Below are 70312 nucleotides of genomic sequence, written 5' to 3' on the forward strand. Positions count from 1 at the left end.
TTGATTATTTTTGTTTCTAGTGGTATCTTTTGAATCTCTCTCTTCGAAAGCTTGTCTCACGCATTCACACTGGTGTGTGGACAAACACAGACATATTTATGGAACTCTAAGAAATTTTTGTCCCTCTTCTATGTCTCGGATTATTTTCCTTTAATTTCCCAATAGAATATAGGATTCGGTGTTTACTGATTAGAAGAATTTTCAGTTCAATTCATATTGGTTCATGGCATTCTTGACTTAATTAGAATTCTATATTCTCTGAATGCTATACTATTGTCATAGCAAGATTTAAAGTTTTGCTAGAAGAAACCGATCTCAATAGATACTCAACCAATTTTCATTTGAGATAATCTGAGGGACTAAAGTGTTAAAGGTTCCAATTCATTGAAGTCCGGTTTTAACATATGCAATTGAATTCAATAAATGGCCTAGCATGTATTGAGCTGCAACAAACTTCTCTAAATGCAATTACCGATTTATAGTTCTAGCTAGTATATATAGATCTCGTGAATCAAATTCTTATCACCCAACTTCGCTCTTTTCCTTCTCTCTGATCCATTCTCATTCGGTTACACTGTTCTATTTTACTTATTAGTGGTAAGCATGCTTGTCTCTACTTTCTTTTACTCTTGTTTTCTAATTGTATAATTAGTTTTCTTCTCTAAAAAGTCTTTACTTCCTTTTTGTTTTCCACTGTAATTAATTAGCAATTCTTTTCAGAGGAGTTGCAAGTAACGTCATCATTTTTTCCCTAATTTTTTTTTCGTCTCTCAACATTTATTGTATGTTGGGGGTGTCAAACAGCACTATGACAGCAATATTTTGTAAAGAACTTAACATTTTATTATTTGGTTTCATGCTCATGGATTGTTAATGATGACGTTTTGTTTGATTAATTAGATAATCACTATATATCTATTTGTTTAAGTAAAAGTGTTTGTATATGATGTAGCTAATTTGGGTAGAATATATTGAATCATGCGTCAAAGCCTGTTGTTTGCCTTGCAGGAATTATAATATCTTGATCATTAGTTAGTTAACTTTGCCATTCATTTTGGTAATTACTTTTTCTTTGTTGGTTACCTCATCTTCTTTCTCTCTGTATTATAAGTTGCATTTTCTTCTCTCTCTGTAGATGGCTGACGCCCCTTATGACATAGTTGTGTACTACAAGAATGAAAAGGCAATTATTAGGAATGTGAACCCTAACAACTACTCTTTTCTCCATCTTGTGAATGAAGTCTGTGAAGCTGCAATTCATGATGCACCTGGGAATGAGAGCATTATGATAGACCTTAGTTGTGAGTTTCTTGGTACATCACGTATGCTGGATGTGTCCAGTGATGAAGATACGAGACTCATGTTTTTCATGTATAGAAAAATCAGAGTCATCAATCTACATGTGAAAATAAGTAATGTTGCTCCTCTGATTGTATTAGATGAGAGTGCACTGAATTTGAACGATAAGATAAACATGAATGATGGTGATAGAAATGCCAGTCATGAAAACCTTGCTTCCGACCTTGGCGTTGTGAATGAAGATAGTGATAGTGGCTCAACGGGAAGAGTAAATCAAGATTGAAGAGTCAACCATGAGGCCAATGCTGCACCAGATAATGAATGTTGAAGATCACAATTATGTATGTAATTACTTGTATGAAGAGGTTTGGTTTTGATGTGATATATGATTATAGGCTTTGATGGTGAAATGAAATTCTCACATATAAATGAGGAAGAACAGTTCCTATTATGACTCATTGGATTGCTAGGAATATAATGAGTCTAATACAAGTGACTATCTGCTTAATGATATGAAAATGGATATGCCATGTTAAAGTAATTATAGGAAAAGAAATACATTCACTGTCTCTTTACACTTCTACTTGACTTGGTATATTGGTCTACTAGCCTAAACGAGTACTTGCATCTAACTATAGGCTACGTAATTCTCTTCTTCCTACCTAGCTTTTCGTGACCTCTCCCTTAAACAATGTGAGTGGCATTGTTGAACCAAATACATTCTCAAATCCCAAAAAACTTGATTGACAACTAGTGCAATAAAAAGTATGAACAATAATTAGCACTGATTAAGATTTGAAGTTCAGTTCAATATAGATAAAACTTGAAATTTACGCGTAAGAAATTCAGCTTGTTAGAGATTGACTTGCTAAAGCCTCACTTGAGTGAGGAGTGAGGCTCAAACAGAATAGTAAGCTTTTTAGAATAAAAGTTAAGCTAACCACTGAGTTTTGGCTCATTGGCTACAAAAAAAGGATGAAGGTCTTTTTTGTGATGTAGGTCAGGCTGTGTTTTCAAACTCGGACCGGACCGGCCGGTCCGACCGGTTGAACCGGGAACCGGTCAAGTGTCCGGTCCGAGTTGATCATCAAAACCGGAAGATTCAAAACCCGGTCAACTCCGGTCAAAACCCGGGTTTGACCGGGTTTGACCGGTACAGAACCGGAAAAACCGGTCCAACAGTAGCTTTTGTAAAAAAAGTTCAAATTTTTTTAATATTATATTTTGGCCCCCTAAATTGTGAAAATTTATTAATATACCTCAAATATTTCATACTTTATAAATATTGTCCTAAAATTTGATGTTATTTTTCAATTAAATCCATAATTTTAATTCTAAACTTGCTAATGTTTATTAAATAATATAAATTGTTACTTGATTGTTCTAATTTCTTTGTATTTTCTTGTTAAATATATTTGAAACATCAAATATATATGAATATACCTTTATTAATATCAATATATTATTGGATATTTTATATACAATAATTTAATTTTTAAATAATTTTTATTTATGACGTCATCCGGTTCGACCCCTATCGACCCCCGGTCGAATCCATTGACCCCTGACCCCTGACCTCGGCCGAGTCGATATCCGGTCCGGTTCTGAAAACATAGAGGTCAGGGGGTTTGAACTCTACATGTAGTAATCCGCAATAAAAAATTTCGAAAGAAATATCAGAGTATCCCTTTAATCTAAGTCAGTTTTGTATACCTATTTGTATGTTTTGAAAAAAATTCAAAAGAAATGCTAGAGCACCAGTGCACTCCTTTATACAAAAAGACATCCTTGTATACTAACTCCTTATATGCCCAACCCGGAATAGCTCGAATGGTTCGTTGCTCCTCTTTAAGATATGGTGACCACGGTTCGAGTCCCGAGGGTAACGCGTTCGAGGGGATATTGGGCTTCTCCTCTTTGGTTACAGGGGGAATAATCAGGCCGAAGACTCAAATACCCCCTGTATCGACAAAAAAAAAAAAAAAAATGTATATTAACTCCTTATGGAGCCTTTTATACAGATGACATAAGAAGGCATTCTTGAATATTTTGCAGTAGCAATAGATGCAACGGAATTTTTTTTTTTTCGCCTACTTCTCCGGCCCATTACTACAATTCTTGACCCACATGCGTTGAGCCTAAGCCCACTATAATTTTATGTGGCCAGAGCATTGGACATAAAATAACCCACTATTCGAATTTTGGAATATACGATTGTCTTGTAAACCACTCTAAATACTCCATTTTAAAAAAAAAAAAGAAACTCCAGATTATGTTACATAAAATATATGTAAATACATACAAAAAATTTAGTATTCCTCTTTTGGACTTCCATTTCTAGATAACTTTTCATCGTTTTGCCCTCTAGCTGAATTTTTTAATCATTATTTATTTGATCATACATTTTGTCAAATTAAAGACGTAGACTTAGGCAGATAACTCTTATGCCATCCCTGTTTAGATTGTTATTTTGGAGAGTTTTTGCAGAAAAATGTACTGTAACGATTTGATACATGTGAAATAAAAAGTGATTGGAAAATATATTTATAAAAAATGTAATAATTTTTTTTTTCAAAAAATCACAATTCAAACAAGGAATCAGCTCACATGTACTCATATTCATATTTCACTTTTCAGATTTGAAATATATACTTCTAGAATTTCGTGCAATTAGGGTGATTTCAAAGTTTTTCAATATTACTTGACCGCCAATTTGCCAAATCTTTTTCAACCTAACGTTCGTAACTTTTATACCTCAAATGCTTAGACATTAATTTTTCATTGAAAAAATTTTAGTTCCACGCTACACAAAACACAAAAAAGAAAAATGAACTACAATATCTACCTTAATTTCAATTATGCCAATTTTTTCTGATAGAAAGCAAATTTCATTAACAGATTGTTGAAAATTAATTGTCCAACATGCTTTAATTTATATCGCTGCCCCAATGACAAATTAAACATACACTAGAAATTACAAATATATAATTTAACAAATACAATAGATCTAAAAAAATCAAGAACAAACCTGAAAGGTACAACAAATTTTAAAATCGTCTTCCAATAGATAAATTGCTGCACTTCCTTTTTCTCTTCAAATTTACAGTATCTATTCTTTATTTCTGTTCTTTGAAATCTACGTATGTTCGATGATATAACTTCTATTATTAGTGTAGATGTTGATGGAATTGTGATTTTTTTTTTTTTTTTGAAAAAAGCCCACAACTTGTCCAAGGCAGTGGGCCACTTGTTTAACACAGCCTTTGTGCAGATGGCCATGGCAGGATCAGGTATCAATGTGCAGATGGATTTGGGGCAGGGACGGTCATCAATATGACCATCCTGCACAGTTAAGGATCAAGATTGGCCCTCAAAATTTTGTACGATTAAAATTACATCATGTAACTCGATTTTCGCATTAAGTGTGAGGTTCACTACTATCTGTTGTGAAAATACATCCTGTGAAAAAAAAGTTACACGATATACAAAAAAATTACGTCCAATTAATAATGATTACAATTAGCAGAGACGGTTGCACCTGCAACCGTCCGTGCCTCGAGTCCATGTGCAGATGGCCATGGCAGGATCAGGTATCAATAGTTATCAGTAATAATCGTTTTAAATGATGTATAATTTTACATGAATTATTTATAAAATTTAATAATAGAGATATAATTATTACTTGTAATATATCATATGTCTGGTAGGAGGATGCACGGAAAGTCTAGGTAGAGTTACAAAACGTGACAAAAATTACACGGTTCAGTGTCAACCAAACCTGCCCCACTTCCGGCCATAACTGAGACAACTTCTCAGAACTTGACACTCTGAAAAGAAAGAACCCCTCTCTGGAGCTCTCTCTTCGGACCTCTCGTTGCTCTAGAACCCCTTCAGAATGCGAGAAAGAACCCGAGAAAAGAAAATCAATACCAGACCCGAACCCCAATTCCAGCCAATTATCAGCTGTATTCCTGATGATATTTTGCTTCAAATATTCACAAGGCTTCCGGTCAGATCCCTGGGGAGGCTCAGCTGCGTTTCGAAATCTTGGCATTCCTTGATCTTCAGCCCCAATCTCGTCAAATCCCATTACAAAAGATGCACGGAAGACAAGGAAAACGAGCATCATAGGATCATGTTCTTTAAGGTTGAGCTGGAACATGATGAAAGGCTCGGGTACGGGTCCGAGCTCGGGGTCAACTTTAGGCTCAGGCAGTTTGGGTGTTCCCTTCATAGTGCTTTTTCCTGTGTGGTACCCAAGAAAATTGAGGTAACCAGCGGCTTTATTGGTAGTATTCCTGTTGAAAAATTCAGGTATTATAGAAACAAGGCTTGGGGTTGTTGTCATGGGTTGGTTTTGATCATGGTTGAGCGAGAAAGTATGTTGTTGTGGAATCCTGCTACAAGAAAGTACAGAGAGTTGCCTGATTCTGGGATTAGAAAGGAGCATAAGTTACCTGGCTCTTCTCGCTTGTCATGTGGGATTGGTTATGATGAGTCTAATGATGATTTTAAGGTTCTTGTACTTTCCTCAGTTGGTGGTACGCGGAATGAGACTCTGGCTAAGGTTTATAGCTGGAAGACGGATTCTTGGAAGAAGATTGAAGATCTTAAGTACTCTTTGATTGAGCTAGGCGGCTGTTATTATCTGAATGGGATTTTACACTTTATTGCATATGATCCTCAAAGTCGCGGTACTTGGAATATGGCTTCTGAGCGGAAAATTGTAGGTTTTGATTTGGCGAATGACATTTTTAAACAGATAGAACTCCCTGAAGAATTGATTACCAAATGTACGTGGAAAATAGGAACATTAAGAGGATGCCTCTCTTTGTTCGTTTATTCTGGAGGCAATCAGGTGGATGTATGGCTCATGAAGGAGTATGGAGTAAGAGAATCTTGGTCTAAAGTGGTTGTTGCTCCTTTTTTTCAAGATCCTCATGGTACTGTGTTCAGCAAGCCTTTGATTTTATCAGAGAATGGTCGGCTTTTGTTTGTGACTGCGCCAAGACCAAAGTTGGGAGTTTATGATCCAAATGAGAATTCACTCCACTATTCTCAGTTTATTAACTTGGAATATCCTTATGAAGCAGATGTGTGTGTTGAAAGCTTAATTTCTCCGTAATGCTGTTCATGGATTAAAAGGGACTTCAACCATAAAGGTAATTAGGGCTTTTCTAATTTTCACCTGCTGAATTATTTTTTTATTGCTGATCTCTGTCCAGTAACACTTAATTTTCTGCACTTACATTATTCACTAAATTTTTACTGTCTGTATGACATAAACAAAACCATCGGAATGAGAAGTATTGCTGAGAAAGTATGCATTGATCAAGGATTTGCTTTTCTATATTATTTGCTTTATTCCAACCATAGGGCTCAGATTAATTGAATTTTCTTGTTCTGCTTACTTCTTTACTTGTTTGTGTCTAAGCAAAAAGAATGGAACTCTTTGATTTCTAACCATTATTGTATTTCCTGATACTTTGGACATTCTCATCAATGAAATTCACAAAACTCATTCCAGGAAATGTTTTTCTTGTGCTTCATATGTATCTTTAATTGATGCTATCGTGGTGTAGATCATTGATTCATTTTGATAGTCTTCTCTGTTTATTTGTTCAAGAAAGCAAATAAATTAACTTTTTCCTAACATGGCTGTTTTCTTTTTCTGCCCATAGTTAATACATTATGCTCAAACGTGTATCTTCTGTGCCCTTTTTTATAGTTCAAACCCAAATTGCCTTTTAAGAACTCAACCAGAAAAATGTATTCTATAGGAGCAAAGAAGCAAAAAATGAAATCTTTTGAAGCATTCTTAGCATATTTCTTAATTGCCCATATGGCAGAGGTCGTTTGGAGCTATACTGCATAGCACATTTCACTGTTTGTCCTATATTGAAGGGAAATGCACAATGCACTAAATCTGAATTTTCCTTATGTATATAAATACATATTCTGCTATAAAAGCACTATGTTCCTGTTGTCTGCCAAATGTATTTGATGAATCTGTCAATGTTCTTATGCATAAAAGGAAAGAAAATTTAAGACACGTTTGCAGTACAAACATAAATCTAATCAATATAGAATCATGTTATAATAAGCAATCCAACATCCTAGACTAGTGTGATAGAATCATGTCATATGCATCCAACATCCTAGACTAGTGTGATAGTCATTTAATTTATCTCCTATGAAGTCATCTTCATTGTCATTGGACTTATAACACTGAACATCTTCCTCTTCCTTTTTTCATCATGTATTTAAACTCATTCTCTTCATCAATGGGGCAAACTGTTGAATTGAAGAAGACGAGCAATAAGAGAGATATTACCTACACAAGCAGAGGTTGGAGAGCGAGAACTGTGGTAAGAAATGAGAGGAGTGTTGCAAGACAACTCTGGTTTTTTCCTTCAATGTGCCGCAGATTTGCCCCTTCTTTTTGTTTGGAATTGTGAAATTGTGTGTATTTGGGTTTCACGGGTCACAACAAAAGAAGTACAGCCAGTTGATTTAATTGTTAAAGATCCATGGGGCCAGATTAGACATCTCCAAAACTTTAGGAAGGCATGCTAGTTAGTGGTAGGCACTATAGCGCAACACTATTGGAAAGTCCCTATACTAACACTGAACTAGTTGAGGATGTAGCCCATGTTTAATAGCTATGTTTCTTACTTAATCATCAATATCTCTTGTTGACATGGTAGATTATGAACTAGGTGTTTGCTTCGAGGCTGCAGGAATCAGGAATGCAATAACTTTATTTAGAGTTTCTCAACCAATTTTGATGCCCCTGCAATATTTGTGAATCAGAAAATGCCCTTTTTTGGATTTTTCACTTGTCACTATTCTATCGAGAACTATCTCTTAACCTTTAAAATTAACCATATTACTAGGGGTGTAGCGATATTTATATTTACTACGGCACAGTTTTAATTATTTTTATTTCTAGTGATGTCTTAAAAATCTCTCTTTGGAAGCTTATCTTGTGCATTCACACTAAATAATCCAACCTTGCTCATCAGTGAAGTCCACTTTCATGGTAATTCCCATTCGAGAAAATCCTAAGATGTTGAAGGTGTCAATTTATTGAAGTCCACTTTTAACATATATGCAATTGAATTTAATGAATGACTTAGCATGTCAAGGTGCAACAATTATTGTAAATGAAATTGCCTGTTTACCGTAGTAAGAAATGAGAGGAGAGTTAAGGTCACTGCTTTTGTCCTTGAAATGCCACACATGTGCCCCTTCTTTTAGTCTAGAAATGTAATGATTTTATGTAACAGGGTTGCATGAGTCACAAATTAAGATGTACAACCAGTTGGTTTAATTTTTTAGGCTAAGATCCACAATAGTCAAATAGCCCAGATTAGAAATCTACAAGACTTTAGAAAAGCATGCTATTCAGCAGTATCTGCTATCACACACATGCTGAGTGCTATTCAAAAGTCGTTACGCTGTACACTATAGCACTGAACTACATTAGGGATGTAACCTGCTATTGACAATTATGTTTGTTGTTTTGTCCCTTTATCTCTAATTGGCACCTAGTTCTTAACCAGGTGTTTGTGGAGGGTATGGGAATTAGAATTTGATGGCTCCATCCAGGTTTTTTTTACATGTTGATGCCCTTGCAATATTTGTGAACAGGTTTACCATTTTTCTTTTTTTTTTTTTAAAGTGCAAGTGGGAGGGTTCGAACCCAAGACCTGCCACTTACACTCCTTCCCCCTGAACTACCCAACCCATCCCTCCCCCCGTGTGAATAGGATTACCGGTTCTCTGTTTATCAAAGAGAAGTGGATTACAGGAAATCAACTTTTGTTTAAACATTAGAAGGGAAACAGAAAGGGTCCTATCTTTGCTTCAGCAATTGTTGCATGATCTGTAAACTTCTAAAAAATATCTGCTAGTCATCGGTTTTATTTGGGGTTGGTCAACAGTTGAATTTGGGGTTGGTCAACTAGTCATTGGTTTTATTCTCTTGCTGCTCGAGAAATCCTGTCTATTTCAATTTATCCTGTTCAAATGAGACAACTTCTAAGAACTTGACACCAGACCGTTATCTTGTTTCAGACATGTTTGGGACTAATTCTTTGGTCATAGGTACTGGCTATCCAGCTGAGGCTGTAAATTATCCATAACAGCATTCAGTTGTACCATGCCCTCGTAATTGTGTTTCCTACTTAAATGAACATCAACCTTTCCTGATGTATCTTTCTCAACATGAATGTCTAATCCTGGTTTTCTATCCAGATTATGCACATCAGTAACATCTGTGGTTGCTATATCCCCAGTCAGAGCAAAAGAACCCTCTCCTGCTGCCATTGATGTTGAATATCCAATATATCCATGTTTAGCTAGAGCATGTTTCACTGCATGGACTACAGAGTCAGAACGGTCATGAAGTTTAACTGCTAGTTATAGTAAAGAACATTTTGCGAACTTCAGGTAGTTATCTAGTTTGGCTAACTGTTTACCATTTTTGGAGGACATCTTTGGACATTTCGCATCTACAATTGACTTCATCCTTAGCAATGTAGACTTTTCTGATATGTAAGGCTGGAAGAGAAGTTAATATGTCATGTTAAAATGATCAAAAGTTAGAAAATATTAGCAGCATTTCTGTTCAAGCTTGTATGAAGTAGAGTTGAATCAATATGCTTTAGACTTTTGAGAAATCCCCTTGAACAAGTGGTGTTGGACTAGGTAGATAAATTAATCTTGAGCATTGGTGTTGGACATATTGTATAAATATCTTTGATATATACAGTTACTCAGCTCCGGCTATCATGCACTAACTGGAATAAATTACCACACAATGATTGGACTAAGATTCTTGAGAACCGTTTTGAAGAAACAGCGAGGGAAGTTTGATGAGCTACATGATGAAATGAAGTACCTTCTTGGAGCTTCAGTCAACGAAGTAGGAATATTGATTTTCTCTCTTTCTGGCTTCTGCGTGCGAAATGGTAGAAGACTCGACCAAAGATTCAAAGAACTGGAGGTTGCGCTTTTTCCTCCCTACAAGATTTTTGAGAAACTCTAATTTTTTACTCCTTTATTGGCATTATATCGACCTCAGTACTTGAAATCAGAAATCATGTATTGGTCTCATTCCAGTGTACATTTTCTTGAATCGGTTGACCTCTTTGAAATTTGATCGAAAGAGAAATTTCTTGGCTATCATTCTTAAACCTATCAGACATACATCTTATCTGGTGAATTCCTCAATGTCCAGAATCCAACACATTTTCCAGCAATTCATGCATTGGAAACTTGGGGTTGATTGGATTTCCTTGAAAAACATAGGTGGAGAATTTGAGGGGCCACCGTCAATGACCAATAAATATTTTGTTTATCAATTTCTGAGAATTTTTCTGCACCTAAAATGGTAAAATTTTACATACAATCTGAAACATTTTATAAGCAGAAATGAGAATTGAATATGACTTGCAGTGACAAGTACAACATGCAAATTCACATTATTCTCCTCTCTCCAATGGCACCTCACACAAAAAAGTATGCAACGTAAAAGAACACCACTTGTTGGTAAATTTTGATATCAAGGGCTAGGAGTAAACTATTAAATAACACTATTGATCTTTTTCCTTGTATGCAAGTAAATGTCTACCCTTTTGTTTTCTTCACAAAAATAAACAATTTTTACATTAATTAAACTAGAAGAAGAGAGAAAATCAAGGTGGAGAAAATGTTCAAGTCAAAGTTGCAAGAATTGTGTCACCAGAAAAAATGGGCTCTGCCAATATATTCATGCATCAAGGATGGAGCAGAGCATAGCCCACAATTCAAAGCTTCAGTTGTTGTTAATGGCATCAACTTTGATTCACCTAGCATTTCTAAGTCCTTGAAAGAAGCACATAATGAGGCTGCTAAATTGGCTTTCCTCCACTTCACTTCTGGTGACTTATCAAGAAAATTTTAGAATCTTCTTGAGTTTTGTGTGAATTTGTTTCCTGTTTTGTTTTATCATTCAATGTGAAATAGTTGTGGCAGAATACAATATGTCAGATTTTGACATTGAAATTTCAGGGCTAAAGGACATTAAATTTAAGATGCAATTAGATGAAACAATTTTTTGCTACTAGCACAATCAATTGAGCTCAGAGATTTTCAGTATTAAAAGTTTTTTCATCCAAATTGCTATGAATTATGTGCTAGGACTCTGTTTCAACAGAGCTTCATGTAAAATCAAATTATGTGACTTGCTTTAAGTATCATTTCGTATAGACAACTTTTTTTTTTTCAATTATTTCAACTCATGAAACTTTGGTGAAAGTCAGGATTAAACACGTAAAGAAGTCTAACTAATGTGGATCAATTGTGGTTTAAGTCCCAATATGTCTGTGTAAAATTAGAAATATGCTATTAACAGAAATTAAATCCACAAAACTTGATTTCTGAGCTATGTTATTGCTAATTGAAAGCCTAATATTTAATTGGAGAGAATATCTAATGTATAATATCTTGGAGTAGACCATCTTTCAAGTTGAGATTTCCAGAAAGTTTTGCCTAAAATATTTCTGACTATTAGCCACAGCAATACGCTAAGCTGTAGCATTTTTTGTGCATCTTTAACGTTTTTCACATTTCATGAAATGTAGATGAAAAAGCTATTGTTGAAGGATCAAAGACTGAACGAAGGTTGAAGGGCAGAGATATTAATTCAAATGCTTTGAGCAATGAAGCTGGTAGGAAAATTTATCTCCTTTGCCTTGCTTCAGACACTTCTCTTACATGCCTGCCTTAATTGATCCTTTTTTACTTTGATTTCCTGTCATTCTAATCCCTTTCTTAGCTTCATATCCATGTGAATGACTTGATTTATTTTCTAAATTTGTACCAGTCCAATGTTGTTAACATTTTAGTAATGGTGGATGATAAATCAACTAATGCAGGTCCAGACATCGAACAAGCACTGAAGGATGGGGCTATAAATAGTAGCGAAGATGGTAAGGAAGTCCGTGACCTTTGTCCCACCTTGCATTTTACATATCTTTCCAAACTTTTTCATCCAACTTTTGGAGGTCCTTACTGATTATATTCTTACTTCTATGCTATCTTTTGTGGAAACAGCTTGATTTTTTTTTTTTTAATTCCATAGTCAAAACTATGATGAGAAGTTTACATTTGCTTTGCATGAAATGATCCTTTCATCTATATAATTAGGATGTGGTCAACTAGAATGCACTCTATTGTCCCCAGAAATTGTTCTTTCATATGTTTGAAATTAGTATGTTGTATTCTGCTGTTTTTAGACAGCTTTCTTGAAGTTAAATTTCATCTCTGCCCAGCCACTTCAAAGTGCTCACCTGCAATCTCATTGGTGCTTCATGCTTGCAGAAGTGCAACAAAATTACAAGAGGAAGCTGCAGAAGTATGCTCAGACAAAGAAACTTGATTTTCCTTTATACCGTACTAAGAGAGTGGAGCAATCTGATGCTCTTTGCTTCACAGCGAAAGTTTTAGTTGGTGAAGATATCTTCGAAAGTCCAGGATTCTATGAGACTACAAAAGATGCAGAGGATGCTGCTGCACAGGCTGCACTAATATCACTGACAATGGATGCCTTTCGCAAGGTAAGTTATCATTGGATTCTCAATTCTACCTTCTAATTCTTTCTAAAGGGACAGTTGTTAAAATAAGTAGTACGGGAGGAGGTGGCAATAAAGAAATGTATTTCATCATTATTCTATTGTCCTTAGTCCTATCTGTTCGCATCTGTGTTAACCTTTTTGCTTTGTATTTATGAAGAGTGATGATAATATGTACAAGAATCTGCTGCAAGAATTTGCTCAGGAGAATGGGTTTTTCTTGCCAAAATACAAAACTATGAAATCTGGTGAGGATCATAAGTCAACATTCTTCTCAACTGTGGAAGTAGGAGGAGAAATTTTCCATGGGAATCCGGAGAAGTCCAAGAAGCTGGCAGAGTTTAGTGCTGCAAAGATTGCACACACTGCTTTAATGCAGGGTAAGTGACTCCTGCAACATTAGTTCTTTTGCTTATTACAACATATGGAACTTTTGGGAAACTAAGAATCATAACTACTTTATAAATTCAAGTAAAACTAAGCAGCCTCTGTTGGTTTTTTTTTTTTTTTGAGAGGGGGGGGGGGGGAGGGTACAAAGATCAGCTAACATATACTATATCCTTGTGTAAGAATTTTTGTTAATATGTTCTACTTCTCTCACAAGCTTAACGATATAACTAATGAAGACTTTTAGTGGCATATTACCACATGACTTCTGCTGAATGGGAATTGGGAATCTCAACTACATTGTCTTTACAAGCTTAAGTTACAGTGTTTTATTGTTATAATCTTTTGCTTGAACCTAGGTTTATAGACGATATACATATATATACCTTATGAAGTCCTGTCAAATATTGAACTGGTTGAATACATAAGGAAAACCAGGAGACGCACTTGAAGGTAATTCAACTCTGATATTTGTTTATCTTGGATTTACAGCATGCCTTGTGCTTTCTTGACTGATTAAGTCTTCCCTGATTCAGGAAAATCCTGTTTGATGGATGACAATACATCTCTTTCCTCAAAGGATGACATTCTTGAAGTTGCTCCTAGCTTGGACTCACTCACCATTGGTGATCAGCAAAGGAACTCCAATCCTGGAACTCAGGCTGATGAAAGCAAAGGTTAAATCATTTGTAATCTAATTTCACTGGTTTCGTACCTGTTTATTTCACAAACTCTTGCTCTTTCATATTTCATTTTAAGATTAAGGTTGGATGAGATAATGGATAATTTCACTATCTAGCAGATGAAGATGAAGAGACTGATTCCAGCAATCATGAATTTACAGCAATCATGAATTATACATGATAACAAAATTGATCAGATGTTCTCTGAAGCCCGACTTAAGTGTGCTACTTAAGAACCAATTGTGTTAAATATACTATCATGCCTTCTTACATTTGCTTCGCGCTAACTGCAGATTCTTCAAGCAAGAAGACTACAGAAGATATCAATACATACCTGCTATGTAACAGGGTCAGAGTGTATACATGCATTCCAGAGATGATCTTTTCCAAGGGCAATGTAGCACTACCAATTGCTGAGGGCAAGTGGGCAGTTGTGAACTTGGAGTTCCCCAATGAAAAAGATGCATACTTGGTATAATTAATTTCTGTTACTATCTAATTATTCAAGTGAAACTAACCGCAGTTCAAACAATTTGACTGATAATTTGATATGCAGCATATGCGCTGCAATCTGCATTTAAAAACAATGAATATTTGCTTAGATGGATGAGACTAAAATAGGCCCAAGTTGCAGGGAGGATATACATTAAGTGCATTTTCTGATATATTGTGCATTTGCCAAAACCAAGATGCTCTTGAACTTCTTGCAATTAGGGAACAGCTTTATGCCTTTTGCATCAACATGACATATCTTTTGTGCAGACTTAGGTAAAGTTTGCAGAAAATAAAAACAAACAATGGTCCTTGACATGCCCCCCATCCTTTGGGAAATGAAAGGGAGAGTAAATCATCATATAAAGTCAGAGCTATGATAAGTTCACGAAAGAGTTTCAACAACCTCATTGACGCAATAATATGTTCTTTTATATATCTTGTTCAACTTGAGAGCGTAAAATAGAATAGAAATATCAAATTCAATATTTCTTTTTATTGGACATTCATCGAGTAACTTTAGAGCCATTCTCTGGGAATCTGTCAGTCTGCAACCCAAATTTTTTTAAAGAAAAAGATCAGAACTAAAAGTAAGTTAATAATATTTTTGTAAGGAGTGACAACAGTGAATCCACAAAAGCTAACAAAAAAGGATGCACCATACCATATAATAGATCAAATCATGAATGTAGATTTCTTGTGTACAAAAAAAAAAAAAAAGAAAGAAAGAAAAAGTGCACAAAATTATCATCCTTTAACCGCTTCATATATGCAAAACAATCGATGATATGTGTGTCAATATAACCAAAAAATAAGCTCAAAAGTTTTTTTTTAAAAAAAAGACATCAATTATCAAAATTTCTAAAACCTAGAACAACGAAGAAATTATGAAATTGATATGGTAAAAAAGCCAGTACCATTAAGAGAATCTGCAAAACAGTTATGCAGAAAATAATAAATAAAACCTTCTCATATACTTGGCAATGCAATCTGTGACAACTAATTGGGATGATTGTATAGTCAAAGCACATAAATAGAACTTAAGATGAAAAGGATACCTTTATATTGAAATTTTGATTTGAAAAAATAGATTTTGGCCGATGATGAAGATAAGAGGTTTACATAGTTGTGACTTGCTGAAGATGAGAAAGCGTCAAAGAAGCATGAGTAAGAATTTTGTTTCAAGAAGCTTATTGATAATTGAAAAAATAATAATACAACAAATCTAGAATGAGAAAATAAGGGTAATCAACTAAACAAACTTATAGGATAAGGAAGACTAGCCTGATAAGGATAATCCAGATTATAAATTTTGAAATTTTCAAATAGAGAATTTGTTAGGTTGTTGTTTGAAACTTGAAAGACAGACCAAGTGATGGAGTTTATGGAAAAGCTACTTGGATTAGTGGATAGAAAGAGAAAGATGAAAAAGATTAGCAAGCGGGCGTTTATTTTTAGAGCACGTTGTAATTACATGCTTTTTCATTAAGTTAAGTAGGAAAGATATATATATATATATATATATATACACACACACACATGATGCGAGTTGAATTTGGAACATCACTTCATCGTGTAAAAGAGATGACAAGGATTATAAGATAAAAAATTAAATTTTTATATACTACTCCCTCCGTCCCAAAAATTTCGTCGCACTTAGAAAACAGTGTGTTTTTTATGAATAGTTCCAGCACAAGTGAGTTGCTTACCATTTTGTCCCTCGCCCAAGCTCTTCATGTAAATGCACTGGGAATCCGATATTGATGCTAATTCAAATTAAAAGCCTAAAGAACTACTGGAGGTAGGACCAGAACTTTTGTTTTGTTTGCATATGTCTTGTGCGTGCTTTGCACGCTGAAGTTTCAACCAAGTTCCTTTTGGTTTTTCACTCCACGCATATATTCATGTGAACTTTTGAAGCACGTGAATACTGAACAAGTGGGCTCAAAGGGCACACTTCACTTGATTATTGTGGGGACCAAAAGGGTAAAAGAGTGAAATTGAATGAAAAGTCTTTACTATATTTAGTAAGTGACAAATATTTTGGGACAGCCCAAAAAGGAAAGCATGACACTTTCAATGGGACGGAGGGAGTATTAGTGTAGAATTTTTTTTTTACACTATTAATTTTAGATATATGTCACGTGTAGAAATTAAATTTAAAAGTTGAAATTAAATTATGTACTCTATAAGATGAAACAACATGGGGTCAATCTTTTATCTTGTGCCTTCATGCACAGAGTGGTAGAATCCAACTTTAAAAAAATGGTGATGGGAAATCATTTGATGGAGCCGTTAGTTGACGTGCCCAATTTGCAGCACTACGATAAGTTTGGTAGGGGAGAACTGGTAGAAGAAATTATTTTTTTTTTCTTTTTCAAGACGAGGAGAAATTGATATAGTTTGAATCGGAATCCAGCTTTATTGGGAGAATAAATTGGATTCGAAAAGGAAGAGAAAAGAAAAGAAAAGAAAAGGAAAAAAGGGGGCACCTCAATCATCTATATAAATATGAGATGATGAGCAAAAGATAAAAATGTAAAGCAAAAGGTAGATTACTTTAGAATAAAGGTAAAGTAAATTTATCCATTTAAAAGTACGATAGAATTCCGGATAAGACTATTCAAAACATATATAAATATGTTGTAACCCAAGCATTTATTATTCTCAATTACTTGCATAATTCCTACTTTCCTAGCTTCCAAAATCTAAAGCTTTTTAGACACGAAAAAAGGAGAAAAAAAAAATCAAGAAGATCAATATGGGTAGCTGTGAAGAAAACATGGCTGCTTGGCTATATGGTGTTAATGATCTCAGAGTCCTGCCATACAAACTCCCTGCCCTTGGTAATTCATCTCTTTGGTTTTTTTTTTTCAATTTGTTGATAATTTTAATTTGTGTTCCTTTGAATCTGTTCTTTCCTAATTTACCAGATGAATTATTGTTAATTAGTACTTTCCCATGAGAATCTGTTCATGACAGTATTTTAGCAATCCTTCAAAATACCAAATTCTATTAGGTGAAGATATTGAAATGTTTTTTTTCCCAGTCTATTATTCTTTTCTTTTTTGTGAACATGCATTGTTTCATATTTTTTTTGGGCTAATTTTTTTTTTTTTATTTTGTTCTAGGTCCTCGTGATGTTAGGGTCAGTATGAAAGCTGTTGGTATATGTGGGAGTGATGTTCATTATCTCAAGGTAAAACCCCCTTAACTATGGTACCATAAACTTCTCTTTTCTTTTCTTTTTTCTATTTATATAAACATTTATCAATAAAATTAAAGGGCTGACATCCCTTATATAAGAGGAATTGTCCAGTCACCAATTTATTTCGCGTGCGTTAAAAATTTTGAAATTATTTGTTGGAAGCTTTTGTTCACTAATCCCATTGTAGCAATGCACAAATCCTTGTTCTATTTTATATGCAACGAATAATTTTAAGTTGTCGACATTTGATTGTATAAAAATTTTGTATACTGTTAATGTAGAAAAGATTAATCCTAATGTCCATATCGAAAATATATTCCTAGACTATGAGCTGCGGGCACTTTCTTGTGAAAGAACCAATGGTAATTGGTCATGAATGCGCTGGAATCATAGATGAAGTTGGATCGGAGGTTACAACACTAGCCCCCGGCGACCGCGTTGCACTCGAACCCGGAACTGGTTGTTGGCGATGTGATCGTTGCAAAGAAGGCCGGTACAACCTTTGCCCTGATATGAAATTTTTTGCCACCCCACCAATCCATGGCTCTCTTGCCAATAAGGTATCTGCCTGTTGAAAATACTTGGTAATATATAGAATTTGGTTTCTAGCCATGTTGAACACTAAAGATTTTTGCAACATTTTCTTTCTCCCAATAGATTGTGCATCCGGCGGATTTGTGTTTCAAGTTGCCGGACAATGTGAGCTTGGAGGAAGGGGCCATGTGTGAACCATTAAGTGTGGGTGTGTACGCTTGCCGTCGTGCTCAGATTGGCCCTGAGACGAATGTTTTGGTGATGGGGGCAGGACCAATTGGCCTCGTCTCTTTGCTAGCTGCTCGTGCATTTGGTGCTCCAAGAATTGTCGTTGTTGATGTTGATCGCAACCGTCTGTCCGTCGCAAAAGAGCTTGGAGCATTTGCGACGGTACAAGTTTCAACCAAAACTGAGGTTTGTCCCACGTTACAATAAATCGTGCATGGACTGACAGTATATTTTTCAATCAGTGTGGATGCATGCCACGTATATAAAATCAAAGTTCAAATTCAATTTGGGATTAGATGACATGCTTCTATATCCAACCAATATACAAGATTAATCCAATTTAATTATGTCTTAATGCAATTTTTTTTATCCTTTTTTTTTGGGCAATATGGAAGGATTTTGAGAAAGAGGTGGAACAAATCCAAAAGGCAGTGGGAGGAGCCGGCATCGATGTAACCCTAGATTGTGTTGGTTTCAGCAAAACTATGAGCACAGCTCTATCTGCCACGAGAAGTGGTGGCAAAGTTTGCCTTGTGGGAATGGGACACTGTGATATGACTATTCCCCTCACCCCAGCTGCTGCAAGGTTGGTGTTTATTACTTTAATTATACCTATTGCAGCTTTTTTTGGATAAGTGTTCTTTTGGAAAAATGTTTATATTGGAATATTTCGAATATGTTTTCCAAAGTTACTTTTGTGTAACTTTCTCTATCAACTTTGCATCTGGCATATTTTTTTTTTTTCCTGCAAATGTTTTGAAACAACTCGATTGATGGGGTTTTTCTGTGTTGATAATTAACAGGGAAGTTGATATTCTTGGGGTATTCCGCTACAAGAACACATGGCCTCAATGCCTTGAGTTTTTGAGCAGTGGCAAAATTGATGTGAAGCCATTGATAACCCATAGGTATGGCTTCTCTCAGGAGGAGGTTGCAGATGCATTTGAGACAAGTGCTCGTGGCAGTAACGCTATCAAGGTCATGTTCAATCTTTAGAAAAGGGAACATATATTATGCTTTCTTTTTTGGAGAGGCTTTGGGAGAAGTTGCCCTATAAATGTTTTAAGGATTAAGTGTGTTAATTCACTTCCTTTTTGGTTTTTTCCTGCTTAAATTTCCAGGGTTTTTGGAGAGTTTTAAGGCAGGTTGCCTAGGGTTGATGTTTCTATGTATTCAAGTGTTAATTCCTTTCCTTTGTTCTATGTAAATTTTGATGTTTCTATGTGAAAGGTCCGATGCATCAATTATATAATCCGTTATTAGGTTTAAATGGTTCGATTGTTGAAACACTTCTCATTTGCTGTTCATGTCAATATATAGATGAATAATATCACCATTTATGTTTGATAAGATAACACAAGTGAGAGAGTACTCATTCTTTGATGGATTTTTTTTTTTTTTTTTTGTACAGGACATTTATTCTAATTCCCAGTTAATCCACATTGACACCAAAGTTTAATTTCTTTGATTGGGACGAGAATTGGAGAAGAGTTTTTCTCTATTTCTTTATATCTGTTCTTTGATATCTGTGTATGTTTGATGATGTAATTTCTGCTATTAGTACAGATTTTAATGAAATTATGATATTTTTATCAAAATAAAAAGAAAAATATAACTTTAAAATCTGAATTATATTCTATAAATAAATTATGACTTGGGAGTTTTGTATCATATGGACCAATCTTTTGACTAAGTTTAGCTAGTTCTCCCATGATGGCCTAAGGTTTTCCACCTTAGGGTGCTTATTTCTAAACTGATTATCGAATATTCAAATGACTTGGGTCATTTATTGTCCTTAAAATCTCAGAATTTGATGATTTTTTTTGGCTAATAGATTGCAAGTGAAAAGTAAAATTACAAAACTGTCAGCAGCGACTGCATGGCGAAGTGATTAAAAGAAAGGGATAGTTTCAGTAACCTTCCTCCAAGATAATGACAATTTCACGTAGTACTATTGAGATTTTCAATATTATACTTACTTACCTCAGTCTTATAAAATGACCATAATAATTTTATCATATCAATATTTTTCATGCAATTAAACAATCCGCTCCTAATCATATGCGTATTAGTGCATTTCACACAATTAGACATCAATGGAAACAAAAATAAAATTCATTCATAGAACAACTAATTATGTCCTAAACACAATTTTAAAATTATAAATTAATTTTAGCTTTGGTTGAAGCATCTCGAGATGAATAAGAGAAGATGGAGGTTAAAGGTTTAAGAAAAAGGCAACAATAATACTTGCTCTATAAAGCACCCAATGAATTTCTCTTAAAAAAGCTTTTTCAGCCTCAGATCTTCACAAGATGGAGTGATTTGCGGCTCCAACCCCTGCATCCACAACCAGGATTGCAATGTCATCTGATTTTGGAACTAATTCTTGTCATAGGCTCTCTTCTTCTCCCCTTCCCTTTTCTTTCTATAATTTCTTTCAGTTTTGCTACTCTTTCTTGACACTACACGTTTCAAAGATTCTCTTGTCCAATAACTTTAGTTCTAAGCCTTCTACTTTGACGTTTGAAAGAACTAAATTAACCCCCCCCCCCCCCCCCCCCCAAAGAAAAAATAACATAAACAAACTAAAAAAAATGATGTTACTGCAGGTAGTAATCAATGAAATGCAATTCTAGAATCTTTTATTCATTTCTAGGGTCAGAAAAATACAGGTATTGATCCAGAATTATACAAACACAAGTACAAGCGCAAATCACGATACAGCAAATATATTAGCCTTAGTCTTCAGTTGTCCTCCTGAAACACCTGATGCAATAAATGATGTATAGGCCAATTACAACAGCCAGTAGAACAACCACAGCCACATCCATTGCTCTCCTTGACATCTTCAGTTTTGCTGCCGGATCAAGTGCAGATTGGTTGTAGTTATCTACACTTGTTTTTCCACTTCCGTCCACAGTTTCACTAGTTCCTTTGTCCTTCATATCTGCAGCCTTTGCTTCTTCTTTCTCTGGCTTCTTCTGAGTAACATCTTGAACATCAGTCTGCTTAGATGGACCATCTATTGGACTGGTTTTGTCTGCAGTTTTTTGCTGAACAGTCTCCTGAGGTCGTGCCTCATCCGCAGGCTTCTGGAATTGCCGTGGCTCATCTGCCGGCTTCTGGGATACTGTTGACTCATCTGTAGGCCTCGAAATGTCAGACTTATCTGCAGGCTTCTGGGATCCTCGTGGCTCATCTGCAGGCTTCTGGGATCCTCGTGACTCATCTGTAGGTCTCAAAGATTCAGGCTTATGATCTGCAGGCTTCTGGGATCCTCGTGACTCATCTGTAGGCCTCAAAGATTCAGGCTTATGATCTGCCGGCTTCTGAGGTGTGGGACGTTCAGGGATAGTCAATTTGCTATCTTGCTTGCCTCCTGGAGCGATGAGTTTTGGTAGTCTAACGTACAATATGTCTCCTTCAAACTTGGCAGTAATTTTTTTAGTGTTAATATCAGATGAAATACGAAATTCTTTCTGGAAGCGGATAACTTTATTGTTTTCAGCCTCTTTCTCTCCACTGACCCTCAACTTTCCGTCTGTAGTCAGCTGGACGTTTAGTTTCTCCCTTCTAAAACCTGCAGAATTCTGTTTGTAAGATTTCAAGACTTAAAAGTGCTTGTGAACCCTCCATGAATCAGACTAGAATGGACACAGGAGGAAAGCATGTGATTTATCTGGGTGCTATTATTGGATGATCCTCAGATTCCAAGGTAAGATCATACTTAAGGGACAGCAAATGTTCCATAATACATGTAAAAACTTTACTGATTGTTTGGCCCAAAAAAATATCCGAAAAGAATACTCATCAAAGGAAATTAAGGCAAAATATACTTTGCATTCAAGGTTTCATTGAATTGTTAATTTGTTTGCTTCAAACAGGAAAATGGTATCAATCTTCTTATATACAAGAGAAATGTGTTGGAAGATCAAATTGAATACATGTGAGAGATTAAGGTTGATAAAAAAAAAAAAAAAGAAGAAATAAAAAGGATAGTCAGCCAAAAATAAAGAAAGAAAAGAATGAATCTAAGAGAATAAGGAGTATACCAGGTAAATGGAGAAGAATGGTACTATAATCTTTATCCTTCACAGTTTCAACTGATGGTGCAAATTCTTCATCCTTGATAAATGCTTGTGCAGCAGCCTCCATCCTTGGAGTAAATTCAAGATTTTGGATTTGCTTTCTTTTTTAAATATATAAAAAAAATATGTATCTGTATGGATTTGGTGGTTTCTAAAGACTTTTTATGATCAATTGGATATACAGCAAGTCAGATAATCTATGTATTTATACATCCATTTTTCATCAGGGCTTTATACATTTTGAGTTTCCTTTGACATCAAATATACCTTTTATGTTCTTGCAAGCTATATCTTCCCTTTCTTTGTTTGATAATCTTCCACTATTCCTCGGGAAAAGGCATGTTCCCACTACTTTTCCTTGAGGGGAAAGGCAAAGAGCTAAAGCAGGATTGCTTGAGCAATTCATTTTCCTTGAGGGTATAATTGTACTACTAGTTTTAGTAAAATTATATATTTTTTAACTCCATTCTTAGCAATGTGATCCTTCATCTATCATCAAATATTAATTAGTCCCCTATCTTTACAAAAAATCAGTAACGTATGACCTTTGACAGAATTGGGAAAATAATAGAGATATGAGTGTTCCCCGAACCTAACTAGTGCAATGTTCGTGTCCACATTTTATATCAACTAGAAAACTTAGTGATTTTGCTTGGATAAGTGATTTGTGGAAAACGTTATCAGAATTTTTTCTAAATAAGTCTTTAAAATTATATTTTCAATTATTTTTTAATCTCGCATATCTTATATTGCACAAAGCATTAAAGTGTTATTCTAGAAATTATTTTTTTTTTAAAAAAAAAAACAGAGACAACCATGGCCATCGTGATTGGATTTTGTAGTTTCTTTGGGTATTCTTGGCATATTCCACAACAAATTGTGGATGCAATTGAGACAGCTGTTCATTGTAGTAGCCTGTGGATGCTCAAAAAGATATGGTTTGATTTTTTCTAATTGTAATTTAATCATGCTTGTTTTGTTTTACCATTTTGTGGCAATTCAACTATTGTTTGCGAAAGCCAAAGAATGAAAAAAGTTTTATTTTCACATATAATTCTAATAGCTCTGGCAATCTATGTGATGGATTAAGCATAAATAAAGTCCTTTAATGAAATTACCAGTAGTATTGGGAGTGAATGGAAATCTATTAAGTTCAAGCTAAATGACATTTATCCTAGAGCTTAATCTCTCTGTCACCGTTGCACACTTTGAGTTAATCACATTTGTTGTCCCCTGAAATTTGTGTTAATTACAAAATGGACATCAAAATTTGTCTAAATTAAAGTCCAATGCTTTGAATAGAAAATATTTTTCAACGAAGCACCTTCCAAACATTTATTAAAGAAACATTTTCCATTAGTCAATTGAAATAATGGCAACAAAACTCTATATTAGTGGAATCATAAAATCGTACAACCCTACTAAAAATGCAAACAGCCAACATTTCGTTCAATTGTATCCTTATAATTCATGAACACATAGAAATAGATATGAAAAATGCATCAAAAAAAATAAATTTCTTCAACTAGGATTTTTAATTCTATCATCATATCTCTACAATAATAAAACAAGAGCGGGAGTTTGGTTTGGTGTAAACAATTTAGTGCCATCTTTTGTGATTTCAATTTTATCCTTCGAATTAACTATTAACCAATAATCATGTACACAACTAAATCTTAACTGCTTAATTGTCGATATACTCCAACTCTTTAAACTACACAACTACTTCTTTACGATTATAAATTCCTCACCACCCAATTATATATCAAATTAAACGGCTAAACATCACATAACTTCTAAAAATCTTCATGCTTACAACTTCTAAATTCTCACTCCATAAAAGAACCATCTACCGTGACAAAGTACTTCTCCCGTTTCATCTTTTTACTTGGTGCGTTCTTTTGGGACGTAGATCTTTCATCAATCCATATTTCTTTTGTTTTTCATTTTGATTTTCCTTTTAACATGATATTTTTTTTGTCTTTCATTTTTTGTCCTTCCATCAATCTGTTTATCTAATTCGAATAATCAATAATATTGTTGGACAAGTTGTACACACATCGAGTGTGTCTCGATAGCTAGTGCTAATAATACAAAAGTTCAAGTCACTCCAAAATTGATTCAACTTTAGTCAAGTGTAGATGATACAAACTCATCAGATAGAAAAAAAGTTAAATTTCAAATTATTAGGATATCTCTTGGTTCAAATACTATGTACTTAAATCTTTAATCTTCTAGTGATCTAACTATAATCTGCAAACTCTAATGATCCTACTAGTGTCGTGATCGAATTCATAAATTTTGAATTAGGATCGTAACAGCAGGATCAGGAGTTTAATAACCATGGCGCTAGTAGTGGTTTGGTCACTACAAATGCAGTTGCTCTAGTTCCTTGGTTTGGTCAAGACTGGATAATGTTTCTGCAAACACATGTTCGCACCAATTTGTTGCTAGATGCCTCGAGCTTCGCCTTCCTGGACAGTGGTATGGCGAATGCAGTCAGTCAAGTCATTTGGCCCTTCCACTATCAAACATGTCAGGCAGAGGCAGAGCATCTGATCATGGAGCTAATTCTTGTCTCAACCTCTCTTCTTCTGCCCTTCTCTTTCTTTCTTCAATTACTTCAGTTTTGCTATACCTTCTAACATGTTATAAGACTTTATTGTCCAAATTGTAAGCTCTACTTTAATGTCCAATCAGTACAATGTTTGAAAGAACTAAATTAAACCACTCAAAAATCAATCAAAAAAGCAAACTGAAAAGATAAAACTGCAATTGTCATGTTCTTCAATTTCTTCAGTCAAGGTGTTAAAAAAAAAGCTTTTCAGTCCAAAATTACACAAGCACGAGCGCAACCACTAGACAGCAATATATAAGCCTCAGTCTTCAGCTTTTCTCCAGAAAGACCTGATGAAATTAGGGAAGTATAGACCAAGTACTACACAAAAAAAACCAACCAAAACCACATTCTTTACTCTCCTTGACATCTTCAGTTTTGCTGCCAGATCAAGTGCAGTCCTCATGTAATTTTCTATCCTTGTTTTTCCACTTCCATTTGCATTTTCATTAGTTCCTTTGTCAGCCTCATCTGCAGGCTTCTGGGATGGCTGTGGATTATCTGCAGGCATCCAAGATTCTGGCTTGTCTGCAGGAGTCTGAGGTGTTGGAGGCTCAGGGATAGGCAATTTGCTATCTTGCTTGCCTTCTGGAGCGGTGACTTTTGGTAGTCTAACATACAAGATGCCATCTTCAAACTTAGCACTAACTCTGTTAAAATCATAATCTGATGAAACAGAGAAATCTTTCCGAAAGCTGATAGTTTTATTGTTTTCATCCTCTCGCTGTCCTCTGATCCTTGCACTATTTACTGAAGTCAGTTGGACCTTCAGTTCCTCCTTTCTGAAACCTGCGGGATTCAGTTTGTAAGTTTCTATGGTCTGAATTAAAGTACTTGTGAACCTTTCAAATATCAGAATGAACTGGACATGGGAGCAAAGTGAGTAAAATTCACTCTATACTCCAAATATAATGAAATTAAATCAAAGAGTAGAAACCATAGCAGGTTTCATCTTAGTTTTTTGTTTGCTCCACATGAAAAGCTGATATCAATCTTCTATCTTCTTGTATAGAAATACAGGAGAAATGTGTCAAAGATCAAAGGTAATATATGTAAGAGACTGAGTTGGGGTTGATCAAAATACATTAGCCTCTAAGAGTAGCATATATCCAATCACAACTCACAAGATTTGGTAAACAAGATAATCAGCTAAATTGCAGGAAGATTACAGTCCATTGAGGACATTGTCTGTCAAAACTAGATTTCACAAGCATACATATTGTGAACTTGAATAACCTTCACATAAAGAATAATCCAAGAGTGCATAACATTTCCCAAAGTAGAAAAGAACATGAAGTCATATGCTAATTAAATGGTTCATAGCAATTAAGCATAAAATGTTAGGAAACAGGTGTTAAAGTCCCAAAAAAAAGGAAAAAAGGAAGAAGAAAATCCCACTAGGGTGAGGAGGTGGGGGGGGGGGGTCGGGCGAAATAAAAGGACTATATATACCAGGTACATGGAGAAGAATGGTGTCACAATCTTTTGCCTCCACAGTTTCAGTTTGTGGTTCAATTTCTTCATACTTGAGAGATGCAGGTGCAGCAGCCTCCATTCCCCGAGTAAATTCAAGAATTTGGATTTGCTTTCTTCACTCAAGATATATGTATATTGATTAGCTGGTTTCTAAAGACTCCTGTGGTCAATGGGATGTGTAGCCAGTCAGTTCAACTATGTATATATATAACTTTTTAATGCATTTTTCACTTAATATATACACTTTTTTTTTTCTTGCTAGCTATATCTTCACTTACTTTGTTTTGATACCTTCTGCTTTTCTTTTGTAAAAAGACATGTTCCTGTTACTTTTCCTTGTGGGAAAAGGCAGAAGTACCGAACGCGATTGCTTTATCTATTCATGTTCCGTGAGGGTACAATTTTACTAGTTTAATTCTCTTGTTGCAGCTTTCATGGCTAAGTGGAACTATTCTTTGTTTTGTTAATGCTCCTCCAAGAATATTGGTACTCTCCTTGGTGGTAGCTGGGCAAGCATATACATTCCTGCCATCATCTCATGCCATGATATTTATATGTATGAAAACAAAAACTGCTTTTCTTTGCTGGCTTTTTTTCCTTTTCTTTGTTATACATTATCTTTGCGTGTTCAATATTTCTTTTGGGTCAAGTGCAATCTACCACTTCAACTTTAATTAGCTTTACATTGCTAATTTCTTATAGCAGACTACATCAACCATATCCTTTCATTTCAATTAAGTGTAACTTTTCTTCAAACCCCCAAATCCCCAATCTTATGTTAAAGAGGGCATGTAATATCCGAGCAGGCAACTTTTTTTAATCATCCAAGTTGCAAAAGAGAAATTAGTTTTGCTTAGCAAAGAGAATAATTATCTTTTAGGTGATAAAAGAGCTTCAACTGGAGAGTGTTTTTAAGTTCTCAGACTGAAGTAATGAGAGAGCTACTGATCTTTGGTTTAATTCAGAGGTATCATTTCTCAAGGTTTATCACCTGGGCCTGAATATCTTGCTGTTGGCATAGGACATCTACACTATTGAAGGTTTCTACTGTCAACAATGAAAGTGAAGAAACCAATGGAATTCAACAGGGCTTTGTCTCGAACTTTCTTGTACCAAAGTTCAAGAAAGTAATTAAACAATGAAGAGAAGACTTAATCTTGGGAGTAAAGTGACTCCAGAGTAGAGGTAGGCTATTCAGGCCTACCTTCAGCTGTTGAGCTGTAACTGCTAGGCAGAATCCATAATGGTCCACAATTCAAATGCGGGGAATATTAGGAGTGTTGCAAAATCAAGGAGCAGCAGATTATTGACAACTTTGTTCTGGAAAGTATACATATAAATCTCAACAGAATTGTCACTTTGGTAACATCTATATCATGGTACTTTCTGTCTCAACTGTATTTGATCATCTAGAACACGCACAGAATGAGCACCTTCAAGTTCTCCGAAAAATCAACAAAATCGAACTTCTACCGTTCTCTAACAGCAAACTTCCTTCCCAAACTAGGAGCTCTTGTCAGAAGCAAAGGAGACAACCCAACAAATGCAAGAATACACGGAAGATTGTATTGACAGATACCAAATTATCTACTACTACCAAGATTGGAAATTTTGAGCTGGTCAGCCTAACTTCTCAATGTTATTATGATGTCCCACGAAAAATAGTAGACACTCGACATCAGTAAGTGCTTTTGGAGGTCATTAACTATCTGTATATCCTCCTTGCCTTTCCAGAATTTAGCCGAGAGAGATATGTTGCAGCTTAATCAACTTCACTCTAGCATGCATGGTACCCATGATTACCTACACGATGTAAAAGAAGATGACTTTACATTCAATGCCAAAAATTCAAGCTCTCAAACTAAATATAACTTAAACATTTTTGAAGAATCAGCGCTATTAATCTAGAAAACCATAGAACAACTGGAAAATTGCTTCATTAAGTATAACAGGAATTGGCATTTGCTCATACCCCAAAAAGCATCATACTCTGCCCTAAATACATTACATGCATCAGCATCTTTGCTGCATATCTTGAACAACAGTAATCAAAGCTGTCTCAGAATTGTTGGCAATGCTAAATTTACAGTATATGACATTACCTGCATATAGGAGGACCGGTACATTAGAACTCGAAGAGAAGCCCTGGGAAGTACTTTCCAGATACTGATATACCTCTTAGTTTCTGAGTAACATGTTTCAAGATTAAAGTGTTAAAAGAAACCAGGAATTCATTGATTAAACAGGTGGTACTTTGCAAAATGTTAAACACTAGCACAAATGAAGGTCAGCATTGTGAGGCAATTCCATCTTTTGATGCTTATCTAGTCAGTTTCTAATGTTTGTGATCCTATACAGTTTATTATTGATTTTTCAACAGTTTATCTTTGGATGAAGGCTAAATTGCTAAAATGATGCAGGGACTAATTTATAAAATCTCAGAATTTAAACGTAATTTTTTATAGCACTAAAAAGCCTTAAAAAGAATTTACTTCGAACCTATTATCATAAATGTAAATTCACATATGTTTCCTTTCTCTATTCTTTTTGTTCCTACCTTTGCTTTTCTTCTTTTCTCAATTTTCTTCCCGACTCTAAAGCTAATTATGACAAAGACCAGTTTCATCCCATCCTCCAACCCTATCCTTCTCACTGCCTTCCACCATCCATGGCACTCCCTTCAACTCCCTTCCACCCTGTTCCCTTCCCTCCAAATGCCAGTACCTCCATCAATCCACTAATCCATGATGATGGATTATGGCAGGCACCACTATGTTCTTCAGTGTATAGTTGTCATGCACAGCAGGTTATGTCGAACAGGTATCTTTTTCGTGGTAAAAATTCCAATTGTACACAACAGCAAACACCATGTTTGGAAAGGTCTCATTCCATTCTAATTGTTGGTGCCAACTCTGGAAGGAAGGGAGTAATTCAACCAGAATCAGTACCAAAATTACAATTAAGCATTGCTTTAAGGAGGGGAAAAAAAGCTCATCATGGAAAGATTCTCACCTTGGTAAAGGAAACCTAAGCAACCCAATGGAAGGCCACTTAAGGGCAAAAGAGGGATTATATAGACAAAAATAGTTACACTTATTCTTTTTTTTTTTAATGCTAGATAGAAAAATTAATCTTTAGAGATTGACTTCTAAATAAGATCATATATCTTCATCTCTCCCCCTCTCTAAACCATAGTTCTTCCCCCTTGCAGAGAACCCTCAGTTCTCTCTCCATCATCTGGCATCTGGGCTACTTCCTCTCTCCAATTCCTCACTATCATCTTCTCTCACACTCCCAAATTTAACACCAACATAACAGTACCTATAGTACTCCATCCAAATCAACGACCACACATGCTCAAAACAGTTGTTACAGAAAGCATCTTAAGATTCAATCTGGTAAACCATAAAGCCTTGGTTGAAAAGAGTGTAAAGATCGAAACTTTAAGAAATAATAATCACCAAAAAAGGAAAAAGAAAATGCCACAAGTACCCATATACTGATATTAAACAGTCATGGCAGCTATTAGGAAATTAGACAGAAAAATAGTTGTCTCACTTCTAAAATATTACAGGTGAAAGTTGATTTCTGGGGATACATCCCTTTTATTTGAGTATCATCAACTTTAAATTCGATTCTTACATGATGACTTTCTATATTTTGGAATACAAAATAAAGCCCTTAATGTGCTCTTTCTTTGCCCTGATAAAACACAAGACACTTGTAAATAACCCCCCAAAAATCATTATAAAAAACCGGGACAAGATGAGGGAAAAGGAGGTCGACCAAAGTATAAAGTAAAGGTTAGACTTGCTTTATCTTGTCTGCTAATAAGAAGAAAATAGAATTACTATGCAGTATCACTCTTTAACTTCAAGTTTTGACAATTTGCTATTCACACAACGGATATCCTATTTTTCAAAGATCCTTGACCACTTCATTGTGCTCTAACCAAGTTTCTCCTGTCCAGTCACTGCAACCAGTTTAAGCACTGGACAAAGCTGGAATTTCTATTTAATTCCATTTTAAAGCCATAATATTGATAAGGTAATACAGGGTTAGAGAAGCTTAAGATCCTAAGGTTAACATTATGCTACCTCAAGTGGATTGCTGATGTGTAGGATTCAACATCAGATAGAGAAGGAATTACTCTACCCTGTTTTCCTGAAAAGTTGTTGATTCTAACTTCTCACAACTTATCAGCAGCTTAAAGTAGTGTTGAAGTTCATTAAATTGTGTTATAATATAGACAATAGCAATGCTCAAAGGATATTCTTCCCTGCTCCATAATTTGCCAAGCATTAAACTTTCTTCTTAAATTTTGCTTCCCTAGAGACATATCAAAAGAAAGTATACGAAACATGGCACTTGGAAAGAAGAAAGCAACAAAGAATTGGAGGATGTTGGGGGTACAGAAAAATGAAATCCATTTTTCCCTTGTCTTATAGAGCAACTTGTTGTCCTATATACAGTAGGTTGAGACAATCACACAAACTTTGCAGCAATTTCATTAGTTTCTTATTTAGGAAGGAATGCCCCTGAAAACCGATTATGCCTATTATCTCTGTGTCCCCTCTCCTCTGATCCTCAAGATATTCTGTCTTAGGTGGACAATTAGTTTTTTTTTCCTTTTCTAGCACCCGAAGCAATCAGTTAATAAGATTTCTGATTAGAGATGCAGTGTCCACCTTCTACAAATCTAATTAAATGACAATAGCAGACTACAGAATCCCATGGTTAATACTAATTGTTGTTCCCCGAAGAAGAAAAGCAAATTTGAAATCAAATATAAGATTAGAGTCAAGGGATTATAATGTTACAAAATCAAAAGAGTGCGGAAAATACAGATATACAGACTACAGAATCCCATGGTTACTACTAATTGTTGATCCCCGAAGAAGAAAAGCAAATTTGAAGTCAAATATAAGATTAGAGTCAAGGGATTATAATGTTACAAAATCAAAAGTCTGGAAAATAAAGATATACACAAAAAAAAGAAAAAAGGGAAGGGACAGAGTGAGAATTATAGATAGGTAGGTTTGACTGATTACTTAAATGTTAGTTTCACCTTTGGCCTGGAAGTATCCACTTCTACATTTTTTTTTAGCTGCTAAATATTTTTTACTATTAAGTGATACACAACATGACTGAGAATCGACAAAATCACAGATTAAGAAACATATATAGTTTAGGGAGAGCGATAGATACTTGTTTGGCAGAAGAAGGTTGAGCGAACAAGGAGGTTGAGTGTGTAATCTAAAACTACATAGATGAATTGTCAATTAAATATAAGGTTTTGCATTTAAAAATGCCATATATGCAGCTAAAACAACAAAGGAAAGTGCGTAGAAGGCCAGCAAAGTAAGTTTCTTAGTAAGCACTACATATCAAACAGTATAGCTGTGACAGATGTACACTGGCAAACATGTATACAATATAAGCCACCTTAAACACATAAAATAGGATTGTCAACACACAATTATAAAGGCATACTGTCAAGCAAGATATTCCAATTAACTTAAGAAAAGAATGAGACAGAAGCAAATAATGTGGGGCTCACAATGCATACCTTTGTGAAGACAAAGTATTAGCAGAATTAGAGAAGGCAGCAAACACATTGGAATAGGACCGGGTCAGATAAGCGAAATTGGAAACTGGAGGTAGTGCATGCATCCGTTCACCTTTCTTCAAAAGCTTCTCTAAGTTAAGCCTCTGTAAGGTCAAAACTGATTTAGACTCCCTCCATACAAAAGCGAGCAGTCCATCTTGAATCACAAATAAAGAGCCAGGTTTTGAACCAGGATATCTGAAACCGTACCCATTTGCAATACCTTCCCCATTATAAGCACACTCTACGTTAAGAACATGGCCATCTTCATCAGCCTCCCAAGGAAATGGCTCCAGTGAAGATTCATCAATATTGACTATGAACATAGCAGAGCCATTTGGATGAAGAACGTAATGAGTTCCTTCTAATATCTTGGTAGCTATGAGTAAAGTCTGGCCCTGTGACTTCTCATAAGAGAGCAAAAGGAAAAAGAGAGCCTTTCCAAGCTTGTCTTCGCTAGGCCGCCCAGGAGGCCAACCAAATGTACCTCCCCAAAGACCAGAATATTCTTGGCCTGCTACTGGCTCCCGCATGGGCAGCTTGTAAAGAGCAAACCGACTATCATGCATATTAGGCCATGCCCTGTAAGACGATAATTTCACAGTTGAAGCATGTAACATCAGTCCTATAGTGTCACCAGAATGCAGAAACTCATGAAGCTGTGCATGTCTGTTCCCCCCGGAAGAAAAATTCTTTTTCAATGTCTCACGGCTACCATTAATTGAGTTTGATTTCCCAAGCATATGCCTAAAACTATCCCTGAAATATCCAGTAAGAGTTTTCTTTTTCATGCACTGAGTCTGGCTGCCATCACCATACCATGAAGTTTCACAGCCATGTGTACAATTCATATTCTTTCTGATTTCACTCATTTCTAATTGAGTAGGATCCAACAGCAATCTGGCACCAGCTTTCCTATCACTGGGGCTGCTACCAAGATTATACATCTGCATAAGCAGCAATCTTCTTTCAGATAGGATTGCTATATCCTCCGATAAATCAACATCACCCCTTAAACGAGGAAACAGGAGTGAATTTTTTGCGTCTGGGACCTGCAGCCGGACTTGACCAGTGACAAGGTCTAGAAGCTTTCTCCTATCACCAAATGCCAATCTGCTAAAAGGCACCATTGAGGCATTGTGTCCAACAATTCTGTTTGACTTTGAAATACCACTATCCGACCGAGAAATCTTCCGTGAGAAATCCTTATCCAAATCATGGGCAAAACTTTTGCTGTGGGCCAATATACCCCCATTCCTCTGCTGCCGAGGCTCAACCTCAAGTAAGAGCACATTACAAGTCCTATCAACTGCCTTGAGTGAACCAGGATAGACATAGTCATGGTCTCTCTCCCGTCCATGCAAGAAAAGTTCAGCAGAGCCCTCAAAATCACAAAGAATCTCAAATACGGGCGCCCATAAAATTGGGCCATCTTCAATCCCTAAAGGTCCAATTTCTTGAGGTATAATTCGGCACCCAACAACCGACACAAAACCAGGCATGACATAAACTACATTGCCAAGCTCAGGATTTTGGTGAACCCATATTCCAAGCAGAGGAAAGACACCAACAAGAAACCGGCAAATCGCCTTGTAGGATGAAACTCCTTTCCTCCACTCACTAAGATCCTTATAAGGAACTACCCCCAGCTTATCACACTGTGCAAGCCAGACCTTCTCAGAGGCCACTAATTCACACAGCCCTCGACAGCAAAGACCAAGATTACATAAATCCTTGGGAGTGAGGGACCTGGTGACTATGATTAGAACATCATCTGGTAGATGCAGAAGCAAGCTAGATCCACACTGATCAGGCAACATGACAAAACAACACCACAAATTCTCTTTTAGGCTTCAAACTTCAGCTATAAAAATCCCCTTTTGTACATGAAAAAAGCAATGTAATCATACCCTTTCAGGTTTCAAACTTCAGCAACAAAAGCTATGTTCTTTTCTGGGCATATAATTGCAAATCCCGCAACAAATAAAGGAAAAACAAAAAATCTATTAACTTTAAAAACCTCCAGTAACTCGAGAGTAGTACAGGCTGAAAAGCTATTGCTCATACCTCTTCAAGATCAAAAGAGTAGTACATACTTTAAAAAGCTATAGCTATAGCTATTCTCACAGCTTATCCAACTGAGAGAAAATTTGAGAACAACATCAAAAGGGTTTGCCTTGGATTCTTGAAAGATTTCCCTAATCAGCTGAAGCCCAATTGCTATGCCCCAGATGCTTCAATTTCTTGAACTTCAGAAAGGGGGTAATTAAGCTTGATTAAGGAAAAAAGAAAGCTTGGAGATGAAGGAGACAGAAATCATCACCCAATATGAAGAGGGATGATGTCCAGATAATTGATCAAAGCTGGAAGTCTGGAGTATTTTAGAAGGAATTATTGAGGATGACAAAAGATGCATTGGAATAAGAATTGTCCCTGTCCTGTTTCTGCTGTAGGACTTGGGAGGGGCCCTCTCCTCCAAACTAGGCCAGGCCAGCTTGACAATGTTGAATGTTGAATGCTAATAATGGTGGTTAAACTTGGAAGTAGAAGATGAAAGTCCTTCCCAAGTCCAAAATCGTTGTCTGCACATATGGTCCACTCGGCAGCACGCACTCCCCACGTTTCCATTTTCTTGCGTTTCCATTTTCTTGATTGCGAAAGGAAAGCAAGTTTCTATAGAATGGAATCGAGTGAAATGAAATCAGATATACTGCGGATTGATCCAATTATTCAATTGATGGGTTATTCGGTAGAATTTTGCATTGGTGAATTTTTTTGATAGAAATTATCATTTCATTTGTGAAATATGCACTATAATGAAATTAGGTACTGTGGATTGATCCGGTTATGTGATTGATGGGTTATTCGTTAGAATTTTATATTAGTGAAATTTTTTTTGATAGAAATTATTATTTCATCTATGAAATATGTCGCCATACATATCACAAAAATATTAGATTTAAATGATACAGATACACTAGATATGAGAAAATTATAACTATTACATTATAAATTTTCAATCCATTCCAAATCATATCAATCTCTTCGAACCCAACAAACATGGTATTAGTAGAAGTTAGTGATGAATAATCCGGAAGAATTTATACTCGACTCGATGATTGATCCAATTAAACGATTAAAGGGTTATTCACTGAAATTTGATATTAAAAAATGTTAAGTCAGTAACAAGTAATGAGATTGGGTTTAATAAGACATTCTTAAAATCTCGATACTTATACATATGTATTTTTACAATTTATGCCATAGGATGGCAATTACTAAAAACAAGAGTCAAATCTCCCTCACTTTTCTCAATATTCTTTGATTTGTAGGTTTTTAGGTTCTTGAAAATGTTCAAGACTTCATGCTGTGGGATTAGAATAAAGAATACACGAGTCCATCTTCTAAGTTATTGTGTATCATTTTGCTATTCATATTTCGTCCTAACTATTTGAACACCATCTTTGAAGTGATGTTTTTATTTCCAAATGGTATGTGATGACATTGTTGAACTATGGTTGTAATTTATTGTTTTTATTCTTATGGAGGGTGTTTGTTATGATGCAACAAAATTTCAGTTTAATAAAATTTAGTTTCGAGATTTTTAAAACTATTTAGATGCATGTATTTAGAGGTGTCAAATCAACCCATTTAACTAGATTTACCCATACCCGCCCATAAATAGATGGGTATGGGTATCTTAAACCCAATTAAAATTCTCTTCCCCCATTTAAAATTCTCTTCCCCAATTAACCCATTTAAAATTCTCTTCCCCCCAAGTCTCTTCTTTTCCCCTACCTTTTTTTTTTCTAATTTTTCATTTTGTCATGATGTTAACATTATTATTATTATTATTATTATTATTATTATTATTATTATTATTATTATTATTATTATTATTTGTTGGTTTTATCTTATTATTTTATTTTTTCTTAGTTTGTTAACTTGCTCATTTTTTAACATTACCAATTTATGATAAATTTTAGCCTATTTTCTTATCTTTATAAAATGAAATCTTAAATTTATATATGAAAAAAATGTTAGGGGTTCAAAATTTTTGGATTAAGTTTTTATATTAATTTTTATAGTACTTAATTCAAATTTTTATATTCGTATTATTCAATTATTAAATAATAGGTAATTTTGTGACATAGAATATAAATGAAAAAAATTGGTAATTAAGTTTATTGAACATTATAAATAAATATTTAAAACTAATGATGGGTACAAAGAGTGGTATAAATTGATAACTTAGTTTGCAAAAATGAATTTAAACGAGTTTGCAAAAAGTTAAAATAAATGAGTTATAAATGGGTAATTGGGTTACCCAATTCATTTTTTGACTTACCCATTTATACCCATCTAATTAAATAGGTATAAATGAATTGACTCACTTATACCCATTACCCATTTTACCCAACCCAACCCGTCCAAGTCACCCATTTTGACACCTCTACATGTATTCGATAGGTTTTATTAGTGAATATGGATATCAAATGGTTAATCTAAAGCGACAAGGAAGCTGGTTTATAAGGAGATTATCTAAATGGGTTCAATTTTGTTTGTATTGTAATTTTTTACGAAAAAATTTTAATGTTTTCCATGAATATATCTCCCAATCACCTTTTTATCGCGAATACATCAAATCCTTACGATACATCTTCTTACAAAAAGTCTTAAAAATAGCTATCCATATAGGGCGAGTTAAAAGAAGTTTTGCTAGTACCAACTGTTACTATCCCTTTTAGGGAAAAATACAGCCAAACAAACAAGCAAGAAAGCAAGCACAATTTTGTAATTGGTTTTTTTTATACAATTTTCAATAACTTTTTTACCCCACAAATATTACATCCTAAAAAAAATGTTGTAGTAATTTTTCTCCAAACACTCTCCAATAAATGCAATCCAAACTAGCTTTTATGCGCAACCAACTAAGCTAATAATTGTGGGATATCTATTAACTTGGGTTTAACTTGCCCATAATAAAGTACAACAGAAAAATCATATAAATATTCCATTCTTCTATATTTTTTTAAGTGTGTTGTTTTTTTTTTATTATTAAGAGAAAGAGAAAGGTCCGACATGGGATGTGTTCATTTCACACTGTGAACCTCTAATGTGTTTTTCAAGTCATGTTCAAAGTCAACATAGTAAAGTTGATGGCAAAGAATTTAGGCTTTTCAACATGTGCTGATCAAAAGTATACTTGAAGACTACAATCATTAACTTTATCGTTTACTCCAAATAAAAATAAGAATTTCAAATATACCTCCAATTTAAAACAAAAAATAGTGCAAAGGAACTTTCTCATTTATTTTTTTCCATTCCTCCTTTTCTTTGCACTAAATTTATATAATTTGCTCTCAACCTTATAAATATATATATTTTTATAAATTTATAATATTTTTATATATTTATAAATATATAATATATAATATATTAGTATAATATTAATATATTTATAATATATGTTATATAATTATAATTATAATTATATTGATAATATACATGTGTATATAATAATTATCTCGTCCTTTTCTTTAGTCTATCCACTAGACCATGTTTTGATCATTTTCAACACTGATCGGGCCAAAGTGCAATATATCTATAGCTTCATTAGAGTGATAATTTTTAGGCTTCATGACCCTAAAGTTAGATATGTCTAAAGCCTATGATAGGGGTGGAATGGAAATTTTTAGAAAGACTTATGATGCACATGGGATTCTGTCATACTTTTATTTACTGGATCATGGCTTGTATTTCCTCAGTCTCTTATTCCTTTAATCCGAATAATTGTGGAATAAGGTGGGATATATAAAGCCTTCCAGATGAATTCGACAAGGGGATCCTTTATCTCCTTACTTGTTTATCATCTGTACTGAAGGGCTTTCTAACTTACTCAAGAAAGCTGTGGAAGGGAAGCAGTTAACTGGCATTAAAATTTGCAAAGATAGCCCTATGGTCTCTCACTTGTTTTTTGCAAATGATTCACTATTGCTGCAAAGCAACTAAGCAGGAAGCACTGAAGGTGAAGGAAATCCTCCAGCAATATGGACAAGCATCAGGACAGATAGTTAACTTTTACAAATCTACAATGTTTTTTAGCGGAAACACTCCCAACCAGATAAGAGGCGAGATAAGTGAGGCTTTGGATAGCATGAGGGAGGCACACAGTGGAAAATATCTAGGCTTACCTATGACTATAGGGAGGGCTAAGAACCAGGTGTTTGGATATCTGAAAAATAAAATAAACAGTAAGTTACAAGGGTGGAAACAGAAGGTGCTTAGTCATGGGGGGAAAGAGGTTCTAATCAAATCAATTCTCATGGCAATACCAACATACATTATGTCATGTTTTAAATTACCTAAAGGTATGTGTAAGGAGATATGTGCTAGAATTGCTAGATTCTGGTGGGTGGATGGGGATAAAGAAAACAAGTTGTATTGGGTTAGATAGGGTAAACTGTCAGAAGTTAAAGGGAAAGGAGGGTTGGGTTTTAGAGACTTGGAAGCTTTCAACCTAGCTCTGCTTGCAAAACAAATATGGAGAGTTGTTACCAATCCAAATTTGTTAGTAAACAAAGTTTTGAAAGCTAAATATATGAAAGATGAAGAGTGGCTAGAGAAGAACCCTCCAAATACTACATCCTGGTGCTGGAAAAGTATCCACAAAGGGGGGGAGCTATTGCAAAAGGGATTGTGGAAGAGAGTGGGAGATGGAAGGAGAGTGAAGATTTGGCAGGATAGATGAATCCTTGGCTTGGAGAATGGAAGAGTATTAACTGTAAGGCCTGCTGATTGCCAGTTATGTCATGTTCATGAGTTGATAGAGGGAGGGAAGTGGAAGTCGGATTGCCTGCAAAAATGGTTTAATGCAAAAGATGTGGAATACATAACTAGCATTCCCCTCAGTCTATTTAGAAGAAAGGACACACTCTACTGGAAACATAGCAAATATGGTGTGTATACAGTGAAGATTGGATATGTTGTAGCAAAAGTGGAAGGTGAGACTCAGAGTCGAAGGATAGAACTTGGCTCAGAAACTAGTTGGGAAATTAGGAAACACACTGTGTGGAAGAGTCTATGGAGTCTAAACATCAAGATAAAGCTAAAACATTTTCTATGGAGGTGCTAGCTGAATAGCTTGCCAGGTAATGAAGCCATCTATAAGAGAATTGGGTAGGGAAGTAGCCTATGTAATTGCTGCAGTGAGGATACTGAAACCATTGAGCACATCTTTTTCTTTTGTCCAAAGGCTCAAGTGGTGTGGAGGATAGCTCCTATGAGTTGGGAAGGGATAACTGAGTTGCAAAGTAACACATAGAGATGGTAGGATGCAGTGATGCTATCTGCTAAGAAGGAACAAGGAATGGACAAAATCAAGCTTACGGTCAATATATTATGGCAAATTTGGAAGGCTAGGAATAGGATGACATTCTAGAGTGTGAACGTGGATACAAAACTGATAGTAGACAAAGCACAGCAGGAATGGACTGAATATGAAGCTGAGACTGAAACAGATACAAGAACAAATGCTTCATCAGAAGTGGACAAACAGCTGCAACATGGTTGGGAACCGCCTAAGGAAGGGGTGATCAAAATAAATACTGATGCAGCAATCTCAGCTAAAATGGTAAGAACAGGGCTGGGGATAATAGTTAGGAATTGGCGTGGAGGGAATATGAAAGTGAAAGGAATCACTGAAAGTAGGAGAGGGGAAGCAGCCAAAGAGGAAGCACTAGCTATAAGAAGTGCACTGGAAATGGCAAAAGATGCAGGATGGACAAACATAGAGGTCCAATCTGACTGCAAAAGTGTTGTAAGCCAAATTAACACAGGCAATGTTTAGGATTGTATCTTACAAACAATCCTGGAAGACATTGAGGATCTAAACAGATTTTTGACTATTGCATATTCTCTTTTGTTCCCAGAGCTGCAAATGGTTGTAGTCATTTGCTAGCTCAATTTGCAGTCAAGTTGATTAGGAATATTGAGTGGGAAGAATCCTTCCCAACATGGCCATTAGATTTAGTCAGAAAAGATAGGGGGGTATTTACCCCTTTTTGTAATTAGCTCTTGTATTATCAATTGTTAATATCTATAAAAATGTTAACGTTTGTTGGAAAAAAAAAATCAGAGTGATAATTGTGTTTCTTTACTATTAACAAGAACTTTTTTTAAGTAATCTCTCCAGATACAATTAATAAGGTACTGCTGCCATGTCTATATTACATTTGACAAAGCAAAAGTAGTAATTGTAATCGTAGGATAGTGAGATTAAACTGATACTAGCTCATATTTTTATAGCTTATTTTATTTTATTTTATCTTATTTTTGTCGATATAGGGATATCTTGACTTACGTCAGACTAATCCCCTGCGACAGTACAAAACCTACCTAAGATGCACAGCATGTTACCAGTAAAGGTGGATCTAGCGGCTTGGGGTAGGGCTTTATACTTTATTTTTTCACTAGCTCAGAAACACATTTCTTGACTAGCATTGTCACATGACAAAGCAAAACCAGATCAGTTTAGCTGCCAATGCACTCAGATGCTTGTCAAATGGACCCATTTGTCCAGCTCCTTTCACAAGCTGCAAATATTTGCCCTTGACCATAATCTGCTATGTATCCTCCCACCTGCCAATTAGCACAGAAAATATCATGGAATTGAGGTTTCCAAAACGAGAAACATCCAAGAAACAGTAAAAAATTAAAGCCGTCTAAGCTTAAGAAAGTTATGGTGCAACACAGAAAAATAGTACCTCATCATCATCAGCATAGCAAGAGTGTTTATAGCACACTATTTGCTGTAACTAGAATAACTCCATCAGTGTCACCACCGCAAATATAGAAATTTTTGCCAAAATTAGTTGGGCTGGCCTTTCTTTTACTTCTAAATAAGTTGCAGAACAACATATAACAAATCCTTGGATTTTCATTTATCACATAAATTGTAATGAATTAATCTTGCTTACATCGTCAGTGTATATATTGACGGGTCAAAATGCATTCTACATCATCTAACTTTAAATTTAAATACTAAATTTTGAATTTGTGCCGTACATCTTGACTCACAAGTGTATACTCTGACAACGCGTAAAAAAGTTATCCAATTCTTCAAAGAACACCTGTATATGCAAATCAGATGGGAGTGGTTGTAAGAGTAACAGTTGATAGTTACCTGTACAACCTAACCCTAATGCCATTTTGGTGAGCTCCTTAATAATTGGGAGAATGGAACATTGGTGATTCAATCCATGAGTCGATTGAACTCCACATTTTGGTAATTGAAAATTATGAGCAATTCAATTATAACATTAACAAATTAAGGTATAAAAATAAGTAATGGACTTGTGCTATACAAGTTCATTGTATTCTTCAATTCACCTGCAAATACCCCAGTTTGTGGGGAATGCATGAAATAGCAGCTTGGACATCTGCTTTATTGAACTTTTCCTAAGTAAGTAGCAAAGAGTCAAACTAATAAATAGTTTTCAAGTGTATCCTCTACCTAAAAAAGTTCATTCAATTATTGACCGCCAAAGAGAAAAGATGGTGGACTGTTCCAATCAGGCCCTTCAATCAAGCCACATGCATAAATCAACCTTGTGGCTTTAGCCTTTGGAAAAATAAATTAGCATCCTCATAGTATCATGTGAATATAGTCCCCATGTTAATTAATTTGGACCATTAAAGTTGAAATATCTTTAGTGATGATCCTCCACGAGGAAAGTTTTTCAAAGTATAAATTTTGAGGGAATCTGTTGGACTTTGTTTGGCAAGACATTGAGGTCCTGACAATTTAATTTTGGAAGATTAATTTTCTATATACTAATAATGTATACACCATCTTCGTTGAATGCAAAACAACTCATCCAGTCATCTGAATTAAAATTTAAAATTTACACTGTCTGTCAATAATATATGTATATATATATCAGATTAACTCTTAACATAATAGCTTCCCTTTTTCGAAGTGTTTGATAATCAATCAAGGCATTTCCAATCTGAAAATCCCAAATCCACAAGAGATCAAAATACTAAAACACTTGTCAATCACACAAAAAAAAAAAGTTATAATACTGCTAGTGGAGTAGTAAAGTAAAACTGTGAAGCAAATTATTGTATGCCTGTCAAATTGATGATAGTGCTATTCATTTGCTTATTTAAGGTATATGATGATGACCAGCATAACTTTCTCCAGCTATATCTGTAAAAATCCTGCGACTTGTACTGTGGAAACCTCTCAAACTGACCAATTCTGGAGAGAGCCATAATTATCCCACAATGTAGATAATAGTCTTGTGATAGAGTCGAAGAACCTACCATCCAGGTGACTCCCAAGAAAAAAAGATCTCATTTGAAACTGAAAAATTCCCAAATATATTGGGCTTTTAGTTTTTACGAGATAAACTAAGCCCTCGTGATTCTTTTTTAAACTTTTTTGCAGAAAATGTGGAAAGAAAATGAGAAAAGGAAGGATGTAGCCACCATTGTTCCGCGTCCAATAGTTTGGATAAAGTCGATTGCCATCATGTTTAACTTTAAATGCCCAATTCTTCGGTTGCAGCTGGTGCAGGGCTGCAAACGAATCAAACTACTTGTGAGTTGGTTCGATTAAAATTCGATTCGAATTCGATTTACGAGTTGAGTTTGTGCCAACCTAGTCGAGCTATCAAAGTCAAGTCGAGTATAGAGAAACTCAGTTCAATAGCTCGCGAGTCGAATCGATTATATATTATATTTTTTATTTTATCTAGTATTTTTATTATTTATTAAGGAAAAATGAATATTTTATTCATTTTTAAAAATAATTATTTTTATATTTTAAAATTCTAGTAGGCTTGAATTCGAGTTCGACTGGATTCAAATTTGAGGTTGAACTCAAACTTGAATTTTATACTGAAAGTTCATCGAGTTTGAGATTGATAAAATTGAGACGATGCTCGATTTGATTAAGTCAAAGTTCACCTTGACCCGACTAATTTGCAACCCTATTCAAGTGATAAATATTTTGGTCCTACGTAGTACAAAAATTCGTAAATTGCAAGTTTATGCACTCAAATGAGAAAAAAGGACATATTTATTGCTAGCTAGCTTACAAACAAAGAATGTCAATATGCAGTGCTATTACATGAGTAATTAAAGTTGCTTTACCTCCATTGAGCTACAGAATTAGAGGGTTGGTTGCAGAATTATTCGGAGACTCGACAAAGCATCAGAAGGGTGATCTTCCAGCAGCCTGATCAGCTGTAAAATAACCTGCATACTGATTTATGCTGCTAACATAATCTGCCTGCTCTGGTAATTTGTAGAATTTTTCCGCATGGTTAATGTCACCGCAAGAATCTGTGGCAGAAGAGTTCTTTGATTTGACTGGCTTGAGGAAGGATTGAAGATTGTCTATTTGACTGGCATAATTGAAGCTAAAGAGCATGAAAATGAGTTGTGATGTGCCCTTCCAAAGAGAATCTTCGAAGGCAAAATTCTTAACCAACATTTTAATTTTGATCATTCTAAAACAATTTGCTAAGCAAAATAGAATTTATCGAATTTTCTAACTTCATTGGCCAAAATTGTTTAAATATAATTTTTGGAGGGAAAATCAACAAAGCTAAAAGCATACAAGTACTAATAATACATGACACCCCCTTCACTTTTCCATTCTTCTCTTTTTCCACCGCTGGCCTGAGCAGCAGAATTTTTTACTTTCCCAAAATTGAAACTTTTTGGTACCTTTTTCTTTTCTATAACAAATTTTTTCCTAAAATCACCAATTAAAGAGCCCTAATTTGATCAATTCTGGAATGTTACTCCACAAATTGTTCAAATGTAAATCAAAGTTGAGCTGAATTTCGAGTGTAGTAGTATCTTGGTTAGCAATTAGCACCACCACCACCACCGGAGGCCATGTCAATGGCGGTGGAGGCGAATATGGTGGCGGCATTGTTGGAGAAGCTCAAGGTCGATGATCCATGGGTGCAACCACAACCATGGGAATCAATCCCTTCCGAGAGCGGCCGCCGTCAAAATCCTTCGACTTCTCGTTCTCAGTCCTCCCATGGCCTCTATCCCATTTCCAATCTCTCCGTATGTCTACATCCAAATTGTAAATGTATTTGGTTTCATTTTTTATGTGATGTAGAATATTGTGTGGATTGTGGGACTGATTAGTTGAAAGTAATAGGTTTTAAGTTTTAGTTTTCATTTTGATTTCAGGCATTTCTTTTGAATTATCATTGTTTTGCGAAATCATGTAGGTTTAGGTGGTAAATTATGTGTTTTGCTTTCGTGTATTGATTGGTTTGAAATGTAGGTGATTGATTGGTAAAACTAGAGAAATTCTTGGCCTTGTTTGTTTACTTGGAAATATGGGCCTTTTAAAACTGGGATTATATGGAATTACAAACATGTAGTGTATTTTTGTTGTTTGGTATTTTTGATCTTTCTGATTATCTAAGTTTTCGATCAAATGGTTGCAGGAGTCTAGTTTAGTGAGGTTGGTACTGACTGCTCTGCAGGGGTTAGAATCGGCTCTGATTGCTGTTGACCAACTCTCTGCACTGTTTTGTTCAGTTTCAGCAGATAGAACTTTCCATAGAATCTCAAGTTTGTGGAGTTGGTCTTCGAGCACTCGTTCTTTGGGAAATTTACTAAAATCCATTGGCCAATTTGGCTGCATTGTTTTCCTCCTCCACAAATTTGTTGCATATTTTTCTCTTTTAAATGCTGATGGAGATTCAGGATTACAAACAACTCCGAAGGAGGTTAATGGAGAGAATAAAGCACAGTCGGAATTTAAAGGCAGTGTTGTCAATCAGGCATTTGCAGTTGCTGTGAAAAAGATCTTAGATGGCTATATCTCTGCCCTGAATACAGTACACACTTCAGTGAGTTTGAGGCGTAATTTGAAGAACTCTAATGGTGGCTGTCTAACAAGTGTTGGTGATACTGAAGTTACAGTATTGGAGGTTTATTTGCATACAAAAGGGCTAAGAACCCAGATAGAAGCCCTTGGAAATATTTGTCAGATATGTGATACAGCTTATAGTTTCTCGCTATCATCTTTTGAAGATTTAAGTGCTAAAGCAAACCTGGAATTTGCCAATTTTCCAAGAGGTGGTACTTTGTTGACCTTTCTGTATACACAACTAAAGGTCAGCGCTGTGTAACAATTGCATTAGTTTACCTTTCAGTGATAGTTTTAATGCTTAAAGGGTTAGTCTTAGTTGGCCTAGTCCTTTATATCTGTTCTTGCTTTTTGATTGCTCTCTTTTGGTATGAAATAGGCTTTCACACTCCATTCTAGCTTATATATCAACTGCCAGACTACTTGAGATGGTTTTTACTATTCCAATTATCATGACATAATAGATATTTTGAAGCCCATTGATATTCTGGAGATTGCTGTTGTATTGATGGTGGTGCTGTGACACTGGCATTTTGTACACTTACCATGATGCAGTAACAGAATTATCATGCATGATCTTGCTTCAATTTCATGTTTGCTGCAATGCTGCTTCATCTGATTGATATTTATATTGCAGGTTGTTGATCCAGCTCAGATTGTTCTACTCAAGTTTCTTTTTCTCCAGGCATTTGAACCATACTATCATTTTATTAGGTCATGGATTTATGGAGGCAGAATGAGTGATCCATACAAAGAGTTTGCGATGGAATATGTTGATTATTTACCGGGTTATGGACGGGGTTATGCTGGAATTTCTATAGAATTCCCATTAAGCACTGTCAGGGTAATGCTGACATTTGTTATTAAGAACCTTAAGATCCTGGGGCTTCCTTTTGTACTACCTCAAATTGATTGATGGTCTGTATCTTATTATATCAGGTCCGGGATGGAGTTACTTTACCATGTTTTCTTGAAGATTTTTTGATTCCACTTCTCAGAGCTGGTCAGCAGCTTCAAGTCGTAATGAAGCTGCTTGACTTGTGTTACAGTCTTGGCACATATAACAATGCTCAAGAGGAGATTCTTCCTTTCTTGGATGAGTTTTCAAATGAATATCCATTTTTCGCTTCCCCATTGACATTTGACAAAGAAACCATGGGAAGAATGGCACTTGCAAGAAGCAGTTACTACCAAAGGATGCTTGAAAAAGTGGACAATGTTCTAACTAGATTTGGATTTAGATCTCAAAAGGTATACATGTAGTCCTTCTTACATTTCCTTGCTTTCTGGTTATGGCACCATCTAAGTAGTTGCTTGTGTTGAACATCTTTTTACTTTTATACGGTATCATCTCATTGTTCAAGTAGGTTCTTGTGTTTCTATGTATCAGCCCTTTTTCAGGAAAATGATCTTCATGTAATTTGTTCCTTATTCAGGAATCTCCCTACACTATTCAGTTCTTTTTTTCGAAAAACCATGGAAGAAATCCAAAGCATGCAGAGGCTACGCTGGATGATAACTTGGTTCCTGCTGTAATGGAAGAGTGAGATTCAAATCTGTTAGTTTTCACCACGCTACATGTGTGCATGCACATATACATATCTGTGTGAAACTTGTTTTTTCTTCTCCTACTGTTCATCTGTTCAGTTTTTTTGCATGCACACATCCCTGCAAACAGTTCATTTTTTTTCAAACGGTGAGATGCTTTGAATGTGAGTCTGATGCATTTACAAGCAATATTTTTTCCAATTATTTATTTATTTATTATTATTAGTATTATTTTTTAATTGATATTCTACTCCTTTAAGTGATAATACTTGAGGTTTTCTGGAGCTGTAGCTTTTGCTTTGAGACATATTTCAGTTTTTAAAGGTAGATATATCTGATGCTCAGGGATGCCGGCATTTTTCAAAATGAGGCTTCTAGCACTGCAGACGAGTTGTCGTGTGCGGAGGATCTGTTGGAATCATCTGAATCATCATCTCTTAAGAGTTTTGACGAGCACAATGATTCTGAACAGATGCCTAATGATAATATGGGATTTCAACCAAGTTATTTATCTTCTGTGAGCTTCAGCTTTGGTTTATCTGCTGAGAATTCAGTATGGAAGCCTTTCAAAAGTGAGATTTCATGCTTCTCAGAGAATTTTTCCAAAGTAGGTGAAAAAACACAGGAAGCTTGTCATGGCATGGATTCCTATTATGAAGGATCCAATATGAACAGAAATTCTTCCACTCTTCAATTTGCAGAGCAGAACTTGTTACTGAGTGCTGAGTCCAAAATTATCAACGTTGAACCTGATGTATGCCTGCGAGCTGGCTGCATGGCTGACAGTCTCTCCTATTTGAATGGAGGAAACAATAGTGGTACATGGTTTGATATGACTGGTTCAGCACTGGAAGTGAGAAAGAGCATGCTTGGAGAGTGCAAGGCAAGCATGTTAAATTGTAGCAACACTACACTCCCAAGAATTGCTATCACAGAAATGACCAAAAATAGGCACCAGCATGGAGATGGAAATTGTGCTTCATCAAATTCGTTATGTGTGCAGCCATGGACCTCTAAATACAATACGAGTTTGCTGAGTATGAACCCAACTTTGATGAAAGGCTATTTCATTAATAACAGTGACATGCTTGAAGAGAGAGGGTTGAAGTATAAAGATCCTTTATCTTACTTTGATTTCACATCTGTGAGAGATCCTTGTCAAGTTTGTCAGGAAAAGTTGGCTTCCACTTCTGGACGTGAGTGTGGATTCGGAAATTCAATACCAACTGAGACTACAGCTGATGCTGCAATCATTACAAGTGATTACTATTGTAAAGACCGCATTAACAAGGACAATGAGGAAAGGATGAAAAGATCCCTGGTTTATCTCTCATCACATTCAGTGATGGATAGGGGGAAAGATGCCTTATGTGCCGACCTTACTGGTGGAAGTGATTGGGAAACTATACTTGCTTGTTTTGGCACCAACACTAATGTTACTGAAAAAGGTTACAGGACAAGTTCATTGGCTGCCTTTGATATGCCGCTGGATTATGTTATTGAAAAATGCCTCTGGGAGGAGATTTTGCTTCAGTATCCTCATGTTTATGCATCATACATTTTTTTTCTAACCAATGTCTCTCCTTATACTGCCAAAATGATTTATTGCTTTATAATTGCGTTCCCTTTTTGCTAATCTTAGGAGCTGCTGCTTCAGACATGCATAAGTCAAATGTGCTTAAATGTTAGCAATGCTAGATTAATGACCTTATGTGGCATTGAAGTTTATAGAATGTTGCTATTATATGTTTGTGCTGTCAGGAGATCATTAACTCCATAACTCAACATAATAATAAGTAGAAAAATTGATTTTATTGGCTAGGTGCTCCCACTTATTCTCACAGATGAAATATGACTCCTAAACTTTAATTTTTAACAGTCCGCGTTCCATATGGGCTACTGTATGCTATAAATTGAGATTTGATTATAATCACTTAATGGTGCATATTTCAGCTTCTTACACTAGGTGCATGAAATTGACTATGAATAGTAGTAATGTTTGCTCAAACATTCTAACATGTTGGGTTGCGATTCCAAAATTAGAAAATTATATACATATCTAGTGGTGTATACTCTATTTACCACTAGAAGTGACTGTTTCCATTTTTATTAATAGTAAATGAAAGAAATTCAACGAGTAATTTACTCTTATGGAGTAGATTAACCACATAGGGAGTCAGATTTGTAAACTGATTCTGTGCACAACTGTTATTTGTATTCATGAAATCCAAGCAACTGAACAAGTGTCAGGTACCTTGTAGTTTGCATTGATTGCATTCATAACTGGAGCTGGTAGCAAGTTACATATTAGCCTCTTGAAATGAAGAGGGAAAGTTATGCTAATGATATCAAAAATATCTCCCCAGGTCTCAAAAGTGCTTCTTCATTATTCTCTTATACAGAAAGTTTGAATCTTTTTGCATAGAATGGTTAGTACATTATATGTTCTGATATATGAAGCATATATATTTCAGCATAATGGCCCTTTTAGAGTTTCAAGATTGATGATTTAGATAGCAGTAACTTAATATGGCCCCTGTACTCGAATATCAAGCCATAGGAGGCATTTTGATGTGGTAAAGTACTTTGCGTGAAGGTTTTCAGAGATTGCCCCTTTTTCCTTCCACGTTTTATCTACAATATTTGTTTAGTTGTTCCTCATTCACAACTGGTTTCTCCTTTTTCCTGTTAAGTATCCACTATAGAGTTGCTATATACAGGTTCTCAAGTTTTTGTGATTTGCTGAAACATACTTGCCAAACACTAAAAAGGAAGAAAAAAAGAGGGAAGAGGGAGCTTGGATGTTTTGTGGGAATATCTTCTTTTAATGTGCTAGAATTTGAATGAACGCAATTCATGGATTATAGAGCACAACATAGACCATAAGGCTGCAAATTTTTTGCAATACATAAAGAATCATAGTCCACATGCAATGGATGTGCATTACAGAATGATTTGTTTGTCACTTGTTTAAAACTTTGACAAGACCCTCTCACTTCTACCACAAAAGGATGAATACAAAGAAATGACCCATATAAAGAAGAAAAAGGTAAAGGACATCAACTTAGGAATGGGACTACTCCAATGTGCAGATTTGAGTGTTGTTTAAATTAATTGAACATGTCTGGATAGAATTTTCACAGAATTGATTCTGATCCGTCTTCAGTTCTTTGGAGGATTAAACAATCTTGGGGTAGGAAACTAAAGAAAGGAAGTAGATGTATCACTAAGGTCAACCTATTTTTCTATATCATTTATCACATCTTTCTTGTTACCCTGTCAATTTTAAATTCTGCCATCATTTTCAATTCCTGCAAGCATGGTGTTTCCGAGTCAGCTTGTTGTAGCTGGTCTCTTCCTTTACATTACTAGGTATAAGTATGTAAGCAGGCTAACACTCAAGTTGCTTGAAGAAGGATTTGATTTGCAAGAGCATCTGTTAGCACTGCGGCGATATCACTTTATGGAACTAGCAGACTGGGCAGATTTGTTTATCATGTCTCTGTGGCATCATGTATATCCTTTTTATTGTACATTTAACATTCTGCTTATATCCTTTTTATTGTACATTTAACATTCTGCTTTATTATTTTCCCTTTCTAATTCCTTCTCTTTTACAAATCAGAAGTGGCATGTCATTGAAGTTGATAAAAGAATTCTAGAAATCCAGGGGATACTCGAGTTGTCAGTTCAGAGGTCTTCATGTGAAGGAGACTTTAACAAGGACCGTTTATATGTTTATATCAAAGGAGATTGTGTGATGCCACTTTCAGCTTCTGCCAAAGGTAAATGCCCTACATCCTGTATCAGTCATACTAGCATAGTTTCAGTTTTTTGCTTTTGCAAATCTTTAAAAGTTTCTCCATGTTTCCTTGGTCATGGCTAACTTATATAGTGTTTTAATTATTTCTGTTTTGTGCAGGAATACGGTCATTTGATTTTTTAGGTTTGGGGTACAGAGTGGATTGGCCTGTTAGTATCATTTTGACGCCAGATGCATTGAAGATTTATTCCAACATTTTCAATTTTCTGATACAAGTCAAGCTTGCTGTTTTCTCTTTAAGTGATGCATGGTGCTCATTAAAGGTATGGGTTTCATAAATGACCTTGTTCTGCATGCCTCGAAGTATACACTTAATGCTTCTTTTACTGTATCAATTGAAAACTTTGTTGTGTTACACCAAGTACCATTGCTTCACTTATTGAATACATTTGAATAGGCATAATTTCTGCTACTTTCTGTAAATTGAAGTTAGCCAAAGAGTGCACCTATCTATTTCAATTGGTTCATAATGTATATATCTGCTTGACTCATTCTCGGCCAAGCTAAAGATCTTTAGATAGATTTCTTCTCTAAGCATAACAAGCCTAGCAAACTGCTTTTGCTCGATCATGAAAATAAATTCTTCTTTTCTCGTCTGATTTTTATTTCAAAACATTGTTTCTGGTGAATCTCAAATAGTTAGATAGGAATTGTTTACTACTCTTTGAAGAACAAGTAAGAATGTGGAAATGTACTGTGTATCCTCTAAGAAATTTCTGTGCGACCCTATCATAATCATTATAATGTCTCTATATATATAAAGCATCAGCCTGATGTTAAAAAATGTTGTCACTTTATGTTTTGCCTGTGTTTTACCCTCCATTGAATGAATCGCTAAGAAACTACCATGACCCATGGCTGCTCACAATTATATTTACTAAAAAAAGAAAAAAAGAAAAACATCCATACTCATATTTTCAAAATTATTACTACCAATAACTTCCATACATTTTTAAAATATTCATCAAATTTTCTTTAAATATGCATGCACATGTGGTGCGCCTTTAATACTAGTAGAAAATAAATACTCTACGTGTTGCATTATCAGTTATATAATGATTGCAAGTACGCTGGATGTCAATATAATTTGGTCAGACTTGATGGTCCACAATTAGTTGTCAACAATTCTGTCAGAATTTGGTCAGGCATGCAAATAGGGATGTGACTGCTAGTTTGGCATTATGGCCTGCAAAGTGATCAGTTCAGCAATTTAGGCCCAACGTTGCCAAAGTTGTGGAATATTTTAGCATTCAGGACAAAATTAGGAATGTGACATGCTATCCTTGATGGAATGCTGAACAGTAGAGTTCGGCTTCTCTCGAGCACTTAGGGAACAGAGTTTGATCACCCAGAATATGGAAATGTTTCTTTGCTACCATTTCGAATGAATATGAATAACCTTGTGCATTAGTAAAGCTCTGTACATATGAAGTAGATAAATTAATTTTCTGATTGCTGGGATTTGTGTGCTATCATTTACTGATAGAATAAATGAAAACCACAGACTCTCTATGTGTAATTTAGTTTCAACTTTAGAATGCCAAGAGTAGCACTTGAAGTAGCAATGGTAAAAAATTTTCTGATTGTGCTACTCCAATTTGCTAACACACTTATGGATTTCTGGTAACATGCTTGAGGTACACACTTGAAGCAATGGATGGAAAATTGAGCAGGGGCACCTTTCTTGTCTTTGGTTAAGCCACAAATGGATTTTTTTAGGTTTTCTTAAATGTGAACCAGTTTCTCCACTGCCAAGTGGTTACTTCTTGCCCTACTTTAACAGTTGGTTCCAGATTTGGATCACAAGACAGCTCTGCCAAAGGGAATATGCAAAATACTACTTATCTCCAATTCGGAAACCCAAAAAAAAAATGGTTTTGGAAAACCTTTTGGCATTTGTGTCAAAGTTAGCAGGAGGCGGAACACATGTAATGTTACGGAATTTTGGGTGACTCTAAGAGACTGCCAACAAAATGTCTGAAGCAACTGACAATCTGCATTACTGACTGTTTGGATGCATTGATGTGATCCTGGTTTGATAGATTTCATTGGATACTTGCGATTTTTGCAGCAGTTTTTGAACATTGAAAACTGTAAATGACATTAATAAAAGTATTTTTATGTCCATTAACAGATGTCACTGCAATCTAATGCTAGAGGTATTGATCATATGATCCTTAATGTTGTTATGAAATTGATTTGCAGGACATAGTAAAGTTGACTAGGCGGAGTAAACCTTCTGATCGGCTTAAGCCTACTCTTCAACATATTTCTGCTTTGACTGAAACAAGGTAAATTCAACAGCTTTTAATTTGAATTTTGTATCTGCTTTAACATCTTTCAAAATAAGAAAATTTGTGGTATTGGAAAAACAAATTATCTGTATTATCAAAAGAGATACTCAAAAGAAGAAATAAGTGGGGGCAACTTCTATCCTAATCAATCTGTGGAAAGGATTCTGAGATTGAGCTTCATGCTTTTCCCTATCCTTGTTTACACTGATTGGATTGCTGTATGGTTGGCTTTCTAAATTTGTAGTTTTGAAAATTAAGCTGACAATAATGACTTCAATTGGTGGCTTTTAGTTTTCTAGAGTCTTGTGATTATGACGCTTCACTATTTGGATTTGGGACTGATGTTTTGGTGTAACCTGTAATTGACAGATTTCTCCAGCATAAAGTTTGCTTGCAAGATTCAATTTTGCTTTGTATCAAGCTGTAATTTTGTTTTCAAACGAGTATCATTCAATGAGGAAGACTGTTCTAAAGCAAGATTAGGCTTTTCTAGGCTAGAATTGTGAAGAGAATTTGATGTGATGCTATGTGTCTCTTTCTTTGGCATGGATGCTTCTTTAAGAAGTTCTGTTGTACTACAAAACAGATTCAGATGAAAGGGTTTTGCCTTACCCAATTGACTGGCCTCTTATTTACACTCCTTTTCTTTTTGGTACCTTGAGTGTTTCTGTGGTTAAATAAGATGATGGAAGGCTTCTGCTTCTCCTGTGGTCAAATTGGGGAGGTATCTTGATCATTCTTCTTCTCAGAGACCGGAAAATATGAGGCCTGTTTGTTGGGGCTATTCTGTTTAATTAGACTCTGGAGTGCATAGTTACAAAGTTAGATAGTCATTGATACATTTTGCATTGATTCAGAAGAGTTAACATCTCTATTTTCTGCAGCCTGTCCAATTTATTGTTGATTGAGTTCAACGTGTGGAACAAAGAGAGCATTAATAAACAAATTAATCTGGTGACTTATCACATATAATTGTTTATTTTAACCAAAGATTGAAAAAGGAGAAACAAAATTCTCAATCATGTTCTAGTGTCTACAAGAAATATGTTCATAATGAAATTTGAACTTATAAATGTGGTCATTTACTGTTATTTGCCATGCCTACTTATGTATATATTCTATTTCATTTCAGATATCAAGTTTTTCATTTCATAACCACGCTGCAGCAATATGTTCAATCAAAATTATCCCATGTATCTTGGCGCAAGTTTTCAGACTCTCTTAAGCACAAGGTTTGTCTTAAGTTATTGTCCCTAAGTCTGAAATACACACATGTGCGTGTGCGCATGGATGTATGTATCTATTATGTTTTCAGTCATTAGATCTCTCTCTCACTGTCCATCTCTGTGTGTAACTGCAGTTACCTATGCATGCATACATTTTTAGTTTTCTGAGTGTATCAGAATCTAGTTATATACGTTTATAAAGTCATATGCTGTATTCATATACTTAAATGATTTACATGAAGTCTCTTCTATCTTTTCTGGAATGGCGTATAATAACAACTGAATTCTTCTGCATAATATGGACTTCTAGAAGGAATGGTACTCCAATATTTAGCTCCGCTTTCTTCTTTTTCTTGATGATTTTAATTTATTCCATCTTTGTTCTAACAGACATTTTTCATATATCTTATGAAATGTTATTAATTAATAGTAGATTATTCTTACAATGAATTGGCTCAGTTGGCTCAACAATGTGTCATGGGCAGGGCTTTTTTTCCGTCTTGGTACTTTAGAACAGTTTCAATTAAATGCTGGAATTTCTGCTAAGAATTTTGGAGACACCAGTTGTTGGAAATGGCAATCAATGCCAACCTCTGTGTAAACTGAATGTGCTGGTTGAGTTCTTTATTGTGTGAGTGGATACCAACATAAGGTGACGACAGCTATGAATTGGGTAAAAAGTTCAGTCTGGGCATGTATACAGTGCTATTTTACATGACATTAATGTGGCATGAGGTTGCTCAGAGTGTTTAAGTCTTGAAGGGGGATTGGTTTTGTGCTTTGACCAAGGGTCTTTGGTCATGCATTTTTGTGGGTTTGACCAGCTTAGTCACCAGGAGCATAGGTGCAAATTATGATGAGCAACAATCAGTGACATGTGCAAGGTCTCAGTGGCTCAAGACTGGAGGAAATGGATTAGGCAGCTCATTCCATAGTGCCATTGCGGTTCATTCCATAGTGCCATTGCGGTTGTAAATATTATCTCAGATGTAATCCTCATAATTATTGGCAGGAAAATGAAATATAAGGCTGGTGGCTGTGTCCATGCTTCTTGCTGTATGTTGCCTTTTAAATCCTGTCTTGTTTGGTTTCTTGCTTTTGCTAAGTGCTGAAAAGCTAGGCTTTGCATGTGTTTTAACCGTGTAGTTCATGATGAATCAGGTAGTCACTAGAGAATGTTGTTTGGGACATGTTGTAACAACTCTCATGTGTTTGACATCTTATGATAAACATTGACAAAGAAATATCATTAGCGTAATAAGCCTCTCAAGAAAAAGGTCACTGAATGGAAGTTAGTCAATCTATTTTACCCCTTGTGTTTTCTTGGTTAATTTCAGATTTTTCTTTTTCTTTCTTTTCTTTTCTTTTGAGGTAAAATGGACTTTAAACTTTTAGAAAACAGTATGGAGCAATTGATTTCCACCGTATGTCTCTTTTCCTTTCCAACTCATAGAAAAGGTATATTTTATCTGACTGGTACCTGATACAAGTAGAAGCTTGTCATTTATCTGGTAGGATGTCCCTTCTTGTACATGAGCAACTTGATGGGGGCACAGCATGATGATATTCTGATAGTGGAAAACCTCTATTTTCTTTTTTGCACAAATTGTGCTGTCTGATTCTTATAGCAGCATGCTTTGACGTCAGTCTTCTTGTTGAATCATGGATGGCTTGTATTTGGTCCATCTGTTGTCTATCTTATAGGATGCTTTGTTCAAACAGGTCAAAGATATTATGGACCTTGAGGCAGTGCATATGGAATATCTCACTGAATCACTGCATATGTAAGTTCACACAATCACACACCCCAAACACACATGCACCATTTATTGAATGTGCATGAAAGTATGTTTCTGTCTTGTCTTGTATTGCTAAAGCAGTAAAGCTTTGTTTACGGATGACATATAAAGCTTCTGGCAATAGTTCTTGCTTGTTCTTAGATGCTTAAACTCAAGTTAATTTTCTAGTTCTATTACGTGCAGTTGTTTTGAGATAATGTCCTATGCCTCCTAACTTATGTTCTTAACTTTATTTAATCTTAGAAAAGATTACTTTTGACAAGCTGCCCTAGAGGTGCTATTGCAAAAGAATTTTTTGCTTGCTAAAATTTAAACAGAAAAATGCCCTTTAGTGGTTCAAATAATGTTTACAGAATCAGTTTTATCTGAGGAACTTTGAAAAACAGAGATATACAGGACACCACCCTTCTTTTTGTGCATAAGATGTTAGATTATAGTACTTGGTTGGTTAATCAAGTGAGCTTGCTTTGACTGGTAGTTTTCATGCAATGAGTTTCCTGCTTTGAAGTTGTTGCCTACTAGACGTGCAAAAGTGTATGTAGCACATCCTTCCAATAAACAAGAATTAATACAAATAATGCTGTGTGCTCCCTCGGCAGACTCCATACTTCACCTCCTCGTACCCTCTCTGCTGTGTGCTCTCCCTCTCCCACTGCCCTTCTTTCTCCTCCATTTCCCTGAAGCCTTTTCCAAGTTCCCACTCAACTTTTGCACCCCTTGCCCATCCCTCTTTTGCTAGTGTCCCTCTTCATTATCTTTTGCTCTCTTGCTGGCTAGTGTGGTGGCACTGATAATGGTGATTTATTATGGAGGTGATGTTGATTTGTGAGGATCACTGGTGAGTGTGGTGGCAGTGACTGGGCAAACAAAAAATAAAAACAAAAACAAGGGAGGAAAGAGTAATCCTGCTGCATAAGGTGCATTGACATCTCCTATTATGTTAGGCGTATTTTCTAGCAACATCTGACTAATAATATGCTTAGTTGATGGCAAATAAGAATTAAAAGTGGGATTTGCAACCTGCCCACGTAAAATGGTTTGCGAATTTCAAGTTATAACCACGTAACATGCACCTTGTTCACTAGAAGTTTCTGGTTAGGAGTTTTTGGACCTTTTGTAGCCCAATCTGCATGCAGTTGGGAGGAGCAGTGGTGTATAAACAGTATATCTATTTTCTTGATGGACAAATTTTGAAATAAAAGTAAATAATGCAATTTGTTACTTATCACTAGTTGCCATTTGTTTTTCTTTTCTATTTTTAAGTGACTCTCGGCTCTGGTGACACTAGCAATTTTGTTGTCAGTCTTTTGTGTTTCCGAAATAACTAATGTCAGCATGCATGAATGACTTTTTAGTGCTGAAAATTCATCAGCTTAGATTTTTTGCAACTTGTGTGGAAAAAGTTGGCGGTAATTAATCTAAAGTTTTGCATAAAACGGCCTTCTGGATTCATTGCAATGATTTTGCAGATGTTTCTTATCTGATGAATTACGGTCAATTGCTAAAATCATCCAAAGCATTCTACAATGTGCTGTTGACTTTCAATCTTGTCTGAGTCGGTGCACTTTGGAGGTTGGGCCCAGCGGAAAGGACCCAGAGCTTCCTCAAATTGACATTGTACAGGTGAATTTTCTTATTTTCATCCTTGTTCTGCCAAAGATAGTGATAATAATCTATGTTCTTTCATTTAATGACTAGAGCCTAGAGTATCAATGGAACTTGAACATTTTAGGACTTTAGATTATTAAATGGAACTGTCATATCGTCTGGATATGAAACCAGTTCGAGATTGTCACTTGTTTTTGGTGGTGAACTATAGATGTGAAACCAATTCGAGATTGTTACTTGTTTTTGGTGGTGAACTATAGATGAGAATCTGGTTATGTACTTGCAGGTGCTGAATATTAAGAAAACATTTGCAAAGAACATCAACGATTTGTTTTTGTGTTACCGCAAGTCACCAAAACATGGAGAATTTGGCCTTTCACGCTTCTGGGACTATCTCAACTATAATGATTACTACACGGAGGGTAGGGGTAGACAACTAGAGCATGGTGCTCTTTACATTTAACACACTGGGATGCAGTTCTGAGCGACTAGTACCACAAAATGCCCGCTTTGACACTTGCTCAGCTGTTGGCTAAGATAAGGAGAATAGGACAACCACTTTGCATTAGGAGCTTGCTTGGTAGTTGGTTGAAGAGTTTGCTAACAGGCTTGGTGAGATCAGTTTGCGAAGTTCCACTCGTTTAGTTATTAAGAGATTCGATCCATCGGAGGTGGGTAGTAAATGTCTACAGAGATGGACGAGTACATATTACTAGGAAGATGTTATACTGTATTCTTTACAAAATAGAGATGAACTTAGATGCAAACTTGGTGCTTCAGAAATCATTTTTTTTGCTTTAGTTTAAAACTGGATATAGTTGGGTTTGACATATTGCAACTTTGTTGTATTAGTGTGGACGAGCAGGTCTTCCATGAGACTTACTGACTTAACAATGTCTGTTTTTCCTGCTCACAATACTTGGAAAGCAGTAGTTGTAAGCTGCATGTGAAAGTGTTTGTATGGAATGTATCGCCTGCTAACTTACCACTTCTTTGCTTCCGTTCTAGATTTTCTTCCCATTTCTTGTTTAGCCAGACTTGTACATCAAGAACTAGCATGGCATGCTTTGCTCCCTTGCAATTATGCTAATCCCTGCATCCTGTTTAGGTATAGGGCTGTGGACATATTTAAAGAATTTGACTGTAGACTTCACTGGGGTTTTAGGTTAGCAGGGTTAAAACTTAAAAGTAACTTTCAGATGAAATACACATCAGGATTGGGGATGAGAGTCACTGTTACCAGATGCTTAATCTCAGATACAAATAGATTTTAAACATTTAGATTATAACATTTCTGCAATATAATATATGTTCAGTGAAATTACAGTAATATGTTGCATTCATAATAAACGTGAAGTAGAGTTTCTCTACTTTGGCCATTTTCAATTGTAATCCACCCTATAGTTCTAAATTGGATTCAATACCAATCTGTAGTAACTGTTTTTGCTTTTCTTCTTTGAATATAGCACGTTTTCCTAATTATTCCTTGAACAAATGGCTAGAAAACATTCTGACATGCATTATGCTGGAAGAAATTCGCATCTCTGGTGGAGGTGCTTTAATGTAATTGTTTGGAGTTGGATCCCTCACATGAAAAAGAAGCAAGAAAACAACAAAGATTGTCTTCTTCTGCCGATGGATTTGTTTGGATAGTTTATTATTTGCATAATTGTATTTACTTATATCATAAAAGCTTTTTTCGCTTCTTAAAAAAATAAACACGTTTTTCAATCATTTTTTTATCTCACTTATATCACATAAAAAAATGTTATAATATTTTCTCGAAAAAATTATCACAAATAATTTTCTATTCAAATATATTTCTTGCTTTTTCCTTGACGGACATCTCACGTGCATAATATAATATTTGCAAAGTTTTCTTGGTGAAAAATGTCATTATACGTTTTTTCATAATATTATTTTCTTGTCTCGATTAGATCAATAACTTTTTGAGTGATCTCAATGCTTTACTTTTCTTAGTCTTGATATATTTTTTTCGAAATGTTAAGATAATTTCATTAATAGGAAAAACTTTAAAGCACGAGTAAATGTTCGAAGAACTGTACAAAATGTGTTCAACAACATTAAGAAATAACTCCTTCCTCATCCAAAAGAATGCCTAAAACATAGGAGCCAATTTTTCCATTAATATCATTACTATCTTCATTAACCAAGTAAAAAGGGGCACAGGCGGAACAACGTTGTTAAGCTTAGGATGTCCTCAATTAGAGTTGCCATTCTGCTATCAAGAGGTCTTCGGTATTTAAGCTGTCTCAGAAGTTCTTTGTTGCGAACTTGAAGGATCTTGATTCTACACCACTGTTTTTCCGCTGCATTGCACCAAACTAGTTTGATTGCCACCGCTTCATCAATATTTTTATTTCCTGAGCTACTCTCCTTTATTGCTCAAAAGGCATACTTGTGTGGGCAGCCATCCGTAGGTGAGGGTTTAAATTTCACCTGTAACGAAAAAAATCTAAGAATTGTGTCATAACACTTTCTTGATTTAGTTGAATCTGTATATTCACTAATCCCTATCACAGCTTTCTCCGACTATTTCTCTCATTAAATTAGGATAAAATAAATTATACAAACGCATCGTTGTTAAAAAAAAAAAAAAAAACGCGTGAGCAGCATCGTGACTGTAACTCCAACTCAGGGTAGTGCTCGCCTTTGTTGACTTCTTGTTGCCACTATGAGTCTTTTATATGATGTGACCAAAATGGACTCAGATGATGTAGACTCTTCCACTGTACACTCATCAATGATTTTGCTTCTTCATCTCATTGATTTGAACCTTATCACCTTTTCCTTCAAAAAAAAAAACAAAATTGTCACCTTTAAGCAACACTGGATCTTGGTAATATTTCGGTATTCAATATCCAAGAAAAGTTTGTGCAAGTGAAAGTAGAAAAGATGGGACAAATAGCAAGCCAACAACACTTGCTTGGATTTAAGTTATTTTAGGGGAAAAAAAAAACTTACTTGGACTTAGGGTGTCTTTTACGTTTTCATGTAGGATAAACACTCCACTCAAACATTTCAAGAGAAAGATTTTTTTTAAAACAAAAAAAGTTGAGGAGATTTTGCTGCAAATTGTTGTTGTTACTTTGAAAAAATCATTCAAAATGTGCCTTATATGTTGTCAAATGAATTTTTTTATCATTCACTTTTAAAATATTAACTTTACATCGCTTATAAGTTCAAGTTAGCAAAATTTAGTCTCAATCTAAGTTTTTGACTAATTGTTTAGCTTGAAATCACTTCGTCACCTATATGTAGTCATTTTTCATGGACAAAAAAGTTAGATTCCACTTTTTTAGTGATAAAAATAATATAAATTGGGTCAAATCCCACTTTTTTAGAGAAAAATAAATATGGTTTGGATTAGATTCTATTTTTTACAGATAAAAGTGAATATGAATTGGGTCATTTATTTAATTACAAATGGAATCTAAACTTTTTTGCCCCTGAAAAAAGATTGTGTGTGATTCATGTGATGAATTTGAGGTAAAAAGTAATTAAAAATTTATGTTGGAATCAAATTTTACTGATTAAGGCCTTGTTTGGATTGCAATTTTTTGGATTTTTTGTAGAAAAATTACTGTAGCGATTTGATATTTGTGAATTAAAAAGATGATTGAAAAATGTGTTCACGGTTCACGGAAGACGTAACAAATTTTTTTTGAAAAATAACAATCCAAGCACATCCTTAATTTTATAAGAAACGTAAAAATTATTATTTTAAAAGTGAATAATAAAAAAATTGATTTGGTGAAACGTCGTGAGGTTGTTTGGAACATCTAACCTAATTCTGTTGACTTTTCTCTCGTATTCCCTCCCTGATACGGTACAGGTGCCGTGCTCATGTGTATTGACAGACCGACAAGTGAGATGTTTATGTTTATGTCTGACTCCCACTTTTTAAATTATGAAGTGACAGAGCCTAATGGTTAAAATACTAAAAACTCCCATTTTTTTAAGTTTCCTTTCCGGCAATATATGGAGTTTTTCTACGCCAAAAAAGAGGTTTTTGTCTGACTAAAGTAAAGAGCTATCTTCTTGTCTTTTTTGTTGGTCTTGCCCTGGCACTTTTTTTTTTTTTTTTTTGGTTTCAATTGCCTTGTTTACTGGTCTTAGAATTTAGATGTTCTATAGAATTTGGAGAAGAGAGGAAATATTAAATTCTCTTTTTCTTGGTTCATCAGCATGAATAAGAATAGAAGTTGAATGGTTAAAATACACATCCTGGCTAGTAAATAATCAGTTAGACAATAGGCACTGTATACTGCTAAAATATACTATACTATATAATCCCAGCAATATTCTCCAAACGGTTGAGAATTCTATGATCAATGTGACTACTATCTCAAAAAAAATTTTTTTTTTTGGCCTTGCATGATGTGGAACAATGCTCTCAAATTAGTTATGCTAGTAAACTTGACAATTATTTTAAATTATTTGTATCATCTCGTGATAAGAAAAAGTTGTTTTCTTGATAGAAGTCTTTGTTTCAAATTCGTCCTTAACCACATTTTTTTTGAGTTCTCTTGTATGGTTTTCTTAAGGATAAAAGAAAGAAGTGAAAGACTTTTTACTTGGAATTTCTAACCTAACCTAAGCTATGGTTTCTCAAAGAAATTTCTTCGAGTGCTGTGTTGTGCTTTTTCATGTGTGGTGAAAATCTAGTTTATGTGCTTTTGTAAAGCGGATAATTTTAGAAATCTCTCCTGAGGTTTCTAACAATTTTACTAAACTTTCTTGAGGTTTGAAAACTATACATATTTCTCTTGTCATTTAAAATGATAATTTTACCCTTAAATATTTTAATGAAATTCTCTTTTTTGGTACACTTATACTTAAAATGAGTTTTAAAATTATTTTTTATTTTTTTCCTTCTTATTCCTTTTTTTAAATTTTTCGCTAATAAAATTGTAGAACTACCACTATTGCCTCCAGGTTTCTATTATAACCAAATGCCGAACTAGTAATTTTTTTGATGAGTTAATTTTATATGTAATTTAATGTTTTTGCTGATCTTTGTTTTCTATTTTTTGGTATTAAAATTAACAATAAATCAAAAAAAAATGGCCCGAAAACATTACTAAATTATAATAATCCCACTACTCCAAAAATTTATAAACTCTAAATGAATTATTGTAACATTTTTTTCTACCTTATAAATCTAAATCCGTAATAAAATACCATCAAAAATATCATATCATAGTAATAAAATTATTATTATAGTTGTTTATCAAGTAGTAGATATGGATATGAAACAGTTGGCACCTTTTCCTTATAATCATACTAAATAATCTTATAATTGTATAGGAAAATAAATTAAAACTCATTCCACAATGGCATTTTTGGGTATTTATTTAAAAATTTGTCCAAATCAATATTATTTTAAGGTTTTGTTATTAAAACTATCAAATTAAGAGAAGTAAGTATAATTTTTTAAACCTTAAGGGAGCTCACTGAAATTATTAGAAACTTCAGGGGAGGTTTTTGAAATTATCCCTTTGTAAAGAGAAGAAAATGGTATGAGATGGAATTTCTGTGTTCAACCACCAAATAAGGGAAAATCGTCCAAAACGTCCCTTACATTTTGTAAAATAACTTTTTTCGTCCCTCGCTTTTAAAAGTGTAATTTTATATTCCTTACATATTTACATCGGTCAAATTTAATCTCTAAGTAGGTTTTCAATCATTTTTTGGCCGAAATCCATCACGTGCAAGGCACGTGATCATTTTTGAAGGGTAAATTTATCAAATTATATTTTACATAATCTGATCTATAGTCCTCCACATTTTATAAAATAAATTTTTTCGTCCCTCACATTTTATAAAATAATTTTTTTCATCCCTCACATTTCACAAAATGAATTTCTCCATCCCTCACATTTCAAAAAATGAATTTTTCATTTCTCACTAATTATGTGTGTGAATACATTTTTTTTTAAATACATGTATATGTCTATTTGATTTTGCTTAATAATAATAGCATAAAGACATGTATGTAATTGGACCCAACTTGTGGGATATCTTCTCTTTTTGTATGATTATGACTAATATTTACCAATAGAACCCTAATTTGCATATTCTTTTGTATTTTGACCGAAAATAGCTTTATTGGCCAATTTGACAATGAATGCAAGATTTTTTACTAGCTAATACCAGATGAAATCAAATGATCACTTATAATATATGGTATTCGTATTGTTAGGTGAAATCAAATAGATATATACATATGTTTATACTATTCGTATTATTAAGCAAAATCAAATAGACATATACATGTGTTTAAAAAAAATGTATTCACACACATAATTAGTGAGAATGAAAAATTCATTTTTTGAAATGTAAGGGATGGAGAAATTCATTTTGTGAAATGTGAAGAATGAAAAAATCATTTTATAAAATGTGAGGGACGAAAAAATTTGTTTTATAAAATGTGGGGAACTATAGATCAGATTATGCAAAATATAATTTGATAAATTTACCTTTCAAAAATGATCACGTGCCTTGTATGTGATAGATTCCGGCCAAAAAATGATCAGAAACCTAATTAGGGATTAAATTTGACCGATGTGAATATGTAAGAAATATAAAATTACATTTTTAAAAATAAGGGACAAAAAAAATTATTTTACAAAATGTGAGGGACGTTTTGAACGATTTTTCTATTAAATCATGAGCCGAGGGATTCTGACACTTTAACTTCTGATTACTTTTTAACATTTTCTCAGGACAAATGGCAGTGTGGGATTGACGGTTGACAGAGCTTTCTGTTGACATTAATTTTGGTGTTAATAACACTTTTCCCACCGGAACTACTCACACTTTGCTCCATTGAACCAAAAAAAAAAAAAAATACACCTTAACCCCCATCCTAATAAATGTTAGGCCTCAAAATATGTGAAAATTTTCCTTCCAACTTTGCTTTAATATTATTCACACTTTGTCCCCTTCAACCAAAAATATGTAGACTTTGTTTTAATAATTAGCAACTCATATATTATATATTGAATTAATAAGAAAGTTATTATATAATTATAATACTTAAAATTGATATACTTTACACCAAAATATTATTAATAAATAAATATATATTATTAAATGTGCTATTATGAAGAACTATATATATATATATATATATATATATATGATATTTGATTATATGATACTTTTCATCAATAATGTTTTAGCCTAAAGTATGTTAGTTTTAAGTATTAAAATTATATTATAACTTTCTTACTAGTTCAATGTATTTTATATAGAGTTACTACTAGTCAAAGCAAAGTGTACTTTTTTTTGGTAGAAGGGAGGATGAAAGTGTGAATAATACTTAGTGCAAAGATAGAAGAAAATTTTTCACATTTTGAGAGCTTAGCATTTAATACGATAGAGGGGGCAAAGTCTATATTTTTTTGTTCTGGGGAGTGTGACTACTCTTATGGTTCATGGGGGCAAAGTGTTATTAACCCTTAATTTTGTCTTGACTTGTATATGGGTCGAGTTCAAAAAAGATATATATTGTCGGGATAATTTTAGAAACCTCCATTGATGTTTATAATAATTACAGATGCCTCCCTTGAAATTTGAAAAATTGTAGAAACCTCCGCTAGAAAGTATTGCTTGGTAACCATTGATGATGTAAGCAAAAAGATCCAATGAATATCCAATATTACCCCTCTCTTATATGTAAAACAAATTAAATGCTAAAAATTCAATTATCACTATTATCCATTAGGTGAAAATTTGAAGTTAGTTTTTTGCAGGAAAATTTAAGTCAGGTTTTGAAAGCATTCCTTTTTGGTACTTTCAACATACTTTTTGGTTAAGTAATTTTTGAAGATACTTATTTTAACAAATGCCTCCTTAATTGGTTAGTCGACTTTTTGTAAATTGATTAATAATTCTAGTTAGAAAAATTGGGAATGAAGTACAATATACTAGATTAGATGACGTTAGAGTTTTAGGATGAACAATTATAACTGAAAAGAATTATCAATTTTCTCTTTTAAACTCATTTGCACTTAAAATTTGTAAAGTTTGTGAAAGCTATCATGGTCTTTTCATAGAGTTAGCGGAGGTAAGTGTAATGATTCAAACATTAGCAGAGGTGGCTGCAATTGACAGAAACCTCAGGGGAAGTTTCTGAAATTATTCCATTGTAGACAAACAGTGGCTGCGCTGACCGAGCCTGAGCGCCTTACTTGGGAAAATCATATACTGTCCTCAAGTTTCGACTGACAAATAGAATTTCAATCTTGCATTTGTTGATCCACGTTCAAACATAGTGTACGGTACCCCAGTTCATTTTTCAACTGTGGATGTGATTAGTTAAGATAAACGCAATCGCTGACATCAAGCTAAATGGGACTAATCCTCATCATGCTGCAGAAATGTGCATATATTTAGGAAATTTGGTTCCACCTGCGACCAAACAAAGTGTCGTATCCACTTGAGCTAGCATGCCTAGAAGCAGAGCCCTGCGCATGCCTGCTTTCTGAGATTACTCCCATATACAATCATCTGAGTCAGTCATTGAGCTTCTATTCCCAATGGAATCAGCTCAGCTAACGCAAATGGAGGTAAATAATACAAAAATCCCACCTACAGAAGCTGGCAATAGAGGCCTTGTGTTTGCAGTGAATGGAGAGAAGTTTGAGGTGGCAATTACTGACCATTCAACTACTTTGCTTCAGTTCTTGCGCTCTCATACTCGTTTTAAAAGTCCCAAGCTTGGCTGTGGTGAAGGTTTCTCGCTGAACTGTCTGGATATTATATGTTTTTGGAGGGATGTATTTTTCTGTTTTTGCATCTTTCATGAACTTTTGAATTCCATTTTTGTCCTTGTATGTGCACTGCTGAGAATTGTTGAACTATTTTAAGATGGATTGGTGTCTTTGTATCTGTTTATCCAATTGCATATTGGGACATGAGCGCATCACTCAAAAGGGGGATCAGTTGAACTTCTTTTGAAGCTTGACTAATGACCACCTTGCTTTGTTTTCTTGTTCTTTCAAATTATCCCCGAGTTTCTTCCTTGGGATTGCTAGATTTATGTTTTTCTTTAATATTTATTTTTGGTCAGCAGGGAAGGTGGGGAGGGGAGGGGAGGAAGGGATGTTGTTGTAGGCTTACAGTTAAAGCAATCAGTTCTTGTTCAGAAGTATACGATCTTATAAATAAGTACTTATGAACGTCCAGATTATGTAGAGATATGTTTTGCCACAAAAAATTGCTCCAATGTTTAAAAGATGGGATTTCAGCCATTCAGTCTCTAACTGTTAAGTCCAATAGATTAGAGTCATTCCCCTTCACTCAAGTCCTCTCTAACGGTATGTTGTGCTTTTTGCCTCCCAACAAAGAATAAAACAAGTCATGATTTTCCCCTATATATACATTTTAAAAAACCTTTCATGCTTTTCCTAATCTAGATTTGAAATTTGAGAGAGTTAACTTTTGACGTATTGAAGTTTCACATGATATTGAATCTTGAAATTTGTTGGACTAGAAGCTGCTTTTACTTTTTCTTTTTCTAAACTCTCCATTTCTAGTTTTCAGGGCACAGTTTGGTAAAACAGATCTCCGTTGTAAACTTACATTATTTTTTGGTGCCCCATTTCTGAAGAAAAATAATTCTCTTGTAAATTGAGGTTCAGTGACATAGTTTTCTAACGTCGGACAATTCAGTGTAAGTTTTCACTTTTAAACTAGAGCTTTTTTGTTTGAGCTTCAGTATAGCAGACATTTGTGCTTCTTTCTACTGCATTTTAATCTGAAAATACTCTAATGGAATTGTGCCTTTCCATGTTGCGACTGACTTTATTGCAAGTTTTTTTTGACTCAGTATCAGCTTTACAGCAAAGTATTTACTTTTGAAATATCTTGAAAATATTGCTTCTCCTGTTTGTTGACGAACTTGCCAGCAGGTAAATGATTACAGTCACTTCCTCATGATCAGGAGCATTCAACAGAATTTTTCTGATCTTTTAGTTGCTTGAGTGAGCTATTTGTTGGAACTAGCTTATGGTGAGTGCGTGAATCACTTACTAAAGTTGTTCATCCAACTAATAGCATTTGCATTCTTTTAATGGCACAGGTGGCTGTGGTGCTTGTGTTGTTGTGCTGTCTAAATACAACCCTGTGCTTGATCGAGTTGAAGATTTTTCTGTGAGTTCGTGTCTAACACTTGTTTGCAGTGTAGACGGCTGCTCAATCACCACAAGTGAAGGACTTGGAAATAGTAAAGATGGTTTCCATCCAATTCATGAAAGGTTTGCTGGATTCCATGCTTCCCAATGTGGATATTGCACTCCTGGAATGTGCATGTCATTTTTTTCAGCACTCGCAAAAGCTGATAAAACAAACAGGCCAGAACCTCCTCCAGGATTTTCAAAGCTGACTGTTTCTGAAGCTGAAAAGTCTATAGCTGGAAATCTCTGTCGCTGCACTGGATATCGACCCATTGCTGACGCCTGCAAAAGTTTTGCTGCTGATGTTGATTTGGAGGATTTGGGAATCAATTCTTTTTGGAGAAAAGGAGAGCCAAAGGAAGTTAAATTAAGGAGATTGCCTTCATATACTCCGGATGTTAGGTTCAATAACTATCCAGAATTTTTGAGAGGTAGGTCAAAGTCAGCAAAGAGCTTGCATTTTCAAAACAATTCTTGGTACAGTCCCACTACTCTTGAGGAGCTTGAAAGCTTGTTGAACTCTAATGCAACTGGGGATGACATGCGGATAGTAGTGGGTAACACTGGGATGGGTTACTATAAGGAATTAGGTAACTACAACAGATACATTGACCTGAGGCACGTACCTGAGCTTTCAATGATAAGAAAAAATCACCAGGGAATTGAAATTGGTGCTGCTGTGACAATCTCCAAAGTTATTGAATTTTTGAAGGAGGAAGGTCAGGTTAATTCTTCCTCTGATGGTAAGCAGGTCTTCAAAAAAATTGCTGACCATATGGAGAAAATTGCTTCAGGGTTCATTAGAAACTCTGCTAGTATTGGTGGAAATTTGGTTATGGCACAAAGGAAAAATTTTCCTTCAGACATAGCCACTGTGCTTCTTGCTGTGGGTTCTATTGTTAGTATAACAACTGGTTACAAGCATGAACGTCTTACATTGGAAGAGTTCTTGGCAAGACCACCTATGGACTCTAGAAGTTTGCTGTTCAGTGTGCAGATTCCATTTATGGAGCCAAAAGGGAATGCTACCAGCATTGCATCTGATTCCAATTTGGTGTTTGAGACCTATCGTGCTGCACCAAGACCCCTGGGAAATGCTTTGCCTTATTTGAATGCTGCGTTCCTGGCTGTTGTGTCTCCTCATGTAAAAGGAGTTCTAATAAACAATATCCAATTGGCTTTTGGTGCTTATGGTACTAAACATGCAATAAGAGCAAATAAGGTTGAAGATTACCTTTTTGGAAAGATACTAAGTGTTAATGCTCTGTATGAAGCAGTAAAATTAGTTAAAGTTGCTGTAGTACCTGACTTTGGCACTTCCCATGCTGCTTACAGGACCAGCTTGGCTGCTACTTTCCTATTTCAGTTTCTTTCCCCATTCATCAATGTTGGTGCTGCTATTTCTGGTGGTTTATCTGATGGATTTACTGGCAGTTTGCAAGAGGATTCATCCAGAATCTGTAATGGTAGTTCTATTGGTCAATTGACAAATTCAACATCTTTGTCATCTGCAAAGCAGGAGGTGACCTCGAGTAGAGAGTACTATCCAGTTGGAGAACCAATGTTAAAGTCTGGTGCTACCATCCAAGCTTCAGGTTTGGTTTTCAATTAATTTTCTGGGGCACTTAGTCTATCTTATAATTATCTAGTTTAGTGATCATCGGATTTTTAGAGTACCAATGTGCTGGAAATGTATTATTTTCGTTTACAAAGATTTCAATGAAATTCACTTTCAGTATATGTCTTCATGATAGCAGAGTTAGTGGACGTGGTAAATGAATGCCTTAAACCCTTAACATGTCCTTTCTTCCATGCACAGCATATATCTATGGCTTCCAATCTCGTTATTTGATGCTCAGACCAAAATTTCATTTCAAAAGCCTTTGAAACAAGACCCTTCTTTGGATAGCTAATTGTAATCCATTTAGAAGTATGTGTACTGTGTTCTCATGAAATCTGAACTTTGGCTACTTTCTTGCTGTTTCTTGAGTTTTAAAGACCTTTGTGCTGATGATATGTTGGTGTCAGGCCAAGTTGTTTCTAAATTGGTTCTTAACCTTCAATCTATCAGTTTTATTCTCTCGGACCTTATATTCTTGTTCTTAACTTTCCCTTTTTCCATAATGATCATCATCAGTCTGCACGCTTGAATTTATGGACATTGATTTGCAGGAGAAGCTCAATATGTTGATGACATTCCATCGCCTCCAAACTGTCTGCACGGATCATTTATATATAGTACAAAACCTTTAGCAAGGGTAAAAGGTGTGGACTTGATATCAAACAATCAACTTAGTGGAGTTGCTGCTCTCATATCTTATAAAGATATTCCAGAAAGAGGAGAAAATGTAGGATCTGTGACAATGCTCGGTTTTGAACCTTTATTTGCTGATGACCTTACCAGGTGTGCTGGAGAGCCAATTGCATTAGTGGTAATTCTATGCTTTCATAATCCTCTCTGTTAATTGCAGATACTGCTCACATAAAATGCCAATAAGTCTCATCATTTCCTTTTATGTCTGTAATTGGTATAAACATTAATAGGTAGCAGAAAAACAAAAATCTGCCGATCTTGCGGCGAACTCAGCTCTCGTCAAGTATGACACCGAAAATTTGGATCCACCAATTTTAACTGTTGAAGAAGCTGTTGAGAGG

The 70312-nt window shown here is 35.0% G+C and overlaps 8 protein-coding genes across 16 annotated transcripts in view; 5 read left to right on the forward strand and 3 right to left on the reverse strand.

Moving 5' to 3' along the window:
* The first annotated feature begins 5012 nt into the window (after positions 1-5012).
* Positions 5013-10491, forward strand: LOC113704217 (F-box/kelch-repeat protein At3g23880-like). 6 transcript variants are annotated; one of them, XR_011839021.1, is made up of 3 exons: positions 5013-6461; positions 7608-9753; positions 10076-10491. XR_011839021.1 is itself a non-coding variant. In XM_072074466.1 (2 exons), exon 1 carries the CDS (start codon positions 5195-5197, stop codon positions 6422-6424), a length of 1230 nt encoding a protein of 409 aa, XP_071930567.1. In that variant the 5' UTR covers positions 5013-5194; the 3' UTR covers positions 6425-6461; positions 7608-10491. The 6 variants fall into 6 exon arrangements, 4 of the variants coding, with proteins under 4 accessions (XP_071930567.1, XP_027081770.1, XP_027081786.1 ...); XR_011839023.1 differs by having other exon boundaries at positions 10160-10491; XM_072074466.1 differs by having other exon boundaries at positions 7608-10491.
* On the forward strand, positions 6599-14661 carry LOC113694506 (uncharacterized). The gene is made up of 8 exons (XM_072046946.1): positions 6599-6619; positions 7625-7667; positions 11928-12014; positions 12222-12275; positions 12667-12902; positions 13078-13297; positions 13841-13981; positions 14281-14661. The coding sequence occupies exons 1-8, from the start codon at positions 6599-6601 to the stop codon at positions 14463-14465; spliced, it is 987 nt and encodes a 328-aa protein (XP_071903047.1). The 3' UTR covers positions 14466-14661.
* A 2484-nt stretch (positions 14662-17145) lies between these two features.
* Positions 17146-19719, forward strand: LOC113704243 (sorbitol dehydrogenase-like). Its single transcript, XM_027226022.2, has 6 exons — positions 17146-17325; positions 17611-17678; positions 18011-18247; positions 18345-18635; positions 18845-19035; positions 19253-19719. The coding sequence occupies exons 1-6, from the start codon at positions 17241-17243 to the stop codon at positions 19443-19445; spliced, it is 1065 nt and encodes a 354-aa protein (XP_027081823.2). The 5' UTR covers positions 17146-17240; the 3' UTR covers positions 19446-19719.
* Positions 19720-21072: 1353 nt separating this feature from the next.
* LOC113704250 (uncharacterized) lies at positions 21073-22808 on the reverse strand. Its single transcript, XM_027226037.2, has 2 exons — positions 22505-22808; positions 21073-22032 (listed from the first exon to the last, which is right to left on the reverse strand). Exons 1-2 carry the CDS (start codon positions 22605-22607, stop codon positions 21191-21193), a joined length of 945 nt encoding a protein of 314 aa, XP_027081838.2. The 5' UTR covers positions 22608-22808; the 3' UTR covers positions 21073-21190.
* Positions 22809-25419: 2611 nt separating this feature from the next.
* Positions 25420-26712, reverse strand: LOC113704256 (uncharacterized). The gene is made up of 2 exons (XM_027226047.2): positions 26610-26712; positions 25420-25946 (listed from the first exon to the last, which is right to left on the reverse strand). Exons 1-2 carry the CDS (start codon positions 26710-26712, stop codon positions 25420-25422), a joined length of 630 nt encoding a protein of 209 aa, XP_027081848.2.
* A 1199-nt stretch (positions 26713-27911) lies between these two features.
* On the reverse strand, positions 27912-34929 carry LOC113704264 (F-box protein At5g39450-like). 2 transcript variants are annotated; one of them, XR_003451667.2, is made up of 3 exons: positions 32203-34926; positions 28736-28818; positions 27912-28436 (listed from the first exon to the last, which is right to left on the reverse strand). XR_003451667.2 is itself a non-coding variant. In XM_027226063.2 (2 exons), the coding sequence occupies exons 1-2, from the start codon at positions 34059-34061 to the stop codon at positions 28433-28435; spliced, it is 1863 nt and encodes a 620-aa protein (XP_027081864.2). In that variant the 5' UTR covers positions 34062-34929; the 3' UTR covers positions 27912-28432. The 2 variants fall into 2 exon arrangements, 1 of the variants encoding a protein (XP_027081864.2); XM_027226063.2 differs by lacking the exon at positions 28736-28818 and having other exon boundaries at positions 32203-34929.
* A 9092-nt stretch (positions 34930-44021) lies between these two features.
* Positions 44022-58440, forward strand: LOC113704279 (uncharacterized). 3 transcript variants are annotated; one of them, XM_027226076.2, is made up of 14 exons: positions 44022-44334; positions 44727-45401; positions 45792-45998; positions 46094-46405; positions 46591-46697; positions 47048-48235; positions 50075-50216; positions 50328-50487; positions 50625-50788; positions 52731-52816; positions 53952-54051; positions 55768-55829; positions 57314-57467; positions 57739-58440. In XM_027226076.2, exons 1-14 carry the CDS (start codon positions 44155-44157, stop codon positions 57913-57915), a joined length of 3714 nt encoding a protein of 1237 aa, XP_027081877.2. In that variant the 5' UTR covers positions 44022-44154; the 3' UTR covers positions 57916-58440. The 3 variants fall into 3 exon arrangements, with proteins under 3 accessions (XP_027081877.2, XP_027081882.2, XP_071930597.1); XM_027226081.2 differs by having other exon boundaries at positions 50331-50487; XM_072074496.1 differs by lacking the exons at positions 55768-55829; positions 57314-57467; positions 57739-58440 and adding an exon at positions 54531-54702.
* A 7285-nt stretch (positions 58441-65725) lies between these two features.
* The window catches only part of LOC113704288 (indole-3-acetaldehyde oxidase), a 9440-nt gene continuing 4853 nt past the window's right edge, over positions 65726-70312 (forward strand). The window contains exons 1-4 of the mRNA XM_027226094.2: positions 65726-66215; positions 67564-69252; positions 69830-70089; positions 70202-70312. The exon at positions 70202-70312 is cut by the window's right edge and continues 99 nt beyond it. Coding sequence (XP_027081895.2) covers positions 66020-66215; positions 67564-69252; positions 69830-70089; positions 70202-70312 — 2256 coding nt within the window. The 5' untranslated portion in view covers positions 65726-66019. The remainder of the gene's footprint in view (positions 66216-67563; positions 69253-69829; positions 70090-70201) is intronic.

Source organism: Coffea arabica, chromosome 1c, assembly GCF_036785885.1.
Source record: "Coffea arabica cultivar ET-39 chromosome 1c, Coffea Arabica ET-39 HiFi, whole genome shotgun sequence".
Lineage (NCBI taxonomy): Eukaryota > Viridiplantae > Streptophyta > Magnoliopsida > Gentianales > Rubiaceae > Coffea > Coffea arabica.

Excerpts from the sequence above, each read along its gene's own strand:
- LOC113704256 (XM_027226047.2), bottom strand. The coding sequence starts at position 26,712 with ATGGAGGCTGCTGCACCTGCATCTCTCAAGTATGAAGAAATTGAACCA. Across the intron at positions 25,947-26,609 it reads CATTCTTCTCCATGTACCTG|GTTTCAGAAAGGAGGAACTG; the intron begins GTATATATAGTC and ends TGAATCCCGCAG.
- LOC113704250 (XM_027226037.2), bottom strand. The coding sequence starts at position 22,607 with ATGGAGGCTGCTGCACAAGCATTTATCAAGGATGAAGAATTTGCACCA. Across the intron at positions 22,033-22,504 it reads CATTCTTCTCCATTTACCTG|GTTTTAGAAGGGAGAAACTA; the intron begins GTATACTCCTTA and ends AGAATTCTGCAG.
- LOC113704264 (XM_027226063.2), bottom strand. The coding sequence starts at position 34,061 with ATGTTGCCTGATCAGTGTGGATCTAGCTTGCTTCTGCATCTACCAGAT.
- LOC113704217 (XM_072074466.1), top strand. The coding sequence starts at position 5,195 with ATGCGAGAAAGAACCCGAGAAAAGAAAATCAATACCAGACCCGAACCC.
- LOC113704243 (XM_027226022.2), top strand. The coding sequence starts at position 17,241 with ATGGGTAGCTGTGAAGAAAACATGGCTGCTTGGCTATATGGTGTTAAT. Across the intron at positions 17,679-18,010 it reads GTGATGTTCATTATCTCAAG|ACTATGAGCTGCGGGCACTT; the intron begins GTAAAACCCCCT and ends ATATATTCCTAG. Across the intron at positions 18,248-18,344 it reads ATGGCTCTCTTGCCAATAAG|ATTGTGCATCCGGCGGATTT; the intron begins GTATCTGCCTGT and ends TTCTCCCAATAG.
- LOC113694506 (XM_072046946.1), top strand. The coding sequence starts at position 6,599 with ATGAGAAGTATTGCTGAGAAA. Across the intron at positions 7,668-11,927 it reads GTTGGAGAGCGAGAACTGTG|ATGAAAAAGCTATTGTTGAA; the intron begins GTAAGAAATGAG and ends CATGAAATGTAG. Across the intron at positions 12,276-12,666 it reads TATAAATAGTAGCGAAGATG|AAGTGCAACAAAATTACAAG; the intron begins GTAAGGAAGTCC and ends TCATGCTTGCAG.
- LOC113704279 (XM_027226076.2), top strand. The coding sequence starts at position 44,155 with ATGTCAATGGCGGTGGAGGCGAATATGGTGGCGGCATTGTTGGAGAAG. Across the intron at positions 52,817-53,951 it reads TCTGCTTTGACTGAAACAAG|ATATCAAGTTTTTCATTTCA; the intron begins GTAAATTCAACA and ends ATTTCATTTCAG. Across the intron at positions 55,830-57,313 it reads CTCACTGAATCACTGCATAT|ATGTTTCTTATCTGATGAAT; the intron begins GTAAGTTCACAC and ends ATGATTTTGCAG.